The following is a 72089-nucleotide window of genomic DNA, read 5'->3' on the forward strand; positions in this document are numbered from 1 at the left end:
AATGGTCTCATGGCGGTCCGGTCCTTCCCTGAAAGTTTGGGGGGGATTCGTCAAGCGGGGGCCGAGATAAAAGGGGGGTCCCAAAACGCGTTTTCCCCATGTTAATTTCCATAGGGCGGTCGATTTCACTTTTAGCCCGAACGGCTGAATGGATTTCCACCAAACTTGGCAAAATTGTAGGGACTGGTAGCCCGATGTGCCTTTGCTATGTCTCAAGATATGTGCTCCAGTGGATTTTGAGTAATTTAGGTTCAAAAAAATATATATATCTATAGGCGCTCTCCCGTGCGCGCACCCGTGAGCGCTCCCGGCGCGACACGCGACTTGCGCGCAGGAAGCTGATTGGCTCTCAGTTGTCTGTAAACATTCTAAACAGTCCGGAGCGGCCGCCATCTTGTGTCTCGGTAAAATCGAGACACAAGGGGTTTGAAAAAAAAAGGGGCAAATGACCATAAGGGGGAAGAGTAGACCCCCTCTGACCCCCTAGGTTTGATGTAGGGACTAAAATAGGGTCCTGCAGGGCATTAAAATTTTTTTTTCGTTTTGCGCGGGGGAAGCGCATGGTACGCGCACCGGCGAAGCACGGGGAAAATCCAGGATTATATTTATGAAGGCCTTGCGCTGTTAGTTTTGCGCTTCCTGTGCGTCAATTTTTGTGACGCACCAGCGGTGTAAAAAAATGCGCATTGTTATGCAATATTTAAAAAGTGACGCATCTATCTAGATGCGTCACTTTTTAAATATAGTGCAACGAGGTACATTTTATTACACTGCTGGTGTTATGCGTCACTTTTCTGTGCGCACTCCTTATGACATTCCAGATGTGTCATATTTAATGTATGACGAATCATGTTGCAGATACAATATGGCGCAGAGTTTTAAAAAGTGACCCATGTACCTAGATGCGTCACTTTTTAAAAATAGCGTCAGGTATAATGCATGCAGAGGGGGTGTTCTCCCGCAAAAAGCTTTGTAATAGCGACGCAGTGAAATCTTTCAGATTTCACTGCGTCAGTTTTAGGATGCTGTTGCGTCAAAATCTTGTGCCTGCTTTACAGCAGGTGTTAGACTGAGGCAAGACCTTTCATATGCTGCTTTCCCCATTTGAAAGGACACATTACTGGAGTTGCGTCACTTTTGTGACGCACTCCAGCAATGCGTTACTTGGAATGTCATAAGGAGTGCGCACAGAAAAGTGACGCATTGCACCAGTAGTGTAAAAAAATGTGCCGCGTTGCGTTATATTTAAAAAGTGAGGTATCTAGGTAGATGGGTCACTTTTTAAAATCAAGCGCCACATTATATCTGCGTGAGGTATAATGCATGCAGAGGGGGTGTTCTCCCACTAAAAGCTTTGTAATAGCGACGCAGTGAAATGTTTGAGATTTCACTGCGTCACTTTTAGGATGCTGTTGCATCCTTTAAATATAGTGCAACGAGGCACATTTTATTACACTGCTGGTGTGATGCGTCACTTTTCTGTCCACAGTCCTTATGACATTCCAGATGTGTCATATTTAATGTATGACGAATCATGTTGCAAGGAGCTACAGATACGTCAGTATTTCTGACATATGTGTAAACATAAAAGTGATGCGAGGCCGGCGCAAAATTTTGACGCAATAGCATCCTAAAAGTGACGCAGGGAAATCTCATAGATTTCAGTACGTTGTTATTACCAAGCTTTTTGCGCGGGATTGCCCCTCTGCATACAATATACCTGATGCAGATACAATATGGCGCAGAGTTTTAAAAAGTGACCCATGTACCTAGATGCGTCACTTTTTAAAAAATAGTGTCAGGTATAATGCATGCAGAGGGGGTGTTCCTTGCAAAAAGCTTGGTAATAATGACGCAGTGCGTCACTTTTAGGATGCAGTTGCGCCAAAATCTTGCGCCTGCTTCACAGCAAACCTTTCACATGGTGCTTTTTCCATGTGAAAGGACACATTACTGGAGTTGCGTCACTTTTGTGACGCACTCCTGCAATGCGTTACTTTTGTGTTTACAGATATGTCAGAAATACTCCAGTTTATTCACTGTGTCATAACTTTCTTTTCTAACACTCACCTTCTTTCATTCCTCCTACTTCACTTCCTTTCACCTCTCATACCTTTCTGTTCTTTCTTACTCATTCTCCTTTCAATTATCAATGCACTATATTTCACTTACTCTTCATTTTTTAAGATTATAGCTCTTTGATGAGAATTGGAGGTAGTTCTGAAAAGAACTTTTGGTTTTCTTCTTTTAACTGAAGAGGAACAAAAACAGGGAATAGAAACTGCTCAACAGGAGCAAAAAGAAAAGAAAAAAATTAGGGGTGGGAAGGGCAGTGATGGTTCTCTAATGCCCGAACCATGAGCTGGACACTTTGCTCCCCATAGGTGAGGAGTTGATTGCAGTATCTGCATCTGACGAGCCCATGGTTGAATGCAGGTTGGATGTTGGCTACCTGCCCCTGAGATTGGTCTCTTCCAGAAGAAGTTGCTCCTCCTGTTGATGTAGAGGCCCCATCTCTGGGAACCTCCTGTGCCAGAGCCCTGACACTTTCCCGGGCAAAATTCTGGGGGTGCCTCCTCTCCACATGTCGGATCATCGTAAAGTTCCCAAAAGAGTATTTTTTTTGGGGGTTACCCCGTGACAGGACCTGTTTGCAGATCCTGCACTCTACTTTTGGTGCATTCACCTTCTTCTGGCCTTCTGGAAACTTAAAAAATTTCCAAATGAAATGTTCCTTCACCTTTGGGGTAGGAGGCTCTTCATCAATGAAGTCATCTTCACTGCTGGATGGTCTGGCAGCCATGATGAATCCAGGAATATGGAGCAGCAAAAAAGGCAGGTCTTTCAGTCACAAAAGTGAAAGAAGAAGTGAAGGAAATGGGTGGGGATTTCATTCATTGTAAAAAAAAACTGTTAGCAACCAATGAAAAGTGTTATTTGAGGGTCACATGACCCGACGCGTTTACGCTGCGCGCTCCGGAGCACTTCCGGGTGCGTTTACGCAGCGCGATCGTAGGCGCTTCCGGGGCGCAAACGTGGCGCGATCGTAGGCGCTTTTCCGTGCGTTTATGCGCCGCGCACGTATGCGCTTCCGAGGGCACTTACGTTGCGCGCCGAAGTGACGTCATCAATCTTTTATAGAAATGCATAATCATTTTCCATATTAAAAAAAACTAATTTTATTTGTATGGTACGAAATGTTTTGCATTATTATTAACTTTTCATTCATATTTTTTTTTCACGAACGACAGTTGCGCTCTGGGTGCGCTTTCAGATGAGCTCTCGGAGAAGCTTACAGGAGAGCTTAGCTGAAAGCTTCCCGGAGCGCGCACCCAGAGCGCAAAAGAAAAAAATTATAAGAAAAAATGAATACTTAAAAAAAAACAGCAAATTGTAAAAAAAAAAAAGGTTAGAAACTCGATATACAAAGGAATTAGCATTTAAAAAACCTATGAAATTCACTGAAAAAACCATAGGTTTCACACCAGTTATAGTTAGGAATTAGCATTTAAAAAACCTATGAAATTCACTGAAAAAACCATAGGTTTCACACCAGTTATAGTTAGGAATTAGCATTTAAAAAACCTATTAAATTCACTGAAAAAACCATAGGTTTCACACCAGTTATAGTTAGCTGGAAATTTTACTGATATAAAACCATTGAAATTCCCACGTTATAGTTAGTCGGACTCACTATAACTTGCGCGTGCAATGCACTGCTGATGACATCACATATTACATCACTCATGACATGGTCAGTGACATCACTCATGACATCACTGATGACACCATCCTTGTGACACAGTGACAGACCTCCTTTCAGTGTAATGTAACCCATGAAACACATATTCAAAAATAGAAACTAATATTTTCAAAAAAGTGGATATACCCATACCAGTTACAACAACCAATTCAGTAATATCACCATCTAATACACATCCACTCATGTGTATGTATATGGGTTATTAGATATTTTTATTAGTATCAGTATGAGTGTCTATATGGTTTGGTGGGGGTATTACTTAGCACATAGATGCATGAGTGACTGACTCTTTGTTTGTATGTGTTTTGAAGACAACATATGTACAGGACTGTATGGGTGGATGAGTGTCTATATGTGTTTGTTAGTGAGTGAATGACTGTCTCACTAGTGTCTTTATCAGTAACTACATATGTTTTAATCTAGTATATATGAATATTGATGTATATAAGTGAGTATATGTGAGAGTAAGAGATTGTAAGAGTTCCTGTTTAAATAAGTATGTGTTTCTATAAGTGATTGTTTAAGAGAATAAATATGTGTAATTTTAAATAGAAGTAAGGTGGAAGTGTGTGTATAACTCTATATTCAAATAAATGGATGTCCAATAGTTTATTTGCACGTGTGAATATGTGTGTGAGTAACTTTTGGATGAATGTCGGTGTGTAACAGGATGTATAGGTGTATCACTTCATATGATGAGTGAGTATATGTATGAGTGACTATATAGAACTATTGGTGAATGAGTGGATGTGTATATAGATAGTGGAATTACTGAATTGCTTGTTGTAACTGATATAGGTATCTCCATTTTTTAAAAAATTTCAGTTTCTATTTTTGAATATGTGTCTCAAGGGTTACATTATAGTGAAAGGAGGTCTGTCACTATGTCACAAGGATGGTGTCATGAGTGATGTCACTGACCATGTCATGAGTGATGTAATATGTGATGTCATCAGCAGTGCATTGCACGCGCAAGTTATAGTGAGTCCGACTAACTATAACGTGGGAATTTCAATGGTTTTATATCAGTAAAATTTCCAGCTAACTATAACTGGTGTGAAACCTATGGTTTTTTCAGTGAATATATATATGTATATATATATATATATATATATATATTACCTACTGGCGGTCGCCAGTAGGTAGTTATAGTTAGGATTTTTTTCAATGTTAAATCTCAAAATTCTATTTGGAATAACTTTGGCGCCGGTTGACGAATCTGCCTGAAAATTTCCTGAAAATGGCCTCGCGGGGTTCCGGTCCTTCCCTGAAAGTTTGGGGGGGATACGTTAAGCGGGGGCCGAGATAAAAGGGGGGTCCCAAAACGCGTTTTCCCCATGTTAATTTCCATAGGGCGGTCAATTTCACTTTTAGCCCGAAAGGCTGAATGGATTTCCACCAAACTTGGCAAAATTGTAGGGACTGGTAGCCCGATGTGCCTTTGCTATGTCTCAAGATATGTGCTTCAGTGGATTTTGAGAAATTAACGTTCAAAAAAATATATATATCTGTAGCCGCGCTCCGGTACGCGCACCAGTGAGCGCTCCAGGCGCGACACGCGACTTGCGCGCAGAAAGCTGATTGGCTCTCAGTTGTCTGTAAACATTCTAAACAGTCCGGTGCAGCCGCCATCTTGTCTATCGGTAAAATCTAGTCATAAGAGGTGGCAAAAACAAAGGTGGGAATTGACCATAAGGGGGTAGGGTAGACCCCCCCTGACCCCCTAGGTTTGATAAGGGGGCCATTAAAGGGCCCCGCGGGGCCTTCAAAAAAAATTTTTTTTTTGCGTTTTTCGCGGGGGAAGCGCCCGGTACGCGCACCGGGGGGCGCACCGGGGAGCGCTCTAAGGAGGGTACTTTGGAAAAATAATCACTTTAACAAATTGTATGTTTATTAATTGTTTTTTTTATTTTTTGTAAGTACCTACATGTAGGTACCAATGCAGAGACTTTAATTTAATGTACACCATCTCCTCTGTAGATATCTTGCATGTTGTTATTGTATTTTTTGTGGTATATGGAATTCATAACATAGTCTGTCTGGAAAGGAGAAACAGATCTTATAAGCACTCCCTGCGAATTTCTAGGGGATCATGAGTAGTCTATCCTGCTCCCTTATGAAAAAGAGGTGTAAAATATACATAGGAGATAATATAGTGTGAGAAAGGTAGTAACTATGAGTAAACTTACTATGTAACAGAAAAATAGTTGAACAGTATACTATAAGTCTCACTTTATATTTTAAACATTTTTGGTAATACTTTATGAATTACATATAAAAATGAATATTGTCTCAAACAATTTGAAATTATTAAATATAAATTTATTCCTCTGATTCTTTTTCATAATTTAATAAAATTTCTAACATAATATTGTCCGGAATTTCCTCATAATTATTAGTACATGATTCCATTTGTTCCAAACATTCTATAAACTGTTCATCCAAAGAGTCATCCATGAAATCAACTTCTTTTTTTTGATCTTCTGGTTTTTCCACCTTTACTTTGATAGAAGTATCATTTGCCTGATTTTCTCCTTCCATTTTCTTTCTGAAAATTGCATACAAATTAACTATATTAGTAGAGCTAGGGTACTGTATACCAGAGAAGCCTAACTCAATCCATAACTATTACAGAGAAGTCTATCTCTATCTCTAACTATTAAAGAGGGATAGCATATAACTAACAGAATATTTTTTAAGAAATTAACTTAAAGTGTACAATATACTTCCATAATTAGAACTTACCTTAGAGAAATCAGTTGAAGTTGTCAGTGATATTTGTTTTCAAATGTACTTCTGGAAGCAGTAGTCAAAATGGCTGTGTTTCCCTCTCTTCTTTTATATATATTCTTGTACTTAACCAATCAAACGTCAGGAAATAATCGTAGAAAATGAAAGATACTTTTTAATTGGTTGTAAATTCTAACATTACAAGTGTGTTTTTGTCATGTAATTTACCTCAGGATATTTAGTCAGGCCTACAGCATAATTTTCTCAATGGAATTCCATCAAATTTGGGTAAATGGTAGGGACTGCTATGTAGTAGGGCCTATTCTATATTTGATGAAAGTGTCTCTAGTGGTTTTTTTGTAAATTGCTTTCCCACCTTTTTTTATCGAGCGCTTACTGGTGCGCGCTCCTTTACGCGCACCAGCAGCGTTACGGGAGTCCTCCATTTTGTGTTTCGGTACAATCGAGACACAAGATGGAGGGTAAACAATGTTCGGTATGGGTAGAAGGGGGCACGGTAGAGACTTCTTGACCCTCTAGGTTTTCTGAGGGGGGCTTAGGAGGCTCATAAACGTTAAAAAAAAAAAAATCTTTAATTTTCCACGGGGGAAGCGCCTGGTGCGCGCACCTTTAAGCGTACCCGAAAGCGTACTTTGGTGAAAAATAGTGAAAAAAGTTAGAAAAAAATAAACGCTTTGAATGATCAGAGGTAGGGTAGCTCTGAAAAGAGCTTTTGGGTTCTGTGGTTGATTTAGGTACCTACAAGTAGGTTCCAATACACATTCTTAAATTCAGGAGGAATATTCTATTCCCCTCATCTGAGAAGTGCACTCCATCTCCTCTGTAGATGTCTTGCATGTTGTAACGCAAGTTATTATTGTATATTGAACCCATTCCATAGACTCTCATGTAAGCAGAAACAGATTTATTCACATGTTTCCGTGCTTTCTCAAATTGTGGACAAAATTGGTTGGACCAGTTCCATTTCTGTCTTTGGCATATATTGGAATATACCAAGGCAGTGTGGGGAAAAAGTATCATCAATTGATGAAAGGTGTCCTTTAAAAGCATTTCCAGACCTACCCCAGTCAATGTGCCTAGATCGTTTCCACCACAGTGCACAATTATAAGGTCAGGTTCTGGCAGATGCAAAAAGGTTTTCACCAATGGTATCAATTGGTGACATTTTAATCCTCTGTGGCCAATCCACTTGATTTCCATATTTGATAAATCAAGGTTATGAAAATTTCTGCTAGCTGCATACCTTTGAGCCCAGTGGATGTAGCTATGTCCAATAATCCAAACAGAGTACATGATGTGAGAAGGTTCTGGTCCAGTCAGATGAAGTGTGGGAATGAAATGGCAGTTGGAACAGTAGGAGTTTACAAAAAAATAATTGTGGAGTTTCTCTGCTCTTGAATCACAAGCTGTGATTGGTGGATTCAGATAGTTGAAAACTGAAAGTTAGGGTGCATGGTTATGTTGTGTGAAAGAAGCAATTTGAATGGTTTAAAAAAAGTCACCAAAAGCAAAAATACCCTGTATAGGCTGCTGTATTGAGAGGTCAAACATCCTTGCTGAGTTAATTTGCAACATTGTAAGATAAACTTTTGAACCTTAGAGTTCAGTTAGGAGGGAGTTGCTATGGTAACAGATAGAAAGGTCTGAGAGGGGGATGGGTGTTGGTTTGAAAATAGTGAGGGAAGACTTTTGATGGGTTGAATTAAGGCATATGTGTACAAAGATAGAGATTTTCTATGCCAGTCTTGGTTTCAGTGTATTGAGAGCACACCTTTTGCTCTGCTAAAGAAAAATTGGTGTGTGTGTCTGACACTGTTCTCAATCTCCAAAAGCATTTGTAAAGGTAAGTAATGATTTATTTAATTTAGATAGAGACTTATTTGCTCTATGGAGAATATTTGGAAGCAGATAGTTATGTTTTAGAAGTTAAATTGTATGTTAGTATATAAGTCCTGCGCAGTGTTTCTTACATGTTATTCAAAAATCGATTTTGGGTGCAAATGAATGGTATTTTTATTTGCCTTTTTTTATGATTGCCATGTGCAGCTGATGCATCACTTTAAACATGGGTAATAAGTGATGCAGTGGTGGCGCAAGGCTTTCATAAATAAAGCTCTGACTTTGTTTTATGATATTGAGTGGTTGTACATAGGTTCTGCGCAGTGTTTCTTACATGTTATTCAAAAATCGATTTTTGGGTGCAATTGATTGGTATTTGCATTTGGCCCTTATTTATGATTGCCATGTGCAGCTAGTGCATCACTTTAAACATGGGTAATAAGTGATGCACTGGTGGTGCAAGGCCTTTATAAATCAGGCCCTGACTTTGTTTGATGATATTGAGTGGTTGTACTTAGGTTCTGCGCAGTGTTTCTTACATGTTATTCAAAAATCGATTTTTGGGTGCAATTGATTGGTATTTGCATTTGGCCCTTATTTATGAATGCCATGTGCAGCTGATGCATCACTTTAAACATGGGTAATAAGTGATGCACTGGTGGCGCAAGGCCTTTATAAATCAGGCCCTGACTTTGTTTGATGATATTGAGTGGTTGTACATAGGTTCTGCGCAGTGTTTCTTACATGTTATTCAAAAATCGATTTTTGGGTGCAATTGATTGGTATTTGCATTTGGCCCTTATTTATGATTGCCATGTGCAGCTGATGCATCACTTTAAACATGGGTAATAAGTGATGCACTGGTGGCGCAAGGCATTTATAAATGAGGCCCTGACTTTGTTTGATGATATTGAGTGGTTGTACTTAGGTTCTGCGCAGTGTTTCTTACATGTTATTCATAAATCGATTTTTGGGTGCAATTGATTGGTATTTGCATTTGACCCTTATTTATGATTGCCATGTGCAGCTAGTGCATCACTTTAAACATGGGTAATAAGTGATGCACTGGTGGTGCAAGGCCTTTATAAATCAGGCCCTGACTTTGTTTGATGATATTGAGTGGTTGTACTTAGGTTCTGCGCAGTGTTTCTTACATGTTATTCAAAAATCGATTTTTGGGTGCAATTGATTGGTATTTGCATTTGGCCCTTATTTATGAATGCCATGTGCAGCTGATGCATCACTTTAAACATGGGTAATAAGTGATGCACTGGTGGCGCAAGGCCTTTATAAATCAGGCCCTGACTTTGTTTGATGATATTGAGTGGTTGTACTTAGGTTCTGCGCAGTGTTTCTTACATGTTATTTTAAATTCGATTTTTGGGTGCAATTGATTGGCCCTTATTTATGATTGCCATGTGCAGCTGATGCATCACTTTAAACATGGGTAATAAGTGATGCCATTCCTTATGGTTACTCCTTCATTATTTTTTTTTCTTTTTTTTTGTTAGTGCGCTGACGGTACGCGCACCGGTGCGCGTCCCGAAAGCGCACAAGGGTGAAATATAAAAAAAACTATTTTAAATTAAAAATATTATCTCAATATACATTATAGTGTTCATTTTTAGAAAAACATACTTTAGCAATTCACTAAAAAACACATAGGTATGAGTCTGTATAAAAAGTTAGGAATTAGCATTAAAAAACCAATGAAATTCACTGAAAAAACCAAAGGTTTCACACCAGTTATAGTTAGGAATTAGCATTTAAAAAACCTATGAAATTCACTGAAAAAACCATAGGTTTCACACCAGTTATAGTTAGGAATTAGCATTTAAAAAACCTATGAAATTCACTGAAAAAACCATAGGTTTCACACCGGTTATAGTTAGGAATTAGCATTTAAAAAACCTATTAAATTCACTGAAAAAACCATAGGTTTCACACCAGTTATAGTTACCTGGAAATTTTACTGACATAAAACCATTGAAATTCCCACGTTATAGTTAGTTGGACTCACTATAACTTGCGCGTGCAATGCACTGCTGATGACATCACATATTACATCACTCATGACATGGTCAGTGACATCACTGATGACATCACTCATGACATCACTCATGACACCATCCAATGAATATGTGCCTTTCTGAAAAATAAATATGTTTTATATATGTATATGTTAAGGTCGATGGAAGAATAAATGTTTAAATAAGTGTCTGAATGGATGTTTTTTTTAAAGAAATTGATTGGTTAACTGGCTTATTTAGTGTATCTTAGTGAATACATATATTAGCGAGTAATGTTTAAATATTTAAATATATGTATCAGTGTTTTACTTTGTGTATAAGTGGCTGCATGGGTTGGTGAGTAGCTACATGTGTGTGTATATGGGTTATTAGATTTTTTTTAGTATCAGTATGAGTGTCTGTATGGTTTGGTGGGGCTGTTACTTAGCACATAGATGCATCAATGACTGACTCACTGTTTGTATGTGTTTTGAAGACAGCATTTGTGTAGGATTGTATGGGTGGATGAGTGTGTATATGTGTGTGTTAGAGAGTGAATGCCTCTCTCACTAGTGTCTTTATGAGTAACTACATATGTTTAAATCTTGTATATATGAGAATTGATGTATATAAGTAAGTATATGTGAGAGTGAGAGATTGAAAGAGTTCCTGTTTAAATAAGTATGTGTTTCTATAAGTGATTGTTTAAGAGAGTAAGTATGTGTAAGTTTCCTTAGAAGTAATGTGCTAATGTGTGTATAGTTGTATATGCAAATAAATGGATGTTTATTAGTTTATTTGCATGTGTGAGTATATGTATGAGTAAGTTTTTGATGACTGTCAGTGTGTAACAGAATGAATAGGGGTATCACTACATATGATGAGTGAGTATATGTATGAGTGAATACATAAAACTGTTGGTGAATGTGCGAATTTGTATATAGATGGTGAAATTACTGAATTGGTATTGTAACTGGTATGGGTATATCCACTTTTTTGTTAATGTTAGTTTCTATTTTTGAATATGTGTTTCAAAGGTTACTTTACAGTGAAAGGAGGTCTGTCACTGTGTTACAAGGATGGTGTCATCAGTGATGTCATGAGTGATGTCACTGACCATGTCATGAGTGATGTAATATGTGATGTCATCAGCAGTGCATTGCACGCGCAAGTTATAGTGAGTCCAACTAACTATAACGTGGGAATTTCAATGGTTTTATGTCAGTAAAATTTCCAGGTAACTATAACTGGTGTGAAACCTATGGTTTTTTCAGTGAATATATATATATATATATATATATATATATATATATATATATATATATATATATATATATGTATATATTATATATCACCTACTGGCAATAGCCAGTAGGTATATATAGTTAGGACCTAGTTACCATAGGAAATTCCGAACATTCTATTGGGAATAACTTTAGCACCGATTGAAGAATCTGCCTGTAATTTTCATTAAATTTGCCTCGCTGCGCTCCGCTCCTTCCCTGAAAGTTTCGGGGGGATTCGTCAAGCGGGGGCCGAGAAAAAAGGGGAGTCCCAAAACGTGCTTTCCCCATGTTAATTTCCATAGGGACATTCTGACAAGGCTACAGCTCGAACGGCTGAACGGAATTACACGAAATGTGGCAGAGAGGTAGAGTTCTGTTCGCAGATTGTGCTTTTTGTTAAATGGTGTAAATCCGTTCAGTAGTTTTTGAGAAAATTGCAAGTAAACTCATAGCGATATCTAGAGACGGAGTTTAGCACTTGTACAGACTCCATTCAATTACGAGCGCGAGCTGCATGCTGATTGGTTGTGAACTGTCTGTCAACACTCTAAACAAGGAGGTGTTGGCGGTCATCTTGTGCCTCGGTAGAACTGAGTCACAAGAAAACAGTAAAACAAAGTTGAGAAATAAGGGAAGGGGGCAGGCTAGAAACATTCTGAACCTCTAGGCTTGCTCAGGGGGTTGTACATGCATGTTTAGGCTCTTTTTTTATATAAAGAAACATCGCGGCGTACGCGTATGGGAATCCGTACAATTACGAGCAGGAGCTGGATGTTGATTGGCTGTGAATACTCCAAACCAGGAAGTGTTGGCAGCCATCTTATTTGTCACGAGAGCCAAGTCACAAGAAAACAGTAAAACAAAGTTGAGAAATAAGGAAAGGGGGCAGGGTAGAAACATTATGAACCTATAGTGTTGGTCAGAGGGTGGTATATGGATCTTTAGGCTCAATTTGAAACATTTTTAAATAAAAAATGGCGGGATACTCGTCCAGTACTCATAAGTGGTGGAAAGGTGGGAAAAAACTAGAAGTCCGTTTTATTCATTAGGTCCCGGCGGGCAAATTACGGGGTCAAATATTTTGCATAATTGGGGCTTGTAAGGTGCTTTGAGCACTGTGAAATGGCACTGCTGTGGTTTTATTTCGAAGTATGCAGGTTTTACGGTCCTACTCCCAGCAGTCTCGGGAAGCGGCACCCCTCGGGTCTTTTTAAAAAAAAAATATGTTTTGAGTTCTCCCTCCCTCTATCCCCGTACACATCGTGGGGAATGCCACGTTTTAAGGGCAGTAATATGTAAAATGATCTTCCAGCTACGGGTATCTGCACTGTCTGTTTTTTTTAATAATATTGGGAGGGTGGGCTTGATAATACGTTCGTGTTATTTCCCATAGAAGCCCAAGTTCTGGTGTTAACATGGGTTTCTATGAGAAATAACAAGGCTGTATTATCAAGTTCATTATCGCCGTTTTATCCATAGTTTCCTGCCAATAAAACAGCAATAATTTTTACACCAGTCTTTGATAATATGCACCTAAATTTAATGGTCAAAAAAAGAGAAATGGGCCATATTATCAACAAAAAGCGATACATTATCGCCGCTTTTATCGATAGGAGACTGCCGATAAAGCGGTGATAATGGGCTTGATAATATGCCCTTGTGAATTGCCATAGCAGCCCATGTTAAAACCAGAACCTGGGCTGCTATGGGAATTTTCAAGTGCCTATTATCAAGCCCATTATCGCCGCTTTACCAGCCGTTACTGGTGATAAAAGCGGCGGTAATGTATCACCTTTTGTTGATAATATGCCCCTTCATTTCTATGATAGTATGTAAAACTTTCCTTTTTTTGTGTTGCAGTTGTAATCTGTACGTATGCACAGCCTCGTTTTGACGCCCACGTTTTTTTCTTTTTCCTCAAGTTCATCAAACAAACCTTTCTTTATTTCAGGTATTAAATTTGTCGGTTTTGTTTTCGGGTCGTGTGTGTCATCCGCTGCTGAAATTTTGTAATATATTAATAATCGTATTTTATCTAGATTTATTTGGAACGTAGTGCCGAGGCGCCAAACGTTGATCATGTACTCCGTACAGCGCCATTTTAGTAGTTTTTCACTGTTGTTTTTATTATATCTGTTACTTTCATTTTATCGTCCTCGTATTTTCTTTGTGATCAACGAGATTTCGAGGCAAGGACACCACGGTGTTTGTCCTTAAACTCTGATGTTATCAGACTTGGTCACATGTATACCTAAAAACTAATTTGAAGGACGTAAGTCAAAGGCATTACAAATCGTGTTCGTCAACACAAAGACATTATTATGATTATGCGTGGTAAATGGATAGTACTTGTAAAAGCATGCGTTGTAAAACTATGGGACATATTAGATTATCGCCGCTTTTATTGGCAGGAAAACTGCTGATAAAGCGGCGATAAATGGCTTGATAATAGGCTCTTATGAATTACCATAGCAGCCCAAGTTACCACGAGAACCTGGGCTGCTATGGGAATTTCCAAGGCACTATTGTCAAGCCCATTATCGCCGCTTTATCTGCAGTTTCCTGCCAATAAAAGCACCGATAATGTATCGCCTTTTGTTGATAATATGCCCCTTCGTTCCGAGCCCTGCATCGCATTTTGCGATGCATGGCGCAGGATACAAAATTCATTTTATTAATTTAATTGTTTACTTACCTGCAATCATCCAGATTCCGCTGTTTAAAAGCCCCCACCCTGGCGCTCCCCCGCCCCACCTGCCTAACCCACCACAACTCCCTCCACGGGCCGTGGCTGAGTCAGTTACTTGCACTTACCTTAAGCACAATAAATCATAAAAAAATTATATATTATTAAATTATCCCCTGTGGAAGATACAAAAAAACATAGTTACAATATATATTTTACAACACATAATAATTTGTAAAACATTTCATTTGCCATTTTTGCTGTTCTCAGAATAAATCGAACTACACTACAAACAGTGAGTTCAGTAGTACTCATCACATGACAGCGGGCAAAAAATAGAAAATCCTTAAGGATATCTTAAAAAAACCCAGTCAACATTCTCAATAACATTTGCTGTAGAATTTGTCTTCAGATTTGTACTTTCGATGACAGTATTTCCCACAACGATGGCTTTGGAATGATAAGATTTGTTGACTTAAGTCATTATCTTGTGTACTTTTGGGTACTTCACATGTAGCATATTCTTCAATAAAAGACAACACAGTATCTCATGAGTCTGTTCCAAATTTGGGAGCATCTTTGATCCACAATAGCATATGTATGTGAGGAGCACCTCTTGCTTGATACTCCTTTCTCCAAAAGAAATCCAGAATCTCTCCAAGAGGAGGATTTTTTTATTGGTAATAAAAGACATCATAGCTTTGAATCTATGACTGAAATAACTGCATACATTAAAAGGATCCAAAGAGCACAATTCACCAGGTGTCTTGTATTCGATATTTAGTATATTTTGATTTGTCTCTCGAAGAAATTGAAGTAAATCATCCCAAGCATATTCAGCACAGCATGGAGTAAGGAACCATGTAAGCTCCTTAGCATACATTTGAGTTCTCTGAGAGTTGTTAATTCTCCTCGGGAAGGGTGGTCACTAGGAGGAAGTAAGGGTTTGGAGAGACAAGATAGGGGAGACCTTATCATCAGAAATAGAAAGAGACATTTTAACCTACCACCAGAGTCCACGCCTTATACTGTTGTGCTTTCGAATGTTCCAACGATTGAACCTAATTCGGAGGAACACTGGACTAGTCTAAAACACAGGGCACTACATTTATTAAATATTAGAACTGGGCTGGCCAACTACTAGTTTGAAGAATTTAAAATGGTGCGAAGGGTGCCCTGGATAGGGAGCTCAAACAAAAATGTAATGGGTGATTTTATAGTCCTGAATTTTGGCTCTCCTTAGCTAGTGAGAACGATTCTAGTTAGGGCAAGGACAACATACATGGGAAGGGAGGAGATCCACATTTTACCTCTGGGCTTCTTTTACTGCAACCCGCGGATAATATCTGCCAACAGGCGCAATAATCAACCCACTACACAAAATCACGGGAGATATAATTACAAAGTCCTGACCTATAAACGCTTTGAACAGGCATTTTCTAACCTTGATGATCAAGATTGACTCCTGACTAAGCTGTCCAGCATAAGATGTCAAGAGGGAAGACCAATAGTGGAAATTTTAGCCCACGATCAAATAAGCTTGGTTGAGGGAAACATGGCACCGGAAGTGACACTGACATGCTCAGCAATGCAGTCTACCGATTGCCCTAAAGTAGCGGCTGACTCATGTCCAAGGCGACAGATTAACAACAGCAAACTGGCGAATACCCATGACTCAAAGGAAACAACTAATAGACAAGATCTTTAAAATTTTAAGTCGGAATGTCGCCGGCCTTGAATCAAGACTGGCTGACACCGATTGGTTGCATATATTGCGTGGCATAGATATAATATTGCTTCAGGAAACATTGGCTACTGATGACCTACACATAGAAGGGTATCATTGTACTAGCGTGACAGCACTCAAGCCCGCTTTTGGTCGCGCATCTGGCGGATTATTAACTGGTGTCAGGATAGCTGCCGGAGGAAGCATTAAGGTAATACCTACTACCAGCTTAAACATTCAGATAACAGAATATAAGAGACGGTGCAGTTTTATCTAATTAACTTCCATAATAATGATTTTAGTTCAGTTCCTAACAAGAACTTTTTTGAACTTTTTGAAATTATATCAGACCTAGTCCATCACCATGGCACAGATGACGATATAGATATCCTCTGGAGGAGATTTTAATGCAAATATTTTAGGGACACAGCAAGGCATGGACAATCCTCAAGCTGACTCAGCAATTCGAAGGGGCTCTGAATTACAGCGCTTCATTAGAGAATACATTTTCACTGATGTAATGGATTTGTGCCATATCTTGGAAAAACAACAGCTACCAACCTTTAGAGGTAGAGACTGCTCAGCAACCATTGACTACATTTTTATGTCCCCATGCTTAGAAGATCGGCTTATAGAGGCTAAAGTACTCGCCACAACTTTTGGTGATCATAATCCGCTATTAGCAGTTTTATGTTTAGGAGCGAGCCCTGTGTATGCCACTTCCCATGGGGCAAGAGACATTACACCCTCAACGAACAACTTAAGGCTAAAATGGAGGGGAGTAGACAGTGGTAGTATAGTAGAAATTGTGTTAGCAGAACATGGGCCCTCAATCAATTCTTGCATATCAATAGATGGGCATCATACAAGGAAAATTGAAGAGTTTGTTAAACTATGTTGTGTGATAAAATCTCTTTTGTCAGTGCCAACTCACAAGATAGAGAAAGTACCTAGATGGTTCGACCATAGATGTTCAGAAGCGAATAGGGCACTACGTAAGGCTCTGTCCTCCAAACCTAGGTGCCCCGTGGAGATAAGGGCGGCAAGAAAGTTATATAAAAACTAAGATCGGTGAACGAAAGGCTGCCTTAGTGACAGAGCACTGGGAGCCATTAGTTGATTCCGCGGTCGAGAAGAATGGAAAATCCTTCTGACCCGCAGATAAGAATATGCGCAATATGGGCCAACAACTGACAACAGTTAGCTGCACCATTTCAAGTGATCTATGGGAGAACCACTTCTCTAAAATATACGCCGCCCCTATAGACAATAAAGTCTGTTATGTACCAGGACAACTGTGTTGTTTACAAATCACGCAGCATGAGGTGGATGTAGCCATCAGACAGAGCCTTGGCAACAAGGCTCCTGGTCCTGATGGCCTCCCAATAGATATCATTAAGTGGAAACCGGAACTTAGGGCTCCAATTTTATTAAATGTTTTTAATAGCCTGCCCTTAGCCCCCATGCCCGACACTTGGACAACTAGCATTAATGTGCCAATATATAAAAAAGGAGATAGATCTGACCCTCTTAACTATAGGCCGATCTCACTGTTGGACAATACGCTGAAGATTCTGGGGAGGGAACTCTATAACAGGGTCTTGGAATGGACAGAGGAAAGCGGGATACTGGATTCCTGCCAGATGGGATTTAGAAGCAAGGTTGGTACGGTCGAGCAATGTTTGAATCTTAAACTAGTAATTGGTAAATATAACATTGCTCGATCCTCACCGATATACTTAGGGCCTCATTTATGTGAAATGACGCATCGCTGCGTGAAAGCAGTGATGCGTCACTTCTCAGTGCGCACTCCTTGCGACATTCCTGATGTGTCATATTTAATGTATGATGCATCATGTCGCAAGGAGTTACAGATACGTCAGTATTTCTGACGTATCTGTAAGCGCAAAAGTGACGCATTGCTGGAGTGTGTAACAAAAGTGACGCAACTCCAGCAATGCGTAATTTCACATGGGGCAAGCCCCATGTGAAAGGGTCTGCGTCAGTCTTACGCCTGCTGTGAGGCAGGCACAAGATTTTGACGCAACTGCGTCCTAAAACTGACGCAGTGAAATCTCATCGATTTCACTGCGTCACTTCTACGACCCTTCCTTGCGTCAATGCGCCCCCCTTGCATACATTTTACCTGGCGCAGGTATAATCTGAAGCAGGGGTTTACAAAGTGACGTATCCACCTAGATGCGTCACTTTGTAAATATGGTGCAACAAGGTGCATTTTTTACCCCACTGGTGCGTCACAAAAAGTGATGCACCGGCGGCGTAAAAGTGACGCACAGCCTCATAAATGAGGTCCTTAGCTTTTAAGGACTTATCGTCCGCATTCGACCTAGTCAATCAGGCCAAACTCTGGTCCATTCTTTTAGATTATGGATTAGACAAATCCCTGGTACACTTCCTGGCATTTCTACATACCATGGGATGGGTGGGGAGATCTCGGGCGCGATTAAGGTGGGACGAGGCGTTAGACAGGGGTGCGTTTTAGCACCCTTGCTTTTTATTATTTGTATTAATGGGTTGAGCAATTCCCTAAGGCAGGCAACTTCAGATGTGCCATAAATTAAAGGGAAACTACTCCCAGCACTACTTTACGCAGACGATTCAGTCCTTATGGGCCGCACTCCTAACTCCCTGCGTATTTTGGTTAAAACCTTAGCTCAACATATGGACGGCCTGGACCTACGCGTGAATTAAAAAAAATCTTTTATTATGTTGCGTGGGCCAGGGAAACGACAGCTTACCTCCATCTCAGTGGGAGGCGATATATTACACTCTACTAGCTCATGGTCTTTGCTGCGAACGGCTCGTGGACTGGACATTTGGCCCACTCCACGAGCAAGTTCTCAAAGGCCATCAACTCAATTTTCAGCCTACCACGCCCGAGGAAAATAGGTGCCACTAAGGCTATTTTAATTTTTTTTAAATTGCAGTGCACTCCAGTGGTTACCTATGGGGCAGAGATATGTGGCCTGGTAATAAGCCACTGCATCCAATTAGAAGAAAATCAATTTTGCAGACAAATCTTGGGTGCACCTATCTCTACTTCTGAGTATAATTGTCACAGGGAACTAAATTTGCACTTTATTTGTGATTTTATTGGGACAAGACCAGCGTCATTTTGGCTCTCCATTTGGAGGAATAATTCAGCCACTTTAATGCAAGAAATCATAAGTGACTATCTCAGTTGTGACAAAGGTATGGATATCCCCTGGCTCTCAGGAGTTTACAAGAGCCTATGTAGCGTGGATAAAGGTCATCTTTTCCTGGACCCCACTAGAATCGAGCCTAGCGAAAAGAAGGAGCTAAAATCTGCACTATCTGCACTTTACAATCTAGATAGGACAAAAAAGGTACTTACTAAATCATCTGCGGCAGCATATATGAATAATGAGATGCATAGGTATCCTTTACCACTTTACCTCATCCTGCCAATGACTAATTGGGAAAGATCCCTCTTGTTTCGCTTAAGGGCGGGAAATGTAAGAGTTTTGTTATGTTTTCCCTTGGGGTATTGTTCAAAATCACATTGTAAACCTTGTCCTTGCAATGGAGTGAGCACACAAAATGATCTGCATTTTTTCTTCTTTTGCAAATTTTATTTAAAATATGTCAAATGTTTTTTAACTCTGTATTTTAAGAAACACAGGCCCCTTTCCCTGGGGGAATCGTATCTGATGCTGCTTGCTCTGGATACCGAAGAATTAGTCTTCAGCACTAGCACTTTTCTGAGACTTGTTGTCCGTATTCGCCAAATGATGGAAAACCTATGAACTGTAGTTTGTTTTAATTGCCATAATAATCTTACCTAAACTTGAAAGTCTGTATAAAGTTTTTAAATGGGATTTTATGATAATCTGTCATGTGGCTACTTTTCATGAATTTTTCAAATGTTTTGAATTTAATTGAATTGAATTGAGTTCTCCGTGACGACGATACCAGTACTCGTTAGTACCACGCTGACATGCAATCAGATTAATCAGCTGAGATTCCTTAACATTATCTTTCTGCTGTACTTTATCCATAAATTCCTTTGCCGAAACATTTTTCAGATATATACCTGTATTCAATATATGGTTTACTGCATAAGAAAGTCCAGACACATCCCTCTCAAACAAAAGATGAAACAAATACGGAATACATTGTCGAAATCTTGGATCTTCTGCATATAATCTTGAGGTCCAGTATTCAGATGTAGGAATCTGCACAGGTCGTTTGTCATATCATCCTCCTTTTCCTGTAGGAAACAACTGTGGGAAACAACAAGGTTCCAAGCTTTTTTCGAATACACTAATGGGACTTCCTTTTGCTTCTTTCATTTGAAACAATTCTATAGCATTCCCCATCATTTCTTTGGAATGCAATGGATGAACACTGTAATGTTCGTAGATTTCTTAAGTTCTGGACACATCCACTTTTTCAATTTGTCCAGATGGCAAGTCACTATCTTCTTGTACAGTTAATTCTTCATCTCCCACATACACATTTTTGTAATATTGATTATTTTTTACCGGATACAACGTTGCCTTTTTCACTTTCCTAACATCAACTAATTCTTGCCAGATTTTCTTACTCTTAGTAGGAACGCCATGAACAAGAATAATTAAAGGTTCATCCTCTACATTTTCTACACCAATAGTTTCAATAGTTTTCTTTAAATCTAGAGGCAAATATACAACTCTTCCCTTTAATCCTCTCTGTAAATCAGAAGGAGGCAATTTTCCTGTCTTAGGCTCCATACGAACAATAGCCTGAAATGGATGCACACATTGAATAAGAATAGAATCATAGGTATTTAAATCCATCAGTTCCGAAGGAATATTTACCAACTCAAGATTATTATGCACAGCTCTAGCAGGCATTTTGTTCTCATCTAATCTGTTATAACAATATTTACAAATACACTGATCAGAACCCAAATCAAAACAATTCTCTACCAACAAATAGGTTGAAAAATCCTTCCACTCATTATTATTTTATTTTTCAGTTTTTAAATATAGATCAACAGTCCTGGTCTGATTTCATAATGCATTCGTCGACAACAGATACAAGAAAAATTTGGCCTTTCACCTGAAATCACCTTAAACTGTATAATTTCTTGCTCAAAATTTTGTACACTGCACTGTCCTACATTCTGTTCCACATTTTCTTCGATTAATCTCTCACTTTCTCCACTGTCTTCCTGAGGACCAAAGTAACTAATCTGAATTTCATCAAAAACATTTGTTACATCTGATACAGAGCCATGCAAAAGAGCACTGTTCAACTTTTTTAACATTAGTGCTGGACTTTTCGCTTTATACAATGTTCTGACTAATTTCCTCATCTGAGTATGATGAACTGCTAACATCCTGAAATGGTGGAAAACACTTCGACATACTTTTTTAGATAGACAAGCCAGATAATGACCTTTCAAACCAGTATTTTCTCTCACGCTGCAAGGGTCTAGTCCTTGCAACATCTTAATTTTTTGTTAACACTTTTCTTAGTATAATTACGTAGTGTAAAAAATCAATAGATTCTTGACGCACACTGCAAATACTACTACAATTCCAAGTGTACACTGGAGCTTTAGGACGTCTCCCTAAAACTTCACCAGCTAACACCTCTTCTGTATTTCTAGAAACAATTTTCTCTTTCGCAATAGGACAACAATTTCCAATCTCATAAGCACGACCACTGGTGTCAACTGCATGCAACAAATCATTACTCTGAAGATAACTTTCTTCATTAAAATAAGGCTCAGAACTTGAACTATGTTTCCATTTACCCCAAAAAACTCTCAAAGATTACTGTTAATTATTCTTCTCCAATTACTTTTGGACTTCATTAAATGGATTCGCTTATCTAGTGATCTAACTCTATTGATTACTAAAATAAACAATTTTCTTTTCAATTCCAAAGCTTTCTCAACTACATTTTCTATAGCTTTCTTCTTATAAAATACCGTTTTTTTCTTACATACCTTAATTTCTTTAATTAAATTTGTTACAAATCTATTATAAAACATTTTTTTCCTAATTTCTATGACTTGATTTTTTTCTCCTTTTAGTATACACAGTTTTGTCTGCACTTGATTTTCCATTATTTGTCAGGTTTGGCTTCGCAGGATTCAGCTGCAGTAGAATAAAGGACCATCTCCTGACAGCACCAAGTACCCTGACATGGGGTTCCCCCCAGGGTCTTCGAGTTATCAAGCGAGGGACACTAGGTAGGGGAGGGGTCAGCAGGGACAAAGGCTCTGAAAGACATAAACACAACAATAAGATACTGTTAAACAAACTACTCTCTTCAATTCTCGCTAAATCACAAATGTCAATAATACCTGTTTGTCCTCTGCATATGTTTATAACAAAACACCATATGACACCCTGTAACACCATCTGATGAGGAAAGCAGAATAAAGCATCAGTGCATATTCAATCATCAATAGGTTCTCAACAAAAATGCTTTTATCAGGATCCCTACCCTGCTTGTAAATCCTATGAACAACACAGGACCTGTGAACCTCCAGGGACATAAGAATCCGAAGGCAGGAAGACAAGGTTGGAATTCACCCTGACTGAAGGCTACCCAATGAAGCATATGGAAGCCTTCCTTGGAAGTAGGCGTTAGGTTACCCCCTACCTAGAAAAGTAAGTAGCCCTGATTATAAAACAAACCAAGAACGCTGTTATTCTCACAGCAAAAGTAAAGAAGTTTAATCCAAAGGAAATTCCACAATTACGGTAACTTGCGGTTTCGACCACCGCCAAGCTCCGCACATAAATAACTGTTTGTAAGGATCCCAATTTACAGACGGTGTTACGCTGCAGCCGCACGCAGTAACCCGCTGTAATGTCCATAGAACACCTTCCAATCGCTAGTAACAGACGGCGTTACGCTGCCTCCTCAGCACGCAGTAACCCGCTGTAATGTTCATCTCCGAACCAAGAAGAATCCTCACATACGAAGTTACGCGGCAATAGGCTCGCAGTAACCCGCTGTGCCCAAGAGAAAGATCCGCAAAGCAGCAAGCGCCCGCTAGCAGAGCACAGCAACAGATGAGAGACGGTGCATCAGATGCCACCACTCCGTTTACTCACTGACTCCGCTGAAGCTCAGCCCCAGGACTCGTCAGCTCCAAACACGCTCCCCAGAACCAGGACAATACTCGCCAACCCAACGAAGAACCAAAACAGGAAGAATTACACGCAACCTCTCGCGTGTAGTGACAGGATTTATCACTTCCTGTCAGTACACCGGAATCATGGGAATAGTAGTTCCGTACCGCTCAACGCTGCTACAGGGGCTAAATCCTGACATTATTCTTCTCTCTATTAGTATATTTTGTTTGTTGCTGATACACGAAAAACATGTTTCTCTTTCTGAACACTACTCTTAGGGGCAGATGTATCAAAATACCGATTTGCGATTCACAAACAGCGATTTTTTGAGAATCGCTATTTGAGAATTGCATAATGGTATCTATATGGAAATTCGCTATTTTTTTGCGATTTCTTAAAATTCCTTAATTGCGATTAGCAAATTGCTAATCGCAAATAAGGAATAATTTCCCATTCATGAAAAGGAAGTTATTCTCAATTTGTGATTCGCAATTAGCTAATCGCAAATTTAGAATAATTTCAAGGGTGCAAGGGTGTCTTAAGGACACCCTCCTGCACCCCTGAAATTTACATGTGTGAGCATATGGCGCACATACATGCCCTAAGGCTTCTTACATAGCATTTAAGGAATCGCAATTTGCGATTCCTTAAATGCTTACGCAATATTAAGGAATCGCAAAATTTGCTATTCCTTAATACTGCGATGCGTTTTAGATGATACATTGCATTTTCCGATTTTTTTGTCGCAAATGCTGCTTTTTACCGAATCGCAGTGTTTGCAACAAAAAAATCATTTGATACATCTGCCCCATAGTCTTTAATATTTTCCTCAAAAAAGTGCTCCTGCTCTTACCAGGACTTTCTTTCTCTTTGTTAAGACATGTCTCTTCATGTAAATCTTCTTGATGACTTATCTTCAAATGCACACTTTTCTTTCGTTGCTTGCGCTTTTGGAACTTCGTTGGCATCATACAGTATTTTCAGTATCGATAAACACAACCTATAATAAAAAAATATATATAACATTACAAAAAAAATAAATATCAAATATTTTATTATATTGCTTACAAGAACAGAGGGAGGATTATGAGGACAAACCTCTGAATATAAAATAAAAGGGACTTACAACAAAAGAACAAGGAGTATGAAACAAGGGAAATGTAATAAGAAATGAGAGTATAAATAGACACTGCAAAAGAACGGAATATAGAAACAGCCGCGGCCCGTGGAGGGAGTTGCGATGGGGCAGGCAGGCGGGGCGGGGGAGGGGCAGGGCGAGGAGTGATAAACAACAGAATGTGGATCATTGCAGGTAAGTAAATAATTAAATAAAAAAAACAAATTTCAGGACATATTATCAACAAAAGGCGATAGATTATCGCCGCTTTTATCGGCAGGAAAATGCCGATAAAGCGATGATAATGAGCTTGATAATATGCTCTTGAGAATTCCCGTACCAGCCCAGGTTAACACCAGAACTTGGGCTCCTATAGCAATTGACAAGAATCTAGGGGCATATTACGAAGGGGGCGATAGGCAATTATCGCCGATTTAGCAGCCGTTTTCAGCCGTTTTCAGCCGCTAAGCGGCGATAATTCTATCGCCCTATTAGCAAGCTGTCGCTAACTGATGTTAGCGACAGCGTTTAGGTGATAGCGAGTGGTTTTGGGCCCGCTTTGCATGTCAGCGATGTTTATCGCTAATGACATGCAAAGTGGGGGTACCCAACTAGTTAGCGACGGAAAGCAGTCGCTAACGTCGCTATCGCCTATTAGCAAGGCAGGCGTAGCGTTGGAAATATTCGCGCTAAGCGCGAATATCTCCAAATACTAACATTTGCCCCGACCAGTTCTTAGCCATGTTATCCAACAGGAGGTGGATAACATGGCTAAGAGCATTTAGTCGCTAATGCGTGAATATCGCTGTATTTTCAGAGACAGTTGACGCATTTCGCCGCTATCGCTGGATATTTTAGCACAATGGAGAAAAACGTTGCTAATACCATGTTTCTCCAATAACATTTCCAGCGATAGGCAGAGATAAAAAAATCGTTGCTAAGCCTATTTAGCGAAAAATATCGCTACTTGTTGGTATGCCCCTTATTGCCAAGCCCATTTTCGCAGTTTTATCAGCAGTTTTCCGCCCATAAAACGTCGATAATTTTAGCACCGGTCCTTAATAATATGCCTGTCAGTGCTATATTGTGAGTAAAGGGCGATACATTATCGCCGCTTTTACTAGCAGGAAACTGCCACTAAAGCGGCGCTAATGGTCTTGATAATATATCCTTGTGACTTCCCATAGAAGCCCAGGTTAAGACTATAACTTGGGCTTCTATGAGAATTCACAAGGATATATTATCGAGACCATTATCGCTGCGTTACCGGCAGTTTCCTGCCGATTAAAGCGGCGATATTGTATCGCCCTTTCTTGATAATATGGACCATAATCCCTTAATGTACAGAGATGCACAAAATTATATTAAACAAAAAAACATAACAGCATGCATTATAGCAAAACACATTTACTACTATAAAACGTTTAACAACGGACGAATATAGTGGCATATTATCAAGACAGGCGATGAAGTTTAGCGCCTATTTATCGGCAGTTTTCTACCCATAATGCAGCAATAATATTATCGCCTGTTTTGATATACCCCATAATTCCTTAATGTACAAAGTTGCACCGCACATACTCCCATACAATTTATCAACTCACCTTTCAAATTGATTTGTAAATTAAGAAGAATACCACTCACACAGTGGATAAATTATTGTTCAGAATCTCTCTAGTTCCGTGTTTGCAGCAGAACCATCACATGGAACATTTTCCCTCTCATTTTACACATACATACATATAAATAACCCATTAAAATCCTGTACACATTAATTCAAAATAAAACACACATTTCTATTAGTTTAACATTCCAAACCTTTCAAGTAACAAAACTTTCAACCCTTCCCCATTCCACATTCTGCCAGTTACCATAGAAACACTTCAGGGAACATCGAACTCAGCACACAGGTGAAAAGTTCATCATACATTGTTGCAAATTGAAACCGCAAGTATACTTGACTGGAGAATATACCAGATTATTTTATGTGACGTTCTTTTCTATCACTTTTTCTTAACCAATACAAATAAGGCTTTTAAAAAACAGAAATATGTAACCTAGTTTTCTGTAAAATGTTGCCAAACAACCAATCATTTCTTTTCTTTTTCAAAACTACATGTTATCCAGCATTTTAGAAAAATCTCAGTTTTCAAACTACCATTTCATTTACAGACGCCATCAGAGTGCATCCAGACCTCTCTTCAAAATGCTTACAGTGTGGATTGTGGGACACAGCTATATTTTCTGGAGCAAAAGGTATGCAGAACAGAAAGGAATTCACAAAGACCTAGGTTTACCAAATGTGGACATTAAATGTATTGGACAGAAAGGATTAAAGTGTCACCAATTGATGCCATTGGTTAACTCCTTTATGTATCTCTAAAACCCTGACCTCATAATTGTGCACTGTGGTGGGAATGACCTAGGCACTTTGACTGGGGTAGCTCTGGAAATGCTTATGAAGGACACCTTTGCACAATTGATGACACTGTTCCCCAAAACTGCCTTTGTATATTCTAACACATGCCAAAGGCAGAAATGGAAGCGGTCCAACCACTATTGTCCACAGTTTGAAAAAGCTACAAAACATGTGAATAAATCTGTTTCTGCCTTTCTCCGAGACTACCGAAAGGGGTCCATTTACAACAACAATCTGCGTTTCAATATGCATGGCATCTATAGGAGAGCTGGTGTACATTTTACAGATGAGGGGAACAGAGTCTTCCTCGTAAACTTAAGAGTCAGCATCAGTACTTACTTGTAGGTACTAAACTCTCCCAATAAACACAACAGCTCTTTTTAGAGCCACACAACACATAAACAAATACACTTCATAAATATCTAAAATTATTTTTATTTTTCGTGCTTACGTACGCTTACGTAACGAATTTCAACATTCCATATGTATGTCGTCCATACGTGCTTGGTACGCATACAATAAACATACCACCCCCTAAGCAACAGCATATGTTCAGAATGTTTCTACCCTACCTCCTTTCCTTATTTCTCAACTTTGTTTTACTGTTTCCTTGTGTCTCGGATGTCATGACAAATAAGATGGCTGCCAACACTTCCTGGTTTGGACTATTGACAGCCAATCAGCATTCAGCTCCTGCTCGTAATTGTATGGATTTCTGTACGCGTACTGCACGATTTTCTTTAAAAAAAAAAAGAGTAAACATCCATATACGACCCCCTGAACAACCGTAAAGAATCAGCATGTTTCTACCCTGCCCCCTTTCCTTATTTCTCAACTTTGTTTTACTGTTTTCTTGTGACTCTGAGCTACTGAGGCACAAGATGGTCTCCAACACTTCCTGGTTTCAAGTGTTGATATTATCAAACCCATTATCGCCACTTTAGCAGTACTTTCCTGCCGATAAAGTGGCGATAATTTTGTCGCCCAGGCTTGATAATATGGCCCAGAGTGCGTGTGTACCGTAGCTTCTCTGTAAAATTTATAATTACCTTCGAGCAGTGACAACAGATACCTTACAACAGTCTGACAAACAGATCCACAATCTTATTACACCACTTTTGAGTCACTTTTAACATGGGTAAAGTGATGCAAGGAGCTTGTAAATGTATGTTTCACTTTTCAAGAACAAATCTCAACTCCTGACTCTGCGAGACAGTTTTAATGTTCTTTTTTCTCTCTGTGACATTATTTCTCTTTCTCTCTTAAACTTATGGACACTGCTGTCCACTTGCACTGAAGTTGTGAATTCCACTGGCTGAAGTCTTTGACTGCAGTGTTTCTGCAACAGTAAGCTCAGAGGCCTAGATCTACAAAGCCTTCATAGCATTGCATTAGAAATAAATCAACATATTTAAAATCCCGTAATGCCACTTTTGTGTCAGTAACGCAGTAGGCACTTCCATATAGACACCACTTGAACGCGACATTATAACAAGTGAAATGTAAGAGGCACAGTGCACACGTAAAACCATAGAGTTACCTTGACTTGTAATGGTTCCGCTCATTTACTCACATCTACATAATTCTAAACTCTAATTTTCTTTTTTGTTTTCCAGATTACCAATCGGACATCTTATGAAGTCCATTTAACAATTTGCTTATAATAATGTTTGTTATTAAACTTATTTTTCTACTTGTTTGCAATATAGTTATAATTAAGTTTCGTTTAGTTATTGTTTTAATAAAAGATAATACAAAAAGTACATACTTCTTTTATTTTGTGGGGGGGGGGGTGTATGACTGTCCACAGTAGAAATAATGTTGCAATAGTAAAGTAAGATATTCAAGACTAGGATTGAAAACTAATGACTTCTATTTCCTCTGAATAGACTGCAACTTAGAAAAGAACTCAAAATAATACGAAACAATGTGTACCACATTTACAAACCTCTTGCAACATTTCCCAATGCAAACTTACCCCCCCACAAAATTAAATGTTTGGGCCTCAATCATACCCCTCAAACCACGGAAACAATACCCCCACAAAGATTTCTATATTGTATGAGGAGCTGCGTGGCCCTCCGCCTACTGCCCTGGAGTCCACGACGCCCAGACCAGGTTGCTGCAGTGTTCTGGGGGAAACAGCTATTACAACGCGGTGATAACCACGCGTGATCATCACCATGAAGCCATTAGCATGCATTTCGGGCCATATGATCATCAAAACGAGATGGATTATCACCGTGTTATCGCCACTTTCCTGCTGATGAAAGCGGGTATAATGTATTGCCTTTTGTTGATATCGCGTTTTGTTGATAATATGGCCCAAAATTCATTTTATCAATGTTATTGTTTACTTAACTTCAATCATCCAGATTCCATTGTTTATCACCCCTCCCCCTACTCCTCCTCCTCTGCCTACCCCATCGCAAGTCCCTCCACTGGCCGCGGATGAAAGATGCATTTGAGATTTTGTCATTTACCACACAGTTGTGGGGAATCCTTGGTGAGGCGCCCGCTAACGAGTGCAAACTTCACCGAAGACGTTCCGGAGTTCAGACCCGTTTTCAATTGCTCTTTAGACATTCGTGAAGAGAAAGTGGAAATATTTCTGTCAGAGTTAAAGAACGTTGTTTGACAAGTTAGTGAGTAAGTAAACTTATCTGACATTATAGACAATATTGAATGTACTCAGTCGATGTATTTTCTCTAACTTAAAACAAGAAACGATAACATTTGTGTTAAGGCAGGTCTTAAGGGAAAAGAACACATTGAGTTAGGAATAGTAGGAAGACTTTTGAATTAAGAAGGAACATTAATGAAAAACATAAGATATTAAAGGATTGAGAGAATAGATAACAAGCAACTGCATAAAGAAAAGTTAGTAGAAGAACACAAGGAAATTAATAACATAAAAATTAGACAATAAACTGAGAGCCCTATGTTATTGAATGTTACGTAATTATAGTTGTATAATTTTGCAAAGGGCTTAAACTCTACTAATAGAATGTTATTAAATAATAGTATTTATACAGTATTTTTTGTAGGCCAAAATAGGAGAAAACAGTAGTTTTGTATTATATATTATGAAAAGTGATAAAATTAACTGTTTATATTTTTATACAAGGAGCAAGAACATAAAGGAAAAATAATGGATAGAGAACAGCCTCATACTCAGGAGATTTTGGATATTACTTTGAGTATAATTGAAGAACTAATTGCATCTGTCACAGGCAATGAGAGTGAAGAAGGAGAAATTAGTGCTGCAGACATGAATTATGATTTTGAAGATGAAAGCTTTGATGGATATTTTCTGGAAGTTTTAAATTATGTTGAAATTTTAGTACAAATTAAATCAGAAACTGCTGACGAGGAAATTGATCTGAATGACATATCTGATGAAGTTGCATTGGAATGTCTGTTAAATTATTAGATGTTCCAAGAATACATTTATTGTTGAAAAATAATAAAGGTTTGAGCACTATCTACTAATGTATTTATTGTACTAAAAGTGAAGCAATTATTGATTCAGTTATATATTCTTTAAATGTTTCTATTGATTTAAAATATGCAGAGTGGGTTTGAGGGTATTGATTGCTTAAAATCCGTATGGTGTATACATGCAGTCTTGTATACAGCTGCAAACTTGTATTTAATGCCTTCAAATGCCCAGTCTGTATCCTTAGACTTCCTGCAAACACTGTGACACTGCTCTTTTAGTATTGTAGTGAGCCAGTCAGCAGTATGTTATTTTTCATTATACCATGGTAAAACTGAAGCTGTAATAAATTTAGTTAGGAACTTGTTTTGAAGGAGTGTAATGATAAAGCCAGTATTTAGATACTCATGGATTAAAAGAGGCCTTAGTGCACAGGCTGTTGCAAACCTTTATAGACTGTGCATGCACTGTTCTATGCACCAGCAACCTTATGTTTTATACTTTTTATATGTTTTATACGTTCAATTCCTCAATGTGTATTCTAATACTTCTAGCAAACATTCTCACACCACTGTTTCAATATTGTAGTGAGCCATTCAGCATTGTGTTTTTATCTGTATACTGTGGTACAACTGAGGCGTTTATAAATTCAATCAGTTTCTTTCCTTGCAGTCTTGTAATCATCCACTCACTATCTAACTACTCATGCATTAAAATAGGCTTCAGGGCAGAGACTGCTTCAAAACCCTTATAGACGATGTATGCAGTCTTCTATGTACTTGCAAATTTGTGTTTTATACGTTCAATTTACTAGTTTGTATCGTTACACTTCCAGCAAACACTCTGTCACTGTTCTTTTAGTTTTGTAGTGACTCATTTATCCGTATGTAGTAATCCTATCACTACATTAAAAAACTAATGGGTACATATACAATAACTGGCATATCCCCAGGAATATGTCAGTTATTGTGCTCCGTGACACCACCACCATGGATGAGCCGTATTTACAATGTGGTGTACCATAGGACAAAAATGGCACATATATGTGATGTATCTGTGCTGTAAAGGTGGTGCATTGTTTGAGTTATGTTGGATTGGAAGTGCAACGCATCTCCAGCAATGCTCTGGGGGCCCTATTCTCAGACTGCTGTGTCAATCCTTACACCTGCTTCAAGGTAGTGCAGTGTTTTGACACAGCATGAGCCCAAAAGTGACAAAGTGAAGTCTTGTAGATTTCCCTCAGCCACTTTTAGGACGTGTTTCTGTGCCCCCCCCCCCCCCTATGTAGGAATATCTCCTTCTGGTACAGGGATTTACAATGTGCCGCACCTTCCAGATACGTCACATTCTAAATACCACATACCATGGCGCATCTTTTGCACCACCGCTTCATCAGAAAAGTGATGCAATGGCGGTGTAAGAGAGGAAAAAGGGTGTTTTAAATCTACCTCTAACAAACACTTACAAATTCACCTAGGCAGTTTCACTAGCATTTTATTCTTTTGAATTTAATTTTGTTATTATTTTACATATTTTAAATATGAAATTTAACTTTAAAAATAAAATAAAAATAAGTATTTATAATAAAAATGTAGGAAATAACTATTAAAAATAAGAAATATAATATTTAGTACATTTTAAAATTATCATTTACAAAACCATAGAAATTCACTGAAAAAAACATAGGTTTCAGCCACGTTATAGTTAGGAATTAGCATTTAAAAAACCTTGGAAATTCACTGAAAAAACCATAGGTTTCACCCATGTTATAGTTAGCTAGACATTTCTCTCATAAAAAACCATTGAAATTCCTCCATTATAGTTAGTTCAGCTCACTATAACTCCCGCGCCCGCAATGCACTGCTGATGATGTCACATATTACATTACTCATGACATGGTCAGTGTCATCACTCAGACATTTATCATTCCAGGCACAATATTACAGCTTTGAATTGGTAAAATACCAACTCAAGCCAACCTGAAATGAGTAAAAGCAACCCCTGACACAGTGTTTCGCTCTAATTAGAGCTAATTAGAGCTCTTCAGAGAGGTATAGCTTTGTCCAGACACAAGGGAGCACCCAGTATTAAGTCAAAACAAAACCCTTTCAGGCATAGAGTGACGCATAAATTATGCAAAAAAGAAGGACAGAACTCTGAGTAGTTCTCAAGTTTAGGTGGAAAGCAGCTCCTGTTACACAACTCTCACCACCAGCGACACTCTAAATCTGCTCACCTCAAATGTCTGTTTTTCTAACATAGTTTTTAAGCATAGGATTAGCACAGTGCTATCCACGCCGAGATAGAAAAATACAAAGTCTTTTGCCATTTATACAGCAAAGTCTTTAAGCATAGGACTAGAACAGTGCTGTCCTTGCCGAGCTGTAAAATGACAAAAGGCATTTATCACTCCAGGCACAATATTACAGCTTTGAATTGGTAAAATACCAACTCAAGCAAACCTGAAATGAGTAAAAGCAACCCCTGACACAGTGTTTCGCTCTAATTAGAGCTCTTCAGAGAGGTATAGCTTTGTCCAGACACAAGGGAGCACCCAGTATTAAGTCAAAAGAAAACCCTTTCAGGCATAGAGTGACGCATAAATTATGCAAAAAAGAAGGAGAGAACTCTGGGTAGTTCTCAAGTTTAGGTGGAAAGCAGCTCCTATTAGAGCACTCTCACAACCAGCGACACTCTAAATCTGCTCACCTCAAATGTTTGTTTTTCTATCAAAGATTTTAGGTATAGGATTAGCACAGTGCTATCCACGCAGAGATTGAAAATGACAAAGTATTTTGCCATTCATACAGAAAAGTCTTTAAGCATAGGACTAGTACAGTGCTGTCCTTGCCGAGCTGTAAAATGACAAAAGGCATTTATCACTCCAGGCACAATATTACAGCTTTGAATTGGTAAAATACCAACTCAAGCCAACCTGAAATGAGTAAAAAAAAACACTCACACAGTGTTTCGCTCTAATTAGAGCTCTTCAGAGAGGTATAGCTTTGTCCAGACACAAGGGAGCACCCAGTATTAGGTCAAAACAAAACCCTTTCAGGCATAGAGTGACGCATAAATTATGCAAAAAGAAGGAGAGAACTCTGGGTAGTTCTCAAGTTTAGGTGGAAAGTAACTCCTGTTAGAGCACTCTCACCACCAGCGACACTCTAAATCTGCTCACCTCAAATGTCTGTTTTACTATCAAAGTTTCTAAGCATAGGATTAGCACAGTGCTATCCGGCCGAGATAGAAAAAAACAAAGTCTTTTGCCATTTATACAGCAAAGTCTTTAAGCATAGGACTAATACAGTGCTGTCCTTGCTGAGCTGTAAAATGACAAAAGGCATTTATCACTCCAGGCACAATATTACACTTCAATAGAAAAACAGACATATATATATATATTATTTTTCACTGAAAAAATAAAGGTTACAGGGAAATTATAGTTAGGCTCAGATTTTGGGCGTACAAAACCTTAGAAATTTGGCAATTATAGTTATCTGAGTTAACTATAACTTACGCCCCTGCAAGGCACATCTTATGACCTCACATATTACATCACTCCTGACATGGTCAGTGACGTCACTGATTACATCTCAAATTAATTCAGTGATAACATTATCCATGTAACAACTCACCCAACCACACCCCATAAAACCCCTTGTACTCCCACTTCCACAAACCACTGATGTTCCTATTCACACACACATACAAACACACACCCACACACAGACCTATAGAGCTACTCACACATTATGTCACCCATACACCCACTGACACAACCACTAACTCACATATACAGCCATTCATGCACCTACTCACTGACCAATACAGCCACTCACAGATCCAATCATACAGACATGCACACACTTATACACCCACTCTTACACACATACAGCTATCCACCAGGCTCATACAGTCCCCGGTGTTAGACATCCATCACGTAGGCCCAAGGTACCCCATGGGCAGGGTGCAGTGTATGTGAAAGGTAGGACATATGCTGGTGTGTTTTACATGTCATGACAGTGAAAAAGTGTGTATTTCAGTCTCACTGTTTAAAGGCTGACTGTCAAGTAGGTTAACATGGGAGCTGCCTTTTGATATCTGACAAGCGTAAATATCCATTAGATCAAGATAGAGAAATGGAGTTTAGGCTCTCTGAACTCCGAATTGAATAACACACCTTTTGTTTAATGTGTTTTTAAATTGTGTGTTTGAAAATGCCACTTTAAGGAAATGTGCATTTTCTTGTTTTACCGTTCTGTGTGTCTCTACCTGTTTGTGTACTCACTGTTTGAATTTGGAGTAACAGGAGCTGGGAATGTGCATTTACTCTAGACAGTCACAAGGGGAGTTGAGGTGTGTGCCTGGGTGACTCACCTCTAGGCTGAAAAGAACTAATCTGCTATTCAAGTGGTGGGAGTAGCTAGGCTAGCACGTAAATAGGATGTGTCCTTTTTATACAAGGCTGTCTCCACCCCATGTGGTCAAGCTGGACCAGGGAGGACAGAACTGGTTTGTCCTGAGCTCAGAGACTCTGAGGCAAAGAAAACAAAGAGAAAATGGGTTATAAGTATGAGACCTTAAACACCAGGACTTTAGATCACTACAGGAATTCACAGGAATCGCTGCCAAGGAGAAGAGCTTTGAGAACAACATTGCCCCTTTACTGTGTGTTGCTTTGCTGAGTTGGCCTGCAGTTACTGCTTCTGCCAAGGAAATAGCAATTGAAAAAACAACAGTTGATGGACAGAATGCAGAACCATGTCATACATTCATCGCAGTACAGAGATCTGGGCCTAAAGGAAAGGACAATGACTGGACTTTGTTGTGAACCTGCTTGAGAAAAATCCCCAAGGGCTTGTGTGTACTTGCATCTTGTTCTGAAGTCTCAGGGACACAAAAACCTCACCCACAGCTTTCTTGAACTCCACTGCTGGGAGTTCTGACTTGCCAGGAGCTGCCTATACCCGATCTGATCCTCTAGAGGTTGTTCTTGCTACAGGACATTACCAATAACTAATGATTAGAAGGACATTTATGCTTCGCTCTCCTTGTGGCTGAATTTTCAGATGCAGCACTGCTATGTAGGAGAGACCTCCACTGCACAGACCATGTTCCAAAAAAGTTACTTAACGCCTGCCAGCAGCCCGAGAAATCAGTGCACACCAAGTCCTGTGCACCAATCTCCGATGTCAAAGATCACCACACTGACTCTGACGTAGGCCCTGCTCGGAGGAGAGAAAAAGCAACACATTGCCGGTCACCAGCTTGAGAGATTGACGCAGCACCTGGTACGCCGTCACTGCATCGCCTCCAGCGCGACCAGAGGTTTCATGAATCGCTCTTGCTGCCAAATATATGATAGTGCTGGGGCTGCAGTAAAAAAACAACGCACCCCCTTCTCTCCTGTGAGGAACTGATGCATCACCTCTCCTGCGTGGCAGTAAGGAACCAAGGCATCACCTCCCTGGAGCAAGGAACCAACCCATCACCTTCCCTGCGCATAAGGAACCAAAGCATGTCCTTCCCTGTTTTTCCTTGTGATTTTTATGCGCCCCAGGTACTTTGTGCTAATAGTTTCGCATCTATAGTCCCCTATGGACAGAACTATTTTTCCCTTCTAAAAGTCCCCATTTGATTTATGTTTGTGGGGCTTTTCTTGTTTTGGTCTTGTTTGGTTTAAATAAAGATACTTTCTTTTTCTAAACTGGTGGTGTGTCTGTTTGAGGTGTTTGAACTGTGTTACTGTGGGTTATATACAAATGCTTTACACATTGCCTCTGTAGTTTAGCCGTATCTGCTCTGAGCCAAGCTATCAGAGGGTGAACACAGGCAAACTTAGGTGTGTACTTTACTCATCCTGACTAAAACAATATATTCTAACAATATATATAAAATATATAGGAAGCAAAGAAATCTGGGTAGTGCACAAGTTTAGGTGGAACACAGCCATATAGAGAACCTTACAGCACCAGCAACACTCTAAATCTGCTCACCTCAAATGTCTGTTTTGAAGCAAAGATTTTTAGCATAGGTTTAGCACAGTGCCACCCACACTATAAAATGACAAAATACGTTTACCACTCTAGGCACATTAATACAGCTTTGGATTGGCAAAATACAATCCAAGCTAACCTGAAGTGAATAAAAGCAACCCCTGACAAGTGTTTCCCTATCATTACAGTGATTTAGAGATGTTTGGCTTTTTATAGGCCTTGGTGGACTTAACAGCGTTCTACTGCATGGAACTCCCCAATGAACCGAAAAAACTCAGCCGCACTCCAAAAAGTTAATTGTGCTGCTCATGCTGAATTTTAGCCCTGGGAATTTGTCATGAGCAGCTCCACGTGCAGTGGAAGAAAGTGCTGCTTTTTTCTGCTGCTTGGGTAGATGTTCTACTCGAGCAGCAGCTTCCCCAACACGAGCAGCAGGTTCTCAACACGAGCGGTAGCAAACTGCTGTGACTGCCCACATTGAGAAATCTTGTCAAATGGTGCTCTAGTGTATCAGTTTACTCATTCACCAACTTAATGTTGACAAGCTGCGTGAGAGGAAAACTCTGCTCTGCGCTGCTTTGCTGAGTTTTTTCAAACTCCGAACTCTATGCAGAGCAACAAGTGGGCAAAACTCTGCAAACTCCCCGGTGGAATGGATTTGACCCCCCACCCCTAGCATTGTCCCGGCACAAGGGAGCACTCAGTATAAGTAAATAAAATACCCTTTAAATCTTAGAGTAACACATAAATTAGGTAAAAAGGAAGCAGATAACTGAGGGTAGCTCCGAAGTTTACATGGCGACCAGCTCCTATATGGAGCTCTGTACAACACCAGCAATACAAAGGTGATGGGAGTAATGCCTGCAATAAGTCTAGCCACTGGCAATTGCTTGGGGTAGCATTCCAACCCATATGTCTTTTACCCACCTTGCCACCCCAGTTTAGGCCCAGTCATAAGCAGATAAGTCTTGACCCTGCTCCACTTGGAACTGCCCAGCCCGACAAAGTCAAGCCAGGTCCTCCCTGAACCAGAATACAACCAACCCAAGACTTGTTTATTTTAATTGGGGCTCCTTAGTCTGATGTAGCTTGGTTCAAGTAGCATAGTGAGCATGGGTCCCATGTATGGGCATATACACCTAACTATTTAGGGCCTGCAATGAAAGACATAAAAGGTTATGGTAGAAATGCCTGCAATAAGTCTAACCACTGCCATTTTCTCGGTGTAGCATTCCAACCCACCACTCCTTTGCCCACCTTGCCACCTCAGTTTGAGCCCAGGTATATATAAATGATTCTACTCCAATTGGAACAGCTGCATCTGAACCACCAGGCCACGTCCTACCAGAACACAAGCAACCCAAGACCGGTTTCGCTCTGAACGGCGCTCTTCAGTCATGTGTAGATTGGCATACCCCTTACAACTAGGGTGGCAAAAAGAACACACAAAAGGTGATGGGAGAAATGTCTGCATGCCTTGCCACTGACAATCGCTTGGGGTAGCCTCTCAACATATGATCATGTTGCCCTCCTTGGCAAGGCAGTTTGGACCTAGCCAAATGTAACTCAGCCTTGACCCTCCCGCAATCTGAACAGTCCAGACCAAATTGCCTGTCCCGATTATCTTAGGACAGGAACACAAGCACATTTCAGCTAGGCTAGACCAATTGCTCATTTCTTTTCAGTATGTTATTGGCGTAGATATTATTATATTATTATAGACATGTGTGAATGGTAGGAACGTCTTTATTTTTTTTAACAACATGTCTCTATTTGCGTCTGGAGTTTCTCAAACCTCCGTGAAAGAGCATTGACTATTAAATTAGACTGAACATCGTAAGCATGATTCCAATAAGATGTTACTTTTCAACATCTTAATTAGTTAGAATGGTCAATTTCATCTTGGATGCAAGGCGTTCAGTTCTGTCTGCTGTCTAGTACAGAACAGGGACCAAGAGCATACAGTTACAAGAAGCTCTCAAGTTTATTGTATAGACATCTCACTCTCCAAGTAGAGTTCTATTACATCTCTCTAATAGTTCCCATCAACCATCGAACAGAAGTGCCATTACACGTCATTGAAAATTAAAGCATGATATGGGTCGTGCGTTAATTCATGCCGTTGAATGGACAAAATGCATTATAGGATCAATTGTTAAAAATATTCTATTGGTATGTTTTTTTCAGAACAAATACTTGTTTACTTAGGAATTGCAGCCTCTCTTTTAAGTTGTATTTTTCCGGTAACTCGATGGGCAAGTTTCTAAAAGTGGTAATCGATTTAGGTTTTTTGTTTTTATCTATATTACTACCTCTGCAGGGAATAATAGTTAAATAACTATTTGGTTTCGTTTCCCTTGAACTTTCAAGGACTGTTCAAGAACATAGTGTTTCTACCGCTGTACCTGAATACAACCATACACCATAGTAAGACAAGGCATAGTTAATTGCCAACTGCTGGGTACTACTCTTAAAAATGTATCTTTTCTCTCCTTCAACTTTTGGCTTATTTTGGTAACAATGGCACAAGCTACCTTTTTAGTTTGTGTACATTTTGTAAGATGAGAAAACAAGATGAGAGCAGCGATTGACCAAGGCACGAGTCTACTGTTTACTTCCAAAAGAGAATTTATGAGTTAGAACTTTCTGAAATTCATCTCGGATGTTGCTCAGAATTGACAAGGGAATTTGCAATGGTTTCAGATTGAGCTTGTGTAAATGAAATACAAAGGTTCCCACTCCAAGCAGCAGTCACACATTAAAAAACAATATAAATCATTGTTTGCATCACTTTCAGTTCACCCTTCCAGCTAGAAATACAATAGAAGCATGATTGATCAGGCTAGTCTTGCAGGGGGAAGGTGGGTGTGGTGCTATCATCAATCTTCAGATCCTCTGACACCTTTGTCTGCAGCAGCAATAACAGGACTCATTTGTCAGACTCCCAATCCCCTCTGCTATCAAAGAAATGATACTTCTCTGAGAGCTGTGTTTAAAATTAGCTCGGATCAACTGATCAGAGCCCCTGTGGCTGGTTTAGTCTCTGAGACACACAGACAAAATTAAATGTGCATTTTATAAATGCTTCTTCTCTGTGAATGTGAATGTACATTGAACAGGTAGTACACTAATTTCACCTGGGGTTGCACGAGAGTTTTGGCTTGTTTCAAATATAGATCTACTTAAAATAATAATTCACTTTTTAATTGTAAGACAACATAGAACAATTCTCGCTAGATATTGCTGCTTGACACACTTCAGGAAAAAATAAGACAGGTATTATAGATGAAGGAAACACATTGTCCTAGCCAACATTTTAAAAAGTGCATAAACAATATTCGACTTTCAGTTATATTTTAAGAATGCTTCCTCATGTTTTTCCCTTCCGAATTGCTGTAATTAAAGTTGTGTTATTTTTAATTTTTAATGAATTTCAATGTAGCTACCTGTTAAAGGTTATAATCTGAGCATGCCCGACTGATATGCATCTTTTGGATTGAATGCTTTACCCACTAAGCCATTTTGGTTACCTGCCATTGCTAGCTGTGAAAAAGAAGTGCTGCCTGTATCCTACTATACTCTTTAGTGGTGCATAGGAATCAATACAACCTAACACAAAGTGAATCCAGAGGACTATCACTGGAACACAGCACCACAAACTATTTTTATGTGTTACACGCTGCTTTGTTTGCACTTAACTACTATAGCAGTGAGTTAAAAATCATTGAGTATGCATCAGGTTGGGCAGTATTTGATTAAAGCTTTCCTTTTTATTTGTGCATGTGAGATACATATTATGGTGTGGTATCGGGTTCCCAAGGCCTACATGCTCCGTAGATAACCCACTTACACTGAAAGAACTGTTGGCACGGAAACTGAAAAGTACAAAGAACAAGTTTATTAAGACCCCATGGGGTGGTGGTACATTCCTACAGCACCCTTCGGTAGTTGGTGTGATTCGATCTTTTATACAGTTTATACAGTTTACAGGTAATAAAAAGATAGGCGGTACAAAGTTACAGAGCTTTATGTACATATATGGTCATTTTTGGAACACAGCCAACTCATGGGAGGAGTTACAATCTCACTGGTCAGTTGGGCGGCACATTCCTGAGGGGTGACTGGTCAGTTGGGACTGCGCATGTACAGGCTTGACCGTTACTAAAAATAGCCTGTTGCTGGGCAAACTCGAGTGGTCAGTGGCACGGACAACGGACTAAAGGGCACGCTGGCGACGAGGCCGCTCATGATCTAAGATGGCCGCCGTAACATACAAGATGGCGTTTTCTAATATAGCCAAGTTAAGGAGAATAACGTGTAGCAAAGCCAAACGCTAACCCAGCCATCGTCAAATTACGTCAGACGACCCTTTTAGCGTTTAGCTGAAGCTACCTCATAGTAGACATAATCGGGGTGTTCGTCTTCAATATCAATTAACATTATTTGAGCCACTTCTTTATGAAGCATCATTTTGTTTTGAGCAAGAGCTCGCCTTGATGGAATGCAAGTCGATAAACATATGGAACATAAGGCTGGGCCACATTGTATACATAAACATATGGAGAACAGTATCCCAACAATGATACATAAAATCGTCAACAGTTTCCAACCCCAAGTGGTAAGCATAGACCAGAACCACCCTGAAAGAGTCCACGTTCCATTGCCTGGATGTATTTCAGCCGCTATTTTATGCAATTTCGAAATGGCATCATAAACAGATGGCGAATTGTCAGGTACGTATACACAGCAGCTGCTTCCAATGATTCTACATGCCCCCCCCACGGTCAGCTAGAACCACATCTAGAACCATTCTGTTCTGAAGCGTAACAATCCTAGAAATCTGGAGTTCTTCAGTAATATTCCCTAGTGCAATAGCAGTATCATTAGCTACAGCCTCAACAACACGGGTCAATCGTCGTATTTTCCGACTATTCAAAGCAGCCCCCACAAAGGAAAACAAGCCCAAATTGAAGTCCACATATTGTTGCAAAGCAGTATCAGTCTGGTCGATGTCGTTCAGAACAACAGTACGTTTAACACGATTCAACACGAAGTCGTGATAAAGTACATAGTCATTATGATACATTGGTGGGGCAATGAATACAGGGGGCAATACAAAGGATACATAACAAGTGCCTAACCATCCCAACGGGAGCTGATGATAACCTTTAGTTCCACAGATAAAATAGGTATTACGAGATGCCACAAACGATATGCCATTCGGACTATCAAATGTAAGTGTAGTGTTGCATTCACTTTTTCCAACCGGGATTGTACCTTTATTACGTATGCACAAATCAGCTTTAGTTGCAATAACATTAATAACATGTGAACTGGATACGTTAATGTTCCTTTGGTTGCTGTAAATACGGGGTGCAGATGCATTGTCGGGGCGGTATTCCTCCCATTCAAATCGAGTACCCTCAGCTCGTGGATACCCATCCCGGTCATGATAGCAAATTTTATTCAAACGAAAAAGCACCCCCCCTTTTGTTGGCCATCGCAAAGTGAATAGAAGAGTGTACCAGGCATTGCAGGATCCATTATGTGAAAACGGGAATGGAATGAGTGGAGTGCCCCCTTTCTTCTGATGCCCAGGTAACATCCCACACACCCAACAATTGGACGTATTTGTCATATTATGAGTATGATGCAGAATCTGAATAAAACTATTGTTCAAATAAGTCTGTCGGTGTCGTTCTCCATGGTAGGGTAAGGTAAAGTGAAAATGTTCAGATGGAGCCGGGGTAGTCGGCAGCAAATGTTCACGTGCAGGCACCACGAGTTCAACTACCCAAGCTATCACTGCTATTACCACAATTATCAAGACGAATAAAATGGCACCAAATATTCTTTTGTCTCGCGATGCAGTGGACGCCATAGTTCAAAGAGTTCACAAAGTCTCAAATGTACATATATATATACCTAAAAAAGAAAAAATACGGTGCTGAGCTCCGAGGTAGCCGCTGTTTTCTTCTCCGGGGTCAAGACGGGTGCCACTACTCTTGGCAGAACTGATCCCCCCCCTTGAGATTCCCGGTCTCCGTTTCACAAACCCCAGAGCGGTAACCAACCAGTCTCGAAAACCAAAAAAAATAAATCTTCTTATCGTGGCCGCAGATTGTAACGCTGTCGTCCAGAAACAGTGTGGTCCACGAAGGCTCCCTCGACTTCGGCCGACGTCACAGCTGGGCTCTTTTCTTTATCCAGAATTCCTTGTAGTCAGTCAACACGGCAGGATTCACCAGGTCCGGAGAGACACGCCGGCAGTGAGTTGAGTGTATCCACCGCTTTCTGTTGGTCACCCATACAGCTGTTCGGGTAGCCAGGAGGACCTGCTCGGGCCACGCCACCTCGGTTCCAAGCTGTTCGCCCTCTCAAACGACTTCAACATCACAAAGTCACCAGGACGAAGATTGTGAGCCTCTCCAGTAGAATTGTCAAGGAGCGCTTCTCGAACCTGTTGATGAATAGAAAGCAAATCATTTGTTAATCGTGCCAAATAGTCGTTCATCATTATACAAGGCACATCATGTATCAATCGCGGCTTAGGCACTCCCCAAATATTCATAGGCCTTCCGAACACCACTTCATACGGTGTGAGGCCTGTTCGAGAGTGGGGCACTGATCTGAGAGAGATCAATGCTAGCGGTAAAGCATCCGGCCACTTCAATGACGTAGATGCTACAATCTTAGCCAGTTTTAGCTTCAACGTAGCATTATACCGCTCAACAAGACCTGCTGACTGAGGGTGGAACACAGCATGGAACTTCTGCTGGATCCCTAACCCCTTCAGCACATACTCCACAATTTTCCCGACAAAGTGAGGCCCATTATCGCTCCACAAAAATTTACAAACTCCAAAGTGAGGAAAATACTCCTTAAGCAACACCTTAGCTGTTGTCAAATCTTTCGTGGGGAAGGCCTCAACCCATTTGCTAAAGGCGCATACCACCACTAGGATATACTTAAGGTTATTGCAACGCTCAAGCTGGATATAATCCATTTGGAGTACCTCGAATGGTGCAGAAGGTGGAACGAACCCTCCTTTCGGAGTATGGGTCCCTTTCGCAGGATTGTGTTGTAAACATATCAGACAGGTCTGCACTACTCTCTTGGCTGTATTGGCAATCTCGGGATGCTCCCAAACTCGTGATAACAATCGAGTGATCGCAAGAGCTCCCACATGTGCTAATCCGTGAGTCATCTGAACCATCGCTTGCAAGTAAACTGCAGGCAATTTCCATTTCTCCATGTCTTTGCTTCTCCAACAACCCTCATCATCTAGCACCCCATCTGCTGCCCATGCCACGAGTTCTGATTCAGTAGCTGATTTTTGAATATCTAGTATCTCTGCTCTAGCATCATACCATCGCTCAGCCTGTGATTGTGTCACGTACATGGGGGAGTCAGTTCGAGACATAGCCGTTTGTCTCGCTATGCTGTCCGCAAAAGCATTTCCTTGGCCCACTTTATCAGTGATCTTTTTGTGGGCACTGCATTTAATAATCGCTACTTTCTTTGGGCAAAGCAACGCGTTTAGGAGATCACGCACTAGTTCTCCGTGCATGATGTGTACTCATGCGAAGTCAAAAACCCACGTTCTCTCCAGAGTAGCCCGAAGTCATGCGCTACTCCGAAGGCGTACCGGCTGTCTGTGTATATGTTCACACATAGGCCAGCACTCAATTCGCAGGCTCTTGTCAAAGCTATCAGCTCTGCTGCTTGAGCCGATTTCTGTGGTATTCTAGCTGTTTCTAACACTGTCTTGAGTGTCGTGATCGCGTATGCTGCGGAAGTCGTACCATCTGGCAGCCTCAAACACGATCCATCAACCCACAGTTCCCCATCCACATCTGGAAGTGGCTTATCCTGTAAGTCGACACGACCCTTTGTCTGTTCCTCGGTCAGGAAAACACAATCATGATGTTTTTCTTCCTGGCCCTCCTCAACCGGATAGGGCAATAAAGTGGCAGGGTTCAGGGTAGCACATCTTTTCAGTGTGATATGTGGCGCCAAAAGTGTAAGCTCATATCCTGTCAAACGTGCACTCGTGAGATACTGGGTTTTCGTCTGATTCAACAGGGCATCAACTGCATGGGGAACTAACACCAACAATTTGTGCGATAAAACTATTCCCTCACTCTGTCGTATAGCTACCGCTGTTGCTGCAACTGCTCGGAAACACCCAGGTAACCCTCGTGCTACAGGGTCAAGCACCGCCGAGAAGTATGCACATGGCCTTTGTTTGTCCCCGTGTGCCTGCACTAACACTGATAACGCGCACCCATCTTTCTCGTGCACATACAACGTGAAAATCTTTGTATAATCTGGTGTACCTAACACGGGTGCAGAGCAAAGGGCCTGTCTCAGTTGTTCAAAGGCATGTTGACATTCATCTGTCCATTCAAGGGGCATTGGTGTGGTTTTGGACAGTAAAGCTAACAAAGGTTTGATAATATGTGAAAACCCCATGATCCACTGTCTACAGAAGGACGTTAATCCTATAAAAGCACGTACATCTCTCTGTGTGCGGGGGACTGGTGTATCTAAAATCGCCTGGATTCGATCTGATGTTAATGCACGCCCCTCCTTAGACAAAAGATGACCGAGGTAGGTCACCTTGGGTCTACAGTAATGGAGCTTTTTCTTCGAGACTTTATGATTATGCTGAGCCAAAAAGGAAAGTAAAGCAAGCGTACTCTCCTCACATTGTGCATAAGTGTCAGCAGCCAACAAAATGTCGTCGACATACTGAATAAGGGCAACTCCAGATTGCAACTGAAAGGAATCAAGCTGTCTTTTCAAAGCCTGGCTATAGATACTCGGACTCTCTGTGTAACCTTGAGGAACACGACAAAACCTATACGATTTATTATTTAACGTGAAGCCAAACAAATATCTGCTGTCAGGGTGAACAGGGATAGAAAAGAACGCATTTTTTAAGTCAATAACACTAAATGTTGTTGCCGTTGGTGCCACCAGTGTAAGCAATGTTGTGATGTCAGACACCACCGGGTATTGGGGAATGACAATTTTGTTAATTTCTCTCAAATCGATAATAAAACGATAGACTTTTTCGTCAGTATCTTTCTTAAGGATCGGGAGAATAGGACTGTTACAAACATTATAGGGAACCTCCTCCACCACTCCTGCAGTTATCAAATCTTGGACAATCCGTGTCAGGGCAATTTCACCTTCCCTGGAAATCTTATACTGTGGCACACGTGGCAAAGAGACTCCCTCCTTTACAGTAATTCGAATAGGTGGAATACGCAGCTCTCCCACATCCGTGTCTGAGGTCGCCCATAACGTATGCGGGAGAGAGGCCAAGGCTGCAGTGTCTTGTATAGTACAAAACCTGTCCGATTCAGGCTAATTGTCATTCAAAATAACCCGCACTCCCTCGGGAGCGCAGCGTATAGTTGCTCAGAAGTATTTAAGCAAGTCGATGCCCAAGATGTTATCTGGTGTATGGGGAGATAGCAAAAATTGACCAAAACTGAAACATTTATCGAGACAAAGTGCAAGAGGCTTTGATAATGGGCTGGGAGTGGGTGTGCCATCAAACCCAATACATGTAATCATATCGCCAGACAGGGGAGCCCTCAGAACCAAGTTTTTAGACAAAGCACTACGAGTAGCCCCTGTGTCGACTAGAAACTGATCAGTAGAACCCAAGATGCCCGCTGATACATATGGACCACTCTGATCTACTGGCACTTCAACTGATTCCTTACCCCATCCTACGCAATCCTATGCATGTACATAATCCTGATGCTCCACATTCTCGCCTTCCGATATCTGGTACTGGTTCCGTCTATCAAAGGTGTTACGCTCATCCTGGCCACGGCCCCTCTCCTCAAACCTGCTACGATCACCTCCACTACCTCTCGCCCCCTAATAACTTCCCCTCGACCGTCCACCTCCACGACCACGCTGACTACGTTGCTCACGAAGTACCGGGCAATCATCAGCCCAATGCCCAAACTCCTTACAATAGGCACATTGGTCCTCCGCTATATCCGTACGCCCGTACAACACATTACCCCCTCCTCGTCTGCCTCTATCATTCCCTCTAGATTGCGTTCCCCGAACCTGCGCCAACATCACCTTTGTTTTCAATTCCTTCGCTTTCTTATCAACACTTTCCTTAGCCTCCAGTTCCTGTCGCTCATAATACTGAGCCATAGTTAACAAAGAAGCAGGGGTCGCCGTGGCCCACGAACTTTCACTCGATTTTAATTGTTTTGCAATCTCCGGTAGGAGATTAGCCACATACTTATCTACAAACAAATGCCTACCCGTATCGTCTGTTAACGATTGACCACTGTAATCGTGAAACGCCTCTTCGAAGCGTGTAAAGAAATCTGAAACCGTTTCATCTGACTTTTGTTTACACGAAGCTAACATGGTCCAATCAATCTTTTTGGAAGGAACAAGCGTTTTTAATTTAATCAAAATAGCCGCCGGGAGGTTTAGAATCAATTCACATGGATTGCATGCAGGTTCCCTATCTAAATCAGCTGCGTTTATTTCTTTCCATGTTCCCCCAAGTATTGTTTCATCATTATTTTTACGAATTAGTCTCCACATGTCAGGCGGAAGAATTAACCCAAAAAACAAATCTATATCAACTAGAGTCATGACACAGGACGAAATAGCCCCTTCAACCCCTTCATAAAATGTTGCCGGGTTTTTACGAAGGTCAGGCAAAGAATTTTTCAACGCCATAACATCCGCTCTATTCCAAGGCGTATATACCCAATTATATATAAAATATCCCTTCGCATCCTTTGACATTTTATCATCATCTGTACCCTCCCCTTTAGGCGGAACATACAAAGGTGCGGCTTCACGCATAGGCATCATAACATGCACGTTAGAATTCTTATCTGAACCCCGGAGAGAACACTCCTTAGCCTGTCCAGTGGTCTCCGACCCGGACTCCTTATTCTTTTTCCGCTCGTCCCGCAATCTGGAAGTCTCATCCCGCAGCTGGATCAGTTGCTTGAAACATGTATCAACATCTGCAAGAACAAATATACCTTTATCTAGATTCTCATGATGAACTGATACAGCCTTAGGTTCTAAAGTATCCGAATATTTACGGTATGCGGCAACAACTTCATCAGCCAAAGTAGACAAAAAACACATCAAATCTTGCTCTGTCCAGTTACTCCTCTCGGCAACAACGTCAGACACAGTAACAGAATTCTTATTCAATTTACGGGCCCAACTACGCAAATCCGCGGCTCTTTCCGCAGATAACCTGACACTCGACTTGCTCCCTTTCCCCGTCTTGTCCTGTTCGTCATCGTCCGAATCCACAGTCGGAGCCGTAGGTAAGACGTACGGAGGCGGTGATCGATCTAGCAATGAAAAATCATCAATTTCATTATTAAGGACAGGATAAAGTGGTCGACGAATAGGGAATTGGCCAGTCGTTTGCAATTTACGTTCCCGTTCCTCTCTCTCTCTCTTTTCCTGAGCCTCCTTTTCCTCAAGCTGTAAAGCCTTATCACGAGCAGCCTTGCGCTGCTCTTTGTCCGCCAAGGCAACCTCACATTTCATTCGGTCACGCACCGCTTTCTCCCACATTCGCACACAATCAAACATATTTTGTCTAGACCTTCGTTGAAACAAACACCGCTCCACAAACTGCACCTTTCGCAAATCGAACGACCCATGTAGTGGCCATTGCAATTCAGGATCGGTTCTGGTGTATTTATGCCTTAATTTACTGTACATTATAGGGGGAAGACCAAATTTGATGTACATTTCACGGTTTGGAGTTCCTTCTGGGGGAGCCGGCTGTGATTCCACTAACCTAATTGTGGTACCATTCCCAAGACAGCACATCCCTCGGAGTGTGCTTAAAACAGGCATGTTCAAAAAGTATCACGAAAGCGTGATACCGTATAAAATGGCACTTACAGTACTTCACACAAATGTGCCGCTCACAGTAGAAAACAAGATTAGAGAAACATCTCTAAATGCCTGCCTATGTGAAGTGCACTACACATATGAATTCAAAGTTCACAAATTCACAAATGTTAGCTAACTCAAATCAAAGTCACAGTCACAGAACTTCAGCAAGCGTCCGTAGACTACCTTACCGATCACAAATCATAGAACTTCAGTAAGCGTCCGCAGACTACCTTACCGATCACAAATCTTACCCAAATCTCAAAGGTCCAGATTCCAACTGCCAAGGTCTTTAATCGAATCAGCCAAACGGCACTTATCCAGCAACGCAGACGATCAAGAACTCAGTCGAAGACCGGCGCCACCTGGAAGGTCAGATCGGAAGGAAAGGAAGAAACACCGTGGGTGCCAAGACTCGGGTCACTCAGTGGCAGCGTACGCGTCCATGGTGAGTGTCCAAACCTTCGTCACGACCTCTCCTTCGGGCATCCGAGTCGCCGATGAGTCCCTTCGTGGTCGCCAATTTGTGGTATCGGGTTCCCAAGGCCTACATGCTCCGTAGATAACCCACTTACACTGAAAGAACTGTTGGCACGGAAACTGAAAAGTACAAAGAACAAGTTTATTAAGACCCCATGGGGTGGTGGTACATTCCTACAGCACCCTTCGGTAATGCAAGAAGTATCACACCGAACGTTGGTGTGATTCGATCTTTTATACAGTTTACAGGTAATAAAAAGATAGGCGGTACAAAGTTACAGAGCTTTATGTACATATATGGTCATTTTTGGAACACAGCCAACTCATGGGAGGGGTTACAATCTCGCTGGTCAGTTGGGCGGCACATTCCTGAGGGGTGACTGGTCAGTTGGGACTGCGCATGTACAGGCTTGACCGTTACTAAAAATAGCCTGTTGCTGGGCAAACTCGAGTGGTCAGTGGCACGGACAACGGACTAAAGGGCACGCTGGCCACGAGGCTGCTCATGATCTAAGATGGCCGCCGTAACATACAAGATGGCGTTTTCTAATATAGCCAAGTTAAGGAGAATAACGTGTAGCAAAGCCAAACGCTAACCCAGCCATCGTCAAATTACGACAATGGGTGCACACGTTATTGTTCAATACTTCTCTTTAGTACTGCAATTGAGAGCCTTGTAAAGGCTTTAAATAGTGATAGAAATATTAGTGATTAGTTGTTCTTGTGCAGGTGGGTACTCTGATGTCATGCTACTGATAACAACGAATCCCAATCCAGAAACATACATTCCTGCAATGTCCAATCCCATCAATGAATGTGGCACGTTTACAGTTGGTAATGTTAATTGGGCTAATCCAAATTACTGAATGTATATGGCTATCTGCATGCCTGACAAAAAAGCAAAGTTTGGAAGATTGGGATGGTTATTACTTTGATAATATGCTATGGTTATTGGAAAACTAAGCTCAACCTATCTTGCATCCTCTTATAATAAATCTGGAAGACGATATGAACAAATGGTATTCAAGAAGGGCAGTTATATAGTGTGAAACAAATATTTTAAAAGTGCATTGGTTACCAAAAGTCTTATGTGATCTGAGCAACAAACATTTAACAATTCTTAGCATGTCTTTTTTCCTGACAAAGACAAGGGGTGTAAAGATTTTATCTGGGACAAAAAAGGTACTATTTTCTAAAGAAACGCATCAGTTACTTGACTAGTTATGGGAATTGTTTCTTAAGTAAAATAATGCATTTATTATTGAATATTAACAAATTCGATTTGAAAAAGGATGGAGTAGTGTGGTATAAGAAAGCAAAAATTGTTCAGAAATGAAGTTGTCAGTTTTAGCATTGTTGAAGGAAGCTGGCTCTCTAGTGTTCTAAAATGAAGTGCACTGTGCAGAGTCCAGTGAGTCCCATATTGTTTTACTGAGGCAAAAGCCAGTAATACTAGCGCTCTATTGTTGGTAGTGTGGGCTTATCAGAGGGTAGTGCTAGGCAGATCTTGTACTCCGAGGCAATAAATGACACACACACTCAAGAATATAGCCAAGATCAATGTATGAAAATAGTATCCATTTTTATGTAATATTTAAGACCAAGAACTTTGATTTACAGTAAGTATTTTCAAAGTTACGATTTTTCAGAGTTCAGAAAATATATCACTTTTGTGCGCAAATACACACCATTATGGAAAAAAATGCATATATAATCAAGCAATGCTTTTACAAACTTCCCCTTCTCATTTTCAGTCAATAGCAGAACCAGGTCCAAAGTTCCAGCAGCTGAAGATCAGGAGAGTCCCAAATTCGTCTGGGAACAGGGTGCTGAGGGTGATGGCAGCAGGTGTGCCACCATGAAGGGGGCCACCTAGAAAGACACTGCATAGGAGGTCTTAAAGGTAAGTCTGTTTGGGTCCCACTGGAGGGTGGAGGTCACAAAGATCTCAGGAGCACAGGGGCACAGCTGGGTCATTGATACCAGGCCTGGTCGCACCAGGTGCAGAGCAGTTAGGTCAGCTTGATGCCGTGTGTCGAAATGGTGTCGCAGTCAGGAGCAGGCAACTTGGAGAGGTGATTTCGGGACAGCTGGGCCACTCTTGATTTGGGTGTCAGGGGTCTTGACGTCCCTTGATGGGTGCATACTTCTGGGGTAGTTAAAGTCTGGAACAGATTTGTTTTGCTGTTTGCTGAAGGGAGTCCTTTTCCGCAGGTGTTGGTACGATGTGGTTCCGGTAGGTCCTGGTATCTTTAAACTTGGTAGGGAGACAGATCTGTCCAACCTGAGCATATGTAAATCTTATGATTACAGTGCCTCATTAAATACATCCATAAACAGGAAGTGTAAAAACTGGACTTTGCTGTATCAGTACCTGAGGAGTGTAGGGCAGTGATACCTTCACTCCAAGGGAGGTTATTGGTGATTTCTCAAAGGCTCAAGGAACTCCTGGGTTCTTGGAGTCTTCACAAGTTCAGGATGAGACTACACAATAAGGATCGTTGAATCCCTGAACCAGCAAGAAGGGTTTGGCGCCAATTGTTTCTTCAGCAAGGCTTCAGTAATCGGGCAGCAGCTCTTCTTGCTCATGTTTTCTTCTTGTCTGTCGAATCTACTGTTCAAGGTCCAGGAATGCCACCAAAATTCTACATTTTGGGGCATTAACGGAGGAGACAGATAGTAGCCAATGGGCTACCTACCTTTAGGGTGTCTGCAACCCACTAGGTGACCACTTTCTGTGAGGATCCGCCTCCGGGTCAGAAGCTCCGCTACCGGGCGGGAATTTCCGGCCCGAGTGCGTACGTAAAGTTAGTAGTCGTAAATCCATTCTGTGAATACCAAAAGTAGTAAGTGCATTCTGTGAATACCAAAAGTAGTAAGTGCATTTTGTGAATACCAAAAGTAGTAAGTTTAGGATTTTGTCTTAAGTTAATTCTGTGAATCGGGCCCTGAATGCTTTGCAAATGGTGTTTGATGTAAAAACATTTCATTAAGAGAAAAATCATCCCCTTGTTATATATGCCATGTTCATCATCTCATGCAATGTAATGGTGCACATATCCATATTAAAAGGAGATGTGTGATAATCCATTGCTCAAAGAAAAGTTTAAAAAAGAATATGGATTTGTAATTGACAATCACAGATACAATTAATCAGCATATCTGGTTAGAAATTAGATTGTGATTTATGGTATTGTGGTTACATTCTTTCCCATTACAATATTTCTTGATCCCAACCCCCTCCTACTACAACTGTATCACTCCCCGTCATGATAGACACTTTTAGAATGCGGGCATTTTCTTGCTTTACCATACTGTGCATCTTCCTGCCTGTGGAATCCACATCTTGTTTAGACTAACAGTTAGGCTGTATGTGCATTCAGTCACACAAAGGGAGCTGAGGTGTGCCCTGAATAACCTTATGGTCCATTAGCAGTCTGATGGGCCTTCCTGAGCTAGAGTGGTGGGAGGAGTTGTTACAGACACCTGAATAGGGCTGTGCCTGCCCTCACACAAAGTAGTCTCTGACCCACTGTAGTGAATCTAGAGCCAGGTGAGGATGAGGCAGGATCTGTGCACTACAAAGACTATCATTTGAAGTGACCCTACATTGTTAAAACACTTCTGGATCAAGAGGCGATTCTGCCAAGAAGAAGACCTGATAAAGCTGGTGGAGGAGAACTGCCACTCTGCTTGTTGATGTGTTGTGCTGGCTTGCTGCTTCTGTCTCGGGCTTTTCCTAGGCTGGGAGTTCTCACCTACCAATTCCAGTTCTGGGCCCTTTGAGGTGGTTTTACTGTAAAATCCACACATTGCCCTTCGGCACCTGTTTTCCCCTCCTCTGAAGATGTTTATCATCTCAGATTTTGATGCATTAAAGGTAATTTGTGCTAAGATCAATGCATCCGTAGAGTTCTATGGACAAACTTGTTTAAACCATTAAAAAGTGAGAACAATGCTTACATATATTGGATGCTTGTATTTTTGGTCATGCTTGGTTTAAATAAAGATTGGCTATTTTTCTAAACTGGTGTGGTGTCCCTTTGTAGTGTTTTCATTGTGTTACTGTGTGTTTTTGTACAAACACTTTACACCTTGCCTCCAAAATAAGTCACAGACAACACTCTCAAGATGATGACCTACCCTCACCACATCTTCAACAGAGCTGGCACCTCCATTGCCCCCAAACTCTGCCACACCATCAGCTGCTCAATCAACTCCGCCACCTTCTCGGAAGACTGGAACATGCAGAGATCAACCCCCTACTAAAGAAACACTCTGCTGACCCAACAGCCCTCAAGAACTTCAGACCCATCTCTCTGCTCGCCATCCCAGCTAAGGTCATCGAGAAGGCCAGCAATACCCAACTTTCTAAGTTCATCGAAGCAAACCACATCCTAGACCTCTCCCAATTCGGCCTCCAAAGAAACCACAGCACAAAGACCACCCTCCTCACTGCCACAGAAAATCTCTGCACCCTCCTCGACTGAGGCAAAACTGCAGCCCTCATCCTTCTGGACCTCTCGGCTGCCTTCAACACCGTCTCCCACCGTACCCCATGCAAAGGACTCCACAATGTCGGCATCCCTGACAAAGCCATGGAATGGATCTGCTCCTTCCTCACTGGCCGAACAAAGAGTCAGACTACCTCCATTCCACTATGAACCCACAGAGATCAGTTGAAGACTGCCTCAGGGCACCTTCATGAGCCCCACTTTTTTCAACATATACATGGCCCCACTCACAGCCATAATTAGGAACCACCGACTCAACATCGTCTCCTATGTCACTCAGCTGTTCCTCTCCCTCACCAACAGTCACTAAAAACAACTTCCATGACAGAATGAAGGCAGTCGCTACCTGGATGAAGGACAGCTACTTCAAGTTCAACTCAGAGTAGACTGAAGTTTTCATCTTGGGCTCCACCCCCTCTTTCTGGGATGACTCGTGGTGGCCCGCAGATTTTGGATAACCTCACAGCCCATGCACTAAACCTTGGCATCATCCTGGACTCTTCACTCACTATGAACTGCCAGAATAACTCTGTCTCATTCTCTTGCTTCCACACACTACACCTGCTCTGAAAGATCTTCAAGTGGATCCCCACCGAATCCAGAAAGACAGTCACCCATGCACTCATCAGCAACAAACTCAAATATGGCAAAGCACTCTACGCTAGCATCATCCAGAAACTCCTCAAGAAGCTGCAGAACATTCAGAATGCCTCTGCCAGACTCCTCCACAATATTCCCCACTGCAGCCACATCATTAGCCACCTGAGAGACATCCACTGGGTCCCAGTCAACAAAATATATACCTTCAAGCTCCTCACACACACCTATAAAGCCCTACACGACGCAGGACCTGTGTACCTCAACCACCGCCCATCATTCCATGCACCCACCAGATACATCTGCTCAGCCCATGTGGCCTTGATCACTGCCTCAATTCAGGAAGACCTTAAAACTTGGGTCTTCGACTGAACCACAGTGCCTTCGGTGAATCAGCAGCCAATCCTTAACCTTGATATATGGATAGATGTAGCCTGATTACTGTGTTAAGTTAGCATGAGCTTTTTGTGGGTTTAAACGCCATTTTTCCTTTCTGCTGCTTTTTGCACACAACACACATCTGCTGCTTTAGCTTTGAGCCTAGTAAAATGTTTTCGGTTCATATGAGAATAATATGTTGTTACACTGATATCAGCCTTGCTTGGCGAGCTGTGTCTGTACAGTGCGTGCTGAAACCTTCAAGGATAACTCAACACAGTAGTTGTTATGAGCACTGATCTTCGCACGTCCCCAGACATAACATACATGCAGCTGCAGCCAAGTTCTGGCTTTAGGCGCGTTTTTATATTGCTTTTGCACAAGAGCATTCACACACACACTTGATGGTGCTTCGCATTCAGCGAGCTGGTTGCTGATGATGTGATCCCTCACCACTAGGGTCTCGAGGTATGGGGCCGCTCTGCTAAAACCCAAAAGAGACCTTCTTAGATATAATATAATATACTAGCTAGGGAGGGTAAGAATCAGGTTTTGTTAAACCCGATTCATTTTAGCATAAAACTATGCTTGCACCGTTTGTGTTCTATGGACTAGTGACTATGCTGATTACTTTGTTTCTTAAAATATGTTTGCTTGTATTAGCTAAGATACTGCGCTTGAGAGCACGGCATTAGTGAATAAACATTTCAAATGTGCACGTGTCCTCTTTTACTCCTTGTTCTGGATTGAAATGATTGTATAACGAAAGAGAGTTCATGTGTTCCACGTTACCTGAGGTGTACTAAGTTCATGTTCTGGTTTGTCTAAGCATTGCGAGTTTATGATGACCAATGAGACACTGTAGGCTAGTCTGGTAGGGGAATTTGGGTACTAAGGTGAGTTTTGGCACACCCTAATTCACTGAGGTTCCAAGCCTCTATGCACAGTTCTGTCTGAGCACGGAATCCCTGTGACATGGCGCCCAATCGTTGGTGGTCTTATAGCATGATACTTGAGTAGTACATCATTTCAGTCCTTAACCCCTTCATTGCTGTTTCCGGTTAACGGTGGTGTCGGATAAACCTACCTATATTAGTATAGGTCTTTTCAAGCTTGAATCTTTCTAAACGGTTTCCTTGAATTGCTACACAGTTGTGCTACAGGGTTGACTTTGTACATTTACCTTTCTGTGTCTCTATGGCCGCGGTGGACATTCCGCAGCATAGTCGCATTGCGGTGCGCAATCATTTTCAAAATATAATGTTCCCGTGGATGGCATTGCGGTGATAATGGTGGTGAGTGCGGAAGTGGCTTACCCATATGAAATTTTTTATTCGTGGGTGACCTTCCCTGCTGTGGACGGTACTTCTGGTGTGTTACATACGTACACTCCCTCTGTTGTGCCGAATGAATATACTCCCTATTGGGCACAGGGGGTTCCTATTGATACTTGGCAGCATTGAGTTTGGTTTAATGGCGCCCTACCCCATCCATTAGCAGCTCCGAGGTTGGGTCCTTTGTCCATTCCACGCGCTACTTGGCCTGTTTTGGCTGCGTTTACCCCTCATCCTCAACATGGAGCGTGTTCAGTAGCTGAGTTGAGACGACTTCATGTAGTCTCAATTAACGTGATCAGGTCGTTAGTGCAATACATTACCCGCAATCTCCCAGGTGGGGCCCCGGGTGGTGCAGTGCTTCCCGCCGGACAGAGCTGAATGAAGCTCAGTCCCGTTATGGTCAACGCTGTGATGGGCAGGCGTCCCCAAGAACAGGATGATTTTCCTTTCTGGCTTGGCGAGAAGTTTCACCAGCTGGAAGCAGTATTTCCTAACACGTCTCCTGGTGAAAAATACAGGATTCTGACAATTAGCTTACCTAAGGACTTGACCCCCGAAATCGGTGACTGTGAGTCGTGGGGAAAAACGTTTGCGGCAGTCTACGCGAGGTGTTACGGCACTCCGTCTACGGCTGTCCTGCCGACGGTCTTTAAACGTGTTCAAGATGACCACGGACCAGAGGCTGTGGTTGAATTGGGTATGCGCCTCTGTGGCACCTTTGATGTGGTTTGCAATCTCATCCTTGCTAATGTCAAGGGGGATGCCGTGAACTTTCAGGTAGCCAATGCATTGCAGGTGGTTCCCGATGCCGATAAACCCCGGCACTTGGCGAAAATTATTGTGGCAGCTTATAAAACCGTGGGCCGCAATAGTAGGTGTCTCAAGCCCTTTTCTACTAAAGAGAAAAAACAAATCCAAGGGCAGTAGTCGGAAAGCGACGATCAGCCCAAGTCCAAAAAACAAAATTGGCCTAAAAAACAGAAACAGGGAAAACAACAGCAACAACAGAAACAGGAGTCCCTTCCTGTGTCTCCATTGCCTACGCCCACAGAACGTGTTTATGACTTGCGCGATCGTGCGAAGATAAAATCACCTGATCGTTTTCAGGTTTCTGATCAACGCTCTCCTCGTTCTTTACAGGACTCATCGGCTTTTTCATCTGGTGGTGGAGGAGGTGGCAAGGGTCGGGGCTGCCAGCAAGGCTGCGACCAGCCCCGCCCAAAAGACGGCAATGGCAAGCAGGACGATTCTCCACTGAAGAGACCCCAGTTTCAGAAAAAGAAAGTCGCTGCTTTAACAGCACACAGATATGCCACAGATAGTGAGAACCCAGCTTCGGAATCAGACGTGGGCTCTGACCCTGCTGGACAGCGCAGAGGAGATTACCATAGTAAGAGAGGCCCTGCGTCCACTACTGAAGGTGACAGCGACTGACCGTTATGTTGTTGTGGAGACAGCTGACACTAGAGTAGCTCCCCCTGACAGGATCTATGAAATAGTCTTATTCATTGAAGGTGACATTCAACGCACCATAGAGGGGGTATTATGGGAGAATCTTACAACTACATATGATATTTTGTTAGCGGAGGCTGACTGGCCCCCACCTTTTGTGCTCGCAGCTCTGAGAGGGGAGGAGGTAATCCTCCCTAGTTTTGCGCACACAGTCTCGAAGGAGCATGCGCTGAATTTTGCAGAAGAGTGGGCTAAGGCCCTTGCGCCTCATGGTGGATGGGATAAGTTTTCCCCTCACCACAAGATTCCTTTGCGGTCTATGCCTAAGCCTCAACCCTAATATCCCTTAAAATGTGAAGCAAAGGCTTCCGTTGCGGAAATCCTTAAACAATTGGAATATCAGGGTGTTATTGAAACTTGTGTGTCACCAATGAATAACCTTCGTTTTACTGTAACCAAGCCTGACGGTTCATATCGTTTGGAATTGGATTACCGGCATTTAAACTCGCATTGCCGTACCTGTGCAGTACAGAATTCTCACGGCTCTGCTTTAGTGGATGGCTCGTGCATAAGCGGTTTAAAACCACGCTTGACATATCCAACGGTTTTTATGCCCACCATCTGGAGGGTCTTAGTTCCCAATGGATCTCCTTTACTTGCGGTGGTGTCCAAAAACATTTCAAATGTTTACCTATGGGCTACAAGAATAGTCCTGGAGTGTTTGCTGCCCGCATAGTCTCTCTTTTAGAGAGAGTTGACCCGGATGCTTGTTCATATGTGGATGACATTTATCTCACGGATGATGAACTGTGGGAGCATCTGTGTCGAGTAGACCGCTTAATTTGTAGCTTTGCGGACTTCGGTTACAAGTTTAACTTTGCAAAATCGCACATTGTAGAGTACACAGTGTTGTTTCTGGGCTACGAGCTCAACAATGAAGGTAGTGGATTAGCTCCTCACTTCTTGGAGAAATGTGCACAATTGCGCGCTCCGACAACTCTGAAAAAATTACAGTCCTTGCTGGGCTTTTTGAATTTCAGAAGGACATACATTCCGGATTATGCTCAGCGTATCAAGCCCTTGTATGCTTTGATACAACCACATTTTACAAAATCGAACTGGCTGCCTGAGCACTCAGCTATACTCCAGTCTTTGCAGGCTGATATGCTCGCTTCTAAATACTAATTGACTTGTGATAATCACACCAACCTGGTGATAAGAATCATCCCTGGGATGGTGGGTTTCACGTACCTTACTTTTAATGAAGGAGATACAGTACCTATTGCTTACAAGTCATACTTGTACACTGCGGCTGAAATGCGATTTTCCACTGTGGAGAAAGTTTTGACAGCTGTGCAGATGGCGATTCTGAAGGAACGCGCTCTGACACAGGGAAAGCGCATGTTGGTTGTTACCCCGTGTCCTGCTTTGGAAGCAGTTACGAAAGCCAGTGTACCTAATTCTAAAGCTTTGCACCCTCTGTGAATACAATGGGCAGCATCATTGACGTCTCCGGATGTCACGTTCATTTATGATGCCTCCTTACACTCGCAGGAGTTTTTGCAGTATGAGTTTGTTCATCCTGCTCTTTTGGCTATGCGGCCTTTGGAGGATTTCCATTGCATCATATACACTGATGGTTCGGCACAGGTTGCATATTGGTTCAAAACATGCCTACGTTTCCGCATGCGCCCTTGTGGTAGGTGCCATGGTGAACGATGAGTTCAAGTCCAGAGTTGTGCACATGCAGACTCTAGGGGACTGCACCGCACAATTGGCAGAGCTCCGTGCTCTGATGCTTGCATTGGAGTACGCTGATCCTAGTGTGACAACACTAATCGTAAGTGATTCTTACTACTGTGTCCAGTCTTACAATGAAAACTTGTTCTTTTTGATTCAGAATGATTTTCGTGATTCCAAGGGTAGCACAATAAAACATAAAATGATCTGGGTCCGAGTGGCTGAGCTTAGGGAGCAGTTGCCACTTGTGTTTGTAATTCATACTCTCGGTCACCAGCGCGTGGGAGTCCACGCTGTTGGCAACTCACTTGCTGATGAAGCAGCGAAATCAGCGGTATCAGCATATTTAGTTGCAGCAGTCACACGGTCCAAAAGTAAGATTGATAATGATATCTTGGCGGCTGTTTCTGCCACTGAGAAGGGAGATAAATATCCTACGGGGTTCCCTTCGAAGTACACATACCACTTAAGTCCCGATAAGGTTCCTTATGTGAAAATTCCGGAAGTTGGGGAGAGGTTGATTCCCAACTCTGATCGCAGACATTCACTGATTACAGCGGCCCATGAAGGGGTTGCGACTGTGCATGCTGGCGTTTCAGCTACTGTGGCTCAGTTGCAACAACGTTTTTGGTGGTGGGGACTGTACAAACAGACACGTGACTATGTCCTTCAATGTAACATTTGCCAGCAGATTAAGCCTTCAACTGCTACGCGTCCACCCCAAACGCAGTTGTTCATTTCTAATAAACCGTTTGGTTGTGTTTATTTAGATCACTGCGGTCCTTTTTTCTTCTGATACTGCGTACAAGTACATCTTGGTAGCAGTTGATTCATGCACACGCTTTGTTTGGGTCTGGCCTCATTGCGACACTGATTCACGGACTGTCATCAGGGATTTGCGTGTCTTTGTAGGGATTTTTGCCTGTGGTACCTTCCATTCGGATCAGGGTCCTGCTTTCGCCTCTAAGGCATATAGGGATGTCATGGCTTCGATGGGGGTCCAAGTCAAGTTTTCGTCTCCATACCGACCTGAGGGTAATAGTGTTGTGGAGTGAATAAATTGTGACTTAAAGCAATCACTGACAGCTCGCGTTATAGGCCCTGGCAGAAACTGGTTGGCCCACCTTTATAGCGTGCAGCGTGCCCTTAATAATCTGCCTAGAAGGTCTCTGGGTGGGCGGACCCCGTAAAATATGCTCTTTGGTATCAAGATGTATGTCCCGGACCTTGACCGTCTAGAGGCGGACGATTCGGCTGTCCCCTTTGACATAGATGAACATTGCAATGTTTTACAGACTCTACAAGAGACCAGAGATAGTCTTGCAAAGGAACACTTGCCCTCCACCCCGGATGATGCCCTGCAGATCCCGGTAGTTGGCTGGCTACCCCAAGTTGGAGAACTAGTTCGGGAGAAGATCGATAAGATAACGGAATTTGGTCCCTCATACCGTGCTCCGGTTCCCGTGCTTGGAGTGAAGGGCACAAGAACAGTCATTTTACCACCACTTCCAGGTCGTAAAGAGGACAGGTAAATCTCCATTGACAATGTCAAAATACCCAGAGTGGCCGATTCTTCTTAGCATGATACCGGCAGTCTCATGTCCTTCGATGGTGAGAAATTCTGTTTTGGGCACTGCTTTGGATTGTGCACCGGAGGTGGTCCTCAAGATGCCTGCAATTTCCAGTCCTTTATTGAGTGCTTTGGCTGTTACTCACCTTGATGATACAGATTACACTTACCCAACTGACTTATCGATGCTTGATTTGCAAACTCGTTTAGCCACAGAATTTAGATTTTCATTTGACACTGTTTCACGTACATCAGAGAAGCCCACAAGGCTCAGAGCCTATGCGACTTTGTTTAAAAAACATTTATTGATACCCCCTTGGCCTTACATTTGGCTGGGGCTTTTTGCTCTCTATATTTTTATGTCAATTGGTTTTGTGTTTTATTTTTTCAGATTCGTCAATGGACATTATGTCGAGGAGAGAACATGCATTAAACATCTGAATGGAACTTTAGCTCCCCTTTCCTCATCACATTCAGCACACAGGTTGAAGAGAGACTTGGCCTGTGTTAACATCACTGCGTGGCCAGTCCTGGATGGAATTGTCAGGGATGCAGTTAAATGTCAAGTCCATGGCCCGACTGAAGTTGTTAATGTTCCTATTGTACTCAGAATTAATAAGGGGGATGTGGTTCAACAAAATATACGTTCTGATGATTGGGAAGTTCGGGCCGTACAGGTTTTGTTTGTTGATTTGAAATAATATGCTGCCTTTGATGCTGAAGATTTGTATTTAGAATCTGCTAAATATGGTGATTTGTTTTGTTACCAACATTTTGGCAATCACTATTTGCACAAAATGAATTCTAGGAGGGGTACTGTGAATTATACCCAGTGGGAACATTGCCCAGCTCCTTTAAGAGGCAGCTCAGACACATTTTTAAAAAAATATACATATTTTACTGATTTTAATCAGTCGAATCCTACGTCATTTTGTTTTAAAATGACAGACTAATCCAATTCCAAAGTTAGACTTACCGATACTAAGTTACTGTATTCGAAGTCCTTTCTAGACCAACTGTCCGTTGGTGGCCACGAGTTATGGAAGGAAACTATTGACCTTAAATCAGTATGGGGTTCTAAAAGTTGGGAGGTACAAGGCATTGAGGCTTTGCACTGTGCATGTCTCATCCCAAATCATATGTTGTTTTTGAATTTTAGCATTTCGCAGATAACATGCTTTGGATTGGCTACTTCTAAAAAATTAAATGCTCCTTCCTTCCCTGATTTGGAAGATTGTGCGGGTTGGAAAAATTCAACTAAATTTTCAATTAGAGAGTTGCAGACCCTTTTGCTAAATTCATCCTTTAACATATCCAGTTTGGATCCCAAGTGTTGGTTGATGTGGCACAGAAGTGCAGATTCATGCCAACATCGTTTTTTGGGCCTGGCTGAAGGTTTTACCCAGGTCAGAGTAGATCCCCGTTTTGAGAGTGACCATTCTGTAACCACTTATTCAGTAGGCAAATTATGTCAGAATTGGCTCAAACACTCTACATTGGAGTCGGTAAAATTACATTACACGAGTTTGACTTAAATGATTTCATAAAGGGCCCGGCTAAAGGTAGATCTAAAAGATGGATCTATGCCATTTATAATGAACTCTGGAAAACATCACAGATTGAGGCGGCTACCCGCCTTAGAGCTATTGACCAAGCTAATTTAGAAAAAGTACTTGCAGTTGTGGACCACAGCATTAATACCCTTTCCTCCCGAATTTATACATTAGATAATATTGTTTCATCTTTAGTTGAAATTGTACATGATGAAGTGTCTGTTTTGTAAAATGGTCAAAATCAATTGCGTTCTGTTATGCAGTTTGCGTGGACCTTACAGACGCTGAAAAATGGTAAAGTGCTTTGGGCTTGTGTTAATGTTACTTCACTGTTTGCACCTATTAATTTGACTGAAAAACAACATTTACTTTCCATGAGAGATGCTTCTTTTTCGATGTTACACATTGAACGCTTAGAGTCTTTACCCTTTTCAGTGGCAGAGGCCACGGCTGCAACGTGGCTAATCCACGGAGTGATTACTCTACCTTTCCCGCTCTTCCAGTTTTCAAATTGCATGAAGTATTTTGCAATAGGCAGATATGAGCGGCTCGGTACCTCCTACTTACATGAAGCCTGGTCGCTACCTTTTACTTATAGATGCCTTAGGGATGGAAAGGAGGTATATCTGAATGGAGATGAGTGTACAGAAACACCAGATCACTCGTTGATGTGTAGACACATCCAATTGCATGGTTCATGTAACCAGAACCTCCCTAATTTAGCATGTGTTTTGTAAGGTACACCGGTGCCTGCTATAGTCCCAACTTCTACCTTATTAGTTAAAGGGAGTTATTTACTTTTAAACAATGAATATTGTTGTGGGTTATTGAAAGGCATAGCTTACGTTGTAACAGTCAGTGAGCGTGTTGTTTGCTGTAAGAATGTGCTTTATCCGCCCCCGCATGGGAACCTGGATGTTTCCATCTGGCCGAGAATTCTGGCCTTGAAGTCAGAGTTCAATAAGATGAGCAGAATAAGAGCCTTATTGTCACAAAAAGAAGTTGCCCTGACATCTGCTCGTGAAACATTTGTCCTTTACGTAGCTAACACCCGCACAGAAGTTCATGCCTTATTAAATACTGACCTTCCTTTACATTTTGGTGAGCTGATTCACACAATCTTTAACGCATCCTCCACTTCTGGGCTGGCTCACTTTTTTAAAGTAGTAAGCGGTGGCTTAGTGACTTCTTTCCAGAAGTATTTGGAGTCATTCCTGCTTTCCTTCACTCGATATTTTCCGGTCTATTTGGTGGACTTCCTGTTTTGCTGGCACTGGCTGCTGTTTTTTTGTTACTATTTTGTTTTTTGCAAAATGGATGTCCGTCCTATCTTCGCAAACAAGCAGGAGCAGTTGGCACTGTTTCGCAACAAGATGCTTGAATACTATGGTGTGCTGCCACTTGCCACTTTGAGTGCATCATATGGATTATCGTTTCGATTTTCCTATTTCACCTGTGCCCAGCCTGTATTTCATTGCCTGAGCTGTGATTTCATGTGGGCCCTGGATTTGTGTCTCTGATCATAATTCTGAAGGGGATTATGATCATCTCATGAGTCCCTTAGTTGCTCATGAATTGCTTTGTTCTGATGGAGGGATTAAGGCCTTTTCAGCGATGCATGGAGTTCTGGGTCGTTGGAATATATTCGCAGCGGCGCAAGATTTCTTTGCACACAGCTTCATTGAGAACCCACCGAGTTATCCTCTGATGGTACTAGAGGCTCCGGTAATTGAAGAGCATGTATGTTCTTTCTCCCTATTAAATTGGATGGCTGAGTTGTTTTCGGATGATAACAGTGACATCCTTTTGGAAGCGGTTGCTGCTTATTTCGCCTACTCAGTTTTAGGCTGACTCCTATTGATGCCATTGATGTCATGCTTTTTTCTTCTCTCAAAATTTTTCCAAATTCCTTTGGACATTTTTTAATAGAACAGACCTATTGGCTTTACTAACAGTGGACATTACAATGTCATGCTGGTGAGATTTTGGATTTTTATGCGGACAAAAATGTTTTTTTCCTCACCTACTCGATTTCGAACTGAGAGTTTTATTAAACTCTGCTTTCAACAATTGAGTCCCTTATCTTATCTTATCTTATCTGATATGTGCTCGGATCAAGGGAGGGTGATATATGGATAGATGTACCCTGATTACTGTGTTAAGTTAGCATGAGCTTTTTGTGGGTTTAAACGCCATTTTTCCTTTCTGCTGCTTTTTGCACAGACACACATCTGCTGCTTTAGCTTTGAGCCTAGTAAAAAAATGTAGGTTCATACGAGAATAATATGTTGTTACAATGATATCAGCCTTGCTTGGCGAGCTTTGTCTGTACAGTGAGTGCTGAAGCCTTCAAGGATATCTCAACACAGTAGTTGTTATGAGCACTGATCTTCGCACGTCCCTAGACATAACATACATGCAGCTGCAGCCAAGTTCTGGCTTTAGGCGCGTTTTTATATTGCTTTTGCACAAGAGCATTCACACACACACTTGATGGTGCTTCGCATTCAGCGAGCTGGTTGCTGATGATGTGATCCCTCACCACTAGGATCTCGCGGTATGGGGCCGCTCTGCTAAAACCCAAAAGAGACCGTCTTAGATATAATATAATATACTAGCTAGGGAGGGTGAGAATTAGGTTTTGTTAAAGCCTATTCATTTTAGCATACCACTATGCTTGCACCATTTGTGTTCTATGGATTAGTGACTATGCTGATATCTTTGTTTCTTATAATATGTTTGCTTGTATTAGCTAAGATACTGCGCTTGAGAGCACGGCATTAGTGAATAAATATTTCAAATGTGCATGTGTCCCCTTTTACTCCTTGTTCTTGATTGAAATGATTGTATAACGAAAGAGTGTTCATGTGTTCCACATTACCTGAGGTGTACTAAGTTCATGTTCAGGTTTGTCTAAGCATTGGGAGTTTATGATGACCAATGAGACACTGTAGGCTAGTCTGGTAGGGGAATTTGGGTACTAAGGTGAGTTTCGGCACACCCTAATTCACTGAGGTTCCAAGCCTCTATGCACAGTTCTGTCTGAGCACGGAATCCCTGCGACAACCTCTCCACCCCCACAGTGCCTTGAGACCCTTAAGGGTGAGTAGTCGTGCTTTTAAAAACCAGACTTTTTGTGCCAAGTTACCAGGGGGGTGAGCATGGGTTATCTTGGGTGTGTAATCCCCTTACCCTGACTAGAAGGAAGGGTCCCTACTTGGGCAGAGAGCAAGCCACTACCAACTAGACTGAAATCACTAGTCCACTACCTACGTTACCCAACCAGTTGCTAATAGTTGTCAATCCTTTCCCTATTATTTTTCAGGCACCATCAGCTTTTAAATCTTTCAAGTCTTTCTTCAAGTCAATAATATGTTTAATGTAACTCTTTAGACCTTTACTCTTGTCTGTTATGTAAGTACAACATTGTTGAACTTTTGAACAACCGACAAATTCCATTCTCTTTTAATTTTGCATCACCATTGATCTTATTGAAATCCTGTCAAATGTACAACAGAAAATCATTCACTTATACTGGTGACTTATTTCTCTACTATAGTAGAAAGCAATCTAATCTTTTGCACATTTAATGCCACTCCTACAGAAGGTACTAAAGCTCCAGAAATGTCACCCACTATTATACCAGCACTCATACTTCTCTTCATTCTCTGGTTTGTCTCTTGTAATTCACCTCCAATTTGTTTCACATGAAACATTTTTGGAAAAACAGTTCCTGAACTACAGCTTCCATACCATCCTTTCAGCAATTTGTAAAAAACATTCTTTCCACATGTATACTACACTCCAGGAAAGATAGGATCAACTCCTTCTAAGTATCTTCCCAGTTCCCATAAATATCAAAGGTATGATCACATTCACTTTGACCTACAAATGTTGTATTAGTATTTTAACTTTTTCTATATGTATAAATGTTTCCTTTATCCTGGCAGTCTTAACCTGAAGTTGCCATTCCTTCTTCTATTTTATTTACTTCCCCTGGTGAGTAAATAAAAGTGACTTATAAAGGTGCATCAGTTTTATTAGTCACACTATTTTGTCTATTCTCTACTAAATATATGAATTTCTTCTCAGATTTCTCGATTATACATGTAGGTTATTTCTATGTGCAGAAGCCATGTTGAAAGATTGATTTGGTCTGAATAGACATCCTTTATTTTCAATAAAAGAACTTCAGGATGCAGGTTTAAACTTTTTAGGACCTGAATTTCAGAAAAGAACAGACCTTTATTTGAATAATAATATTTTAAGCAATTAGTATGCTCAAAGAAACTGGTTACCATGCTGCAAAAACTCCAAAGGTTAACGGCAAGCTGTGGTAGGTCACCCCTTCAGCAACTGATGCAGGTAATTGCATGCATATGTAGCAATCCCTAGCATCCATTGTTTTGACAAGCTCATTTAGCAGGCAAGTATAAACATTTAGGGCAATATTCACAAGGACTCGACTCCGATTTATCCCCATTTAACGCAACAATTGTGGAGCTAGATTGAAGTCTTTTAAGGAAAAGCTGAACAAGGCGTAATCGATACGCGATTTATGCTTCCATTTGTAATTGTGGAAGGAGACACCCATGGTTTTCCCGGCTCTTTGTCTCCATAGATCATCTAATCCCAGATTAGACATACAGCACCGAAGTGTATCTCTCATTTTGCTATGAACTACGGCCCTAGAGCTAGGAGATTTATCTAATTTTGGATCTAACACTAAGTTGAAATCTCCCATCTATATTACTGGGTCAGTGATGGTAATCAAGTGATTCTGTAGTATATTTAAATAAGAAGGAGCATCCTGGTTAGGACCATAGTAACTCACTAGGGTAAATCGCCTTAAGTCCAACTGAACATTAGCTATCAGCCATCTACCGCTCGAGTCCATCTTCCAGTCCGCTATCTGCGCCCTTGCTCCCTTTTTAAAGATGAAGGCTGAACCACGAATGTTGGCGTTGTGGTCTGTGCTTATGAATTTATCGACCCATTTCAATTTTTTTAGTATATCCGTAATCTCCTGTTTGTTCAGATGTGTCTCCTGGATTGCTATGATCTGCGCGGGCGAGTCTCTGAGATATAGCATGATTGTATGTCTTCTCCCTCGCACGCGCAGGCCATTTACGTTCCAGGACAGAAATCTAATGTCTCTCATTTATTTTTACCATCCAGATGCCCCGCTGCCCCATTGCACTTTTTTTTCTCCTCTTAATTTTCTGTCTATTGTTTTCTATTTTAACCAAACCTTTTATGTAGCGCGCCATAGGATCAATGAGTTTAAAAAATTTAGAGTTTAGCATATGAGGACTTTTTTTTGCTTTCACCCCCCTCCCTCCCCTGGAAACCCCCCCTACTTACTCTGGCCAGGTGTCTTGCCAGATTGTCGTCTCCGACGTGCTCCCATCTGGGCCCCATCTATCTCCTTGGTCGGTCGATACAATCAATATTGTGTAGGTGGTGTATTTATTTATGTGTGTTTTTTTTTTTTTTTAAGATTGCCAAGATAGTTGATGGGAGAAAAGGGGAAGGAGATCAAATAGTGATTGTTTTTTTTTCTTTAAATGTTACTGTTATTGGCAACTTTAAGCTCTTATGATAATCCTTTTAAGTGGCATTTTTGTTCTAGTTGCCTTATTATCACCTTATTAGTGCCTCTTTCAATTTGTTTTATATTTTGTGTTTTATATTTTTTAACTTTTTTAACCCTTTTTTCCTTTTTATACATTCATTTTATTTATTTAGTTGTTTTTCCCCTGATCTCCGCCACTCGTTAACCCTTCTATATATATTTTATTTTTATTTTGTTTTACGCCCTAGCTGACATCAGGTGTCAAGGGGTTTTTGCAAATTCGCTGATAGAGACTAGCAGCTCATCCGCCTCGAGTGGAGTCTTGATGTTGTACATTTTGTTGTTAAACATAACCTTCAGGAAGGCGGGAAATCGCATCTGTACAGTAGCTCCCAAAGCTCTAAATTTCTCCATCTGTTGTCCTAGCTCCCATTGCCTATCCAATGTAGCTTTGGATAGGTCTGATCTGACTTCGAAGGAGAAGTCTGGAGTCTTCAATGACTTGGCTTTGAGTGCTAAGTTCAGTATCTTTTTCTTCATTGCATAAGTTAGGAAATTTACAAGAATCTTTCTGGGTTTGTTTCTACCAGGGTTGAGATGGAAGGGGTCTGTCTGTCTCCAATTCTGACACAGACTCCTCCAGGTTGAGAGCATCTTTAAGCATAGTCGCAACATATTTCTTGATTTCACTTCCCTCTTTTCATTCCGGAATTTTTAAAATCCTCAGGTTGTTCCTCCTTGAGTAATTTTATAGAGATTCAACTCTTTCTTTTACTGCTTCTCCCTCTCTGCGCAGAGTCAGGATCCTTGTTTCGGCATGTTCTAACTTTGCTTTAAGTTCTCCTACAGTGTTCTTACAAAAAGCCCATCGACTTTGGTCTCAAGGTTTTCGCACATAGCACGAATCTCAGACTGGTTTTGTCTTGATTCGGCAAAGCTCTTTTTTGACTCCTCAAACCCGCTTTTGACCTCATTTCTCATATTGAGAAGTATATGTTGGAGAGTATCTTCGCTGTCTTCTTTATTGCCCCCTGAGCCTAGATCAAATTCATTTATTGCGGTTACAGTTTCTGTTTCAACTGAGTTAGCGACTGAGTGATCTGGTGGGGGCTTCGTGACTGTGCTCTGCTTTACAACGTCGCCCATCATTGAGATATTTTCCTGTTCCATTACCTCTTCTACTGAAATCTTGGTGCTACTAAGTGTAGGTGGCAAGGCAGAAACTTCAATTGGGATGGATGTATTATGTGTGATAGTCAGGCCCTGAGACTCTTGAGGCAGGGTCTTAAATTAGGACTTCAGGAAGGGAGTAATCAGAGCAGCTTTGGTTTTTTTGGAGTTACCTTTACTCTGAGTTAGCTTATGAGGTGGCTCTTTTGGACTGTTGCTTGGTTGCTCTGCTACTAGTTTAGTTGTGTGTAATGCCTGGTGTCTCTTTTCCCTCCTCAGCGCTTTGAGGCGCAGTGATTGTGGTAAGTCTGACTCAGTATCAGTCTCTGGTTTTGTACCTATTTCCCCTTCGAGGCTCGTTTCAAGCTCTTGCTCCAGGTCTATATCGCCAATTTTACCTGAGCCTCCTAGGTCTATATCTTTATCTTTCTTCCTTCTTTTCCCTTTTCCCTTCCTCTTTTGCTTCCCCAGGTTGTCACCGGTGAGCCCCTTCTTCGTTCCTACTCTCTTTTTTTGAGACTGTGCCTTGCTATTTTCCTGAGTTAGAACTGCGCAGGAGAGGGCTTGCAGTTTTCTCTTAATATCAGTCAGGTCTGGGGCGGGAGCAGGGTGACGGTCTTTTTCACGAGCTGCTTGTGTCCTGACTTGCTAATGTCAAAAAGCTTCTGTCAATACCTGTATCTATTCAATTTTGGCTAGGGCGGTCGACTTTAAACATTGTCAGTGTGATTGGATTTTGAAGTTGCAGCCTCTTTTTTCTCCAACTGAACATTAAGTAAAAGGCTTTCACCCTGGTGTTCCCCCTTACCGCACCGTACTGCCGAAGTTGTCTTTCTCGCAAAAAAGCTGTGTTTGGCCGCCCTCCGGCTTCTCCGCAGCTCCACGGCTGCCTCTCTCCAATGGAAGGGCGCGGGGAAGGAGACCCGCCCCCAGCACATCGACGGCCCTGACCACGGCGTCCAGGTGAATCATGGAGCTGCCGAGCCGCCGAAAAGAAACGCAAATGGGAGAGAGGACGCCGAAAAAAGAAACTTCGAACACTCGACCAGCAGACACAAATCCCGTCTCTGCTCCGACCCTTCAGACAGCCAGATCCACCACAGGTACGCCGCAGATGACCGGGGATGTCTTCTATCAGAGTAGGGGCATCAGAGCTGGAGACTCCATCAGGACGTGCGAGCCGTTCTAAATAGCGGCCGCCATGCACTCAATATACCTACCTCAGCATATGTCAGACCACTCAGCCATCCTCTTCACGTTAATATTAGATCAGGAACCCACTCATGCTTCATGGTCCTTTGACCGTACCATCTTATTAGAGGAAGAGGAAAGAGAACACCTCATATCTGAAACCGCCTCCTTTCTAGAGTGGAACATAGACTCTGCCTCCCTGGTAAATGTATGGAAAACATGGAAAGCTTATATAAGGGGCTGTATTACTAACAGGGCCTCCTACAGGAAAGAAAAATACAGAGAGGAGCTATTAACAATAGAGCAAGATCTGACCCGATTGGAGTCGGTAGATCAAGCTCTCCCAGTAAACCTAGAAAAGAAGAGAGAGCTAAAAGGCAAATTAAAAACTTTGTTGCAGGAGAGACTGAATAAACGATGGCAGGCCAGTAAACTCTCTCACTTTGAATACAGTGAATTGGCAGGGAAGTTGCTAGCCTGGAAAATTAAAGCTGACCAGTCCAGAAAACATATAAAAGAAGTGAGAGTAGCTGGAGAAACGGATACTAGGAAGACTGATCTCAAAATTGGTGAAGCCTTCAGTGCTTTTTTTCAAAACATATACACAGATGAGATTAATGTTAACACTGCGGAAAGATCTGAATGGTTGGATAAGGTGAACCTTCCAAAGTTAAGCGGGCTTCAGAGCGATAATTTGGATAAAGAGATAACTGAGGCGGAAGTTGAAAATGCTATTAAACAACTAAAGCAGGGAAAGGCTGCAGGCCCAGATGGCCTTCTGGGAGAATTATACTGAGTACTTAACTCTATTCTCACTCTGGTTCTAACGAATCTATTTAACAACATACTAATAAGAGGTGAGACACCACCCAGCTCCTGGGGTGAAGCAAATATAGCTCTAATACTAAAAGCAGGTAAAGACCCAGTAGATTGCGGATCATGTCGTCCAATCTCGCTTCTCAAAAATGACTATAAGATCTTTTCGTCAATTTTGGCTGCACGTTTGGGAAGCAAGATTGGAACAATCATCCATCAAGATCAAAAGGGATTTATTAGAGGCCGACAACTGGCTGACTTAACGTATGATCTAATCGGAGCCATCGATATTACCTCAACTTTCTCTTTACCCCTCGCAATCATGACACTTGATGCAACAAAAGCTTTTGATAGGGTTAACTGGTCCTATCTAAATGCAACCATGGAAAAATTTCAACTGGGCCCTAAATTTTGTAGAGCGGTAGGCTTACTATATAAAATCCCAAGAGCTAGTCTGTTAATCAACGGTACACGCACAAATCACTTTGAAATTAGCAGAGGGACAAGACAGGGATGTCCTCTTTCCCCCCTCCTATTTAATATATATGTAGAACCATTTGCTCAGTCTATAAGAGAGGATACCAATATTCCACATTTTTCTTTCTTTGGATGGGAGAAGAAAGTTGGACTGTATGCCGACGACATTCTCATCTACACAATGGACCCGGCCCAGGCATTTCCTACGGTCATCAAAAGGGCGGAGGAATTTGGCAAATACTCAGGTTGCAAAATAAATGCTGGAAAAACAGAAATAATGACTTGGAATATCACACATTTTCAACTTCCGGTGAAATCCTCAATGAGATACCTGGGGATAACAATCACTAAAGACTTAAATCTCTTGACCCAAAATAACCTAGATCTGATCTCTCGCAAATCCAAAACATTGATGTAATCCTGGTCTTTTCTCCCTCTTACCATCTATGGGAGAACCAGCCTAGTAAAAATGACCATCCTTCCCAAATATACATTTATTTTCAACACCATTCCACTAATCTTCAATACCCAGCAACTCTCAAAATGTCAACAAAATATTAATTCATTTACTTGGTGCTATAAGTCAAGCAGGCTGGCATGGAAGAGGTTAAGAAGGAGAAGGGAAAAGGGAGGGCTCGCCTTGCCAGACCTGGAATACTACGCTTGGGCCTTTCATCTGACCCACTCCAGGATGCTATTTAAGACCCCGCTAGACAATGCAAATGACCATATGTTCAAAGCAATGCTACTAGACTCTGACCTTCCATTGAATGGCTTTCTATTTAAGTTCAGACACAAGAGATTTTTCAAAAAAGTTAGGCTAAAGGCACTATATGGTCCCATAAAAGAATGGACTCAAATTAAATCCAAGGTGGGGATAGCGTATTTTTCTAACTAAGCACCTATATGGGACTTACCAGGGTTCTCTCCACAATATACTGAGACCGTTATAACGGTCCTACTGGAAGCAGGAATAACACGATGGGGAGAGCTAGTAGCAGGAGGATCCCTTATGGAATGGGAAACATTCACAGACAGGGTAACCTCACCCCTATCCTGGTTTGTCTACATAAAATTGTCCAGTTGGTGGCCCACCGCCCTCGGAAACCCGCCAACCCCCACAGACCACGCACGCAACCTGGGAATCATCCTGGAC

The sequence above is a fragment of the Lissotriton vulgaris genome, chromosome 6 (genome assembly GCF_964263255.1).
Source record: "Lissotriton vulgaris chromosome 6, aLisVul1.2, whole genome shotgun sequence".
Taxonomy (NCBI): Eukaryota; Metazoa; Chordata; class Amphibia; order Caudata; family Salamandridae; genus Lissotriton; species Lissotriton vulgaris.